Below are 60948 nucleotides of genomic sequence, written 5' to 3'. Positions count from 1 at the left end.
CGGATAGGACTCAGGAACAACAGGGGGCTGGGCCAACGCTATGGGAAGCATGTAGAGGCTCCAACACTAAGGACAGGGCATGCTGGGATTTATAGGGGAGTGATTGGTGACACTAACCAATTAGGAGCGCACTGCCCCTTTAAATCTGAGACAGCCGGCGCGCGCGCGCCCTAGGAGGCGGGGACGCGCGCGCCGGCCGGCACAGACCGCGACATGCACGGAGGAGAGGTGAGGCGCCCCAGGGGCCGAAGCAGCGGCAGCGCCGGGTCCCTACACAAGGACCCCGGCGGCTGCACGGGACAGGAGGCGGTCGCGGCGGCAACCCGGAACGCGGGAAGCCGCCGCGGCCGTGACAGTACCCCCCCCTTTGGCCTCCCCCTCTTTCTTGCCTGCAAATGGCACAGGAAGCCACAAAGTCTTTGACATCTTGGGATAGGCTGGGCCACCAGTAGTGGCGAGAGATCCGTTGGCCGGTCTTACGGACTCCAGGGTGCCCGGCCTCCAACGAGGAATGTCCCCACTTCAAAATACCTCTTCGAAGCGCAGGGTGAACATGAGTCTTTCCGGGGGGTACTCTCTGAAGAGTGGAGGTGACGACTGGTACTAGGCGATCAGGCGGTATAACGTGGCAAGGGACTGTGGGTCTGTGGACGAGGACCTTCTGTAAGTTCTTCCGGTGGTGAGAGGACACGACCTTAGTCTTGGGTACGGGGAGAGGGTACACCTCGGCAGAGAAGGCATCCGCCGAGTCTTGGTCTTCTGCCGGTAGGCCGGATAGAGGCTTGGCCGGGACAGGAAATGACATAATACACTTGGTCTGAGGTGACTTGAGACACTGGTGGGAACAGTCCTGACCCCAACTGAGAATCTCCCCGGTTCTCCAGTCCAGCTGAGGGGCATGTTCTTGTAGCCACGGGAGTCCCAGGAGGACCGCGGGGGAAGAATGGGGCAGGACGTAGAAGGATATCTCTTCTTGGTGTAAAGGACCCACCTGGAGGACTAAAGATGCGGTCTGGTAGTACACACGGTCGGTAAGAATTTCGCCCGTGACCGAGGAGATAGTCAGGGGCCTGGCTAGTCGGGTCACGGGTAGCCGCCATCTTTGGACCAATGTTGCCGCAATAAAACTGCCTGCTGAGCCAGAATCGAGGAAGGCAGTAGTCTGATGATTTTGTCCTGAGGGAGTCCGGATGGAAACTGGCATAGACAGACTTGGAATGGTGGCATTCGCACCTAGGGACACCTGTCCCACCGGACCTAGGTGCGAGCATCCTCCGGATGTTTGGGGACGTAGGGGACATCCCAGCCGGAAGTGATCGGAACCACCGCAATAGAGACAGAGATTCTGCTCCAGGCGCCGGATTCTTTCATCAGGCGTCAGGTGAGCCCGTTCCACCTGCATAGGAATCTCAGGAGAGGGTTGGGACATCGAAAGGTCAGGATTCTGGAAAACCGGCGCCAGCTGGGGATGGCGACGGGAATGGGTTAGTAAATGTTCATGCCGAACCTCCTCCTCCCTCTCCGATAAACGAGTATCAACTCGGGTGGCCAGTAGAATGAGTTCGTTCAGGGAGGTAGGCAGGTCTCGGGCAGCGAGCACGTCTCTCACTCGACTAGACAGGCCCTTCTTGAAGGTGGCCAATAGAGCGGCCTCGTTCCAGTCCAATTCAGCTGCCAGGGTGCGGAACTGGATGGCGTAGTCACCAACAGAGGAGCTGCCTTGAGAGAGGTTGAGGAGAGCAGTCTCGGCTGAAGAAGCACGGGCAGGTTCCTCGAAGACGGAGCGAAACTCGAATAGGAAGGCCCTGAGATTGGCAGCAACAGGATCATCACGGTCCCACAGTGGCGTGGCCCAGGCCAGGGCTCTACCCTCTAATAGGCTGATGATGAAAGCCACTTTAGAGCGCTCGGTGGAAAACTGACTACTCGAAAGTTCAATGTGCATGGTGCACTGAGTCAGGAATCCTCTGCACAACTTAGAGTCCCCAGAGTACTTGCTTGGGAGGGCCAGTCGGAGTGAAGAAGCAGCGTCAGGAGATGGTGTGCGCTGGGCAGTAGTCTGCTGCTGTAAGGCGGCAGTGAGTTGCTGGATCTGCTGTGACTGTTTCTGGATTTGTTGCGCCTGCTGAGTGACCACTCTGGCGACGTCACGGAGATCAGGCACCTCGCCGGGATCCATGGTTGGAGCCTACTGTAACGCCCGGAGTAGTGGATCCACTGGACTGGCACCAGCGATGGCACAAACCTCACCAGGGAGCGGAGTCTAAGGGGCCGCTGGTTTTCACCAGAGCCCGCCGCAAGGCGGGATGGACTTGCTGCGGCAGGCGACCCCCAGGTCGCTACCCCTGGCTTGGTTGCTGGTGTCGGCAGGCGAGGCGTGGCAGGAGCAGTAGGCAGGAGATGGCACTGGCAATGGTCTGCAGGTGAGAGCGCACGTGACAGGCTGAACGCAGGAACAGATGGAGTGACAGGGAAACAGGAACCAGGAACAGGGACTAGGGACCGGGTAACGGATAGGACTCAGGAACAGGGACTTGGGACCAGGTAACGGATAGGACTCAGGAACAACAGGGGGCTGGGCCAACGCTATGGGAAGCATGTAGAGGCTCCAACACTAAGGACAGGGCATGCTGGGATTTATAGGGGAGTGATTGGTGACACTAACCAATTAGGAGCGCACTGCCCCTTTAAATCTGAGACAGCCGGCGCGCGCGCGCCCTAGGAGGCGGGGACGCGCGCGCCGGCCGGCACAGACCGCGACATGCACGGAGGAGAGGTGAGGCGCCCCAGGGGCCGAAGCAGCGGCAGCGCCGGGTCCCTACACAAGGACCCCGGCGGCTGCACGGGACAGGAGGCGGTCGCGGCGGCAACCCGGAACGCGGGAAGCCGCCGCGGCCGTGACACATTCCCACATAGTGGCATAAATAATTCCCACATAATGGCATATAAGAGTAAACATATAAGAGTAAACTTTTATTACAACCTGATAGAGCCTCAAGCTGTGTTCACACGTGACTTACCACCCCACCCCCTCATTTTTAACACATTTTTGCTAGCAACAAAAACACCTTATCCTAAACCTCTGCTTTCCAATGGTGCTGTACAATGTGTCCTAATAATATCCTGGACTAATATCTAAACACTGTGCAGACAAAAATCCTATCTGATCCAGTGGCCTTGGTTGGGTCCTGAAACATTTGGGGCACAGGCCTCATAGGTTGATTTAAGTAGATCATGGGTGAGATCTCTGCACTGACGATAGATAGATAGATAGATAGATAGATAGATAGATAGATAGATAGATAGATAGATAGATATTGTAGTAAGGTCAACGGCACTCCGATAGTGGTCAAGTGTTTATTGTGATGCAAATCATCTTCAGCACAGCAAACAAATTAGGCAATGTTTCTGTGGCCTCTTGCCACCATTTTCAAGCCAAAGTATGTGAACAATCCACTCATTTAAATATAGGTGTGATAAATCAGACACTGTCTTTCTATTGGTGCCTGGTAGTGTCAGTCAAAATAATTACGTGCACATGATTAGGTGTTCTCCCAAAACATATCAAAGTGAGCCTTTACATTATACATATAAAATTTTGTGACATACTTCCGTGTTTCAAGTCCCAGTGTGTAACAAAGTTCATCTTAGTCCTTAGAAAAGAAATGTCCGCTTGAAAAAATAAATACATGTTGCAAAAATGTACGGATCCACTTCGGAACTCGTCTGGTCGTTAGAGCTGAATGTGTATAGCAAGCAAGAGTCTCCCAGTATCGAGGACCCAGTCAGCGCTTGGCAATTAAAGGCACAGTACACTGTGTTTCAATCTTCAGCACAGCAAACAAATTAGGCAACCTCTGACTGTACTAATGTCCATTTTCACAAGTCTGTCCTTTAGATTTTTTTCCTCTTCTGGAGGATGTAATATGTAGCAAGCAGTCCTGTCCCTTTAAGAGCAGAGCACATGGGACAGGAACCAGGAAGTAGGAGTTAGTTGCTTGCTCAGGGGCTGGAGAGAAGCTGCAGATCTATGTGTGGAGACGTGAATAAAGATAGTTGATGTTGGATTTCATCCCTGACTCCTAATACTTCTTGAAGATGTTACAACTGGCGACGAGGATGGGATGAGAGTTCTGCTGCTGTGAGTACAGGCTGCCATTTGCATAATACAGACACCAATGAGTGTGCTTATACATACAAGGAATACAAGGAAGATGGCAGACTACATGCATGTGTTCACAAAATTTGATACAACTGACAGCCATAACCTGGCCCATAACTGGAGAAAATGGATGCACAGGTTTGAGAACTTTCTGGAAGCAATAGACATAACAGATGATAAAAGAGCTTTATTGCTGCACTATGCTGGCACAGAGGTATATGACATTTACAGTTCCCTACCTGTTGCTGACACTGACACTTATAGCCACTGCGCCAAAGCCTTAACAGATTACCTTAATCCTAAGCAAAACATCAGATATGAGAGGTACAAGTTCAGGATTGCTAAACAGCTTCCAGAAGAATCCATGGACACATATGTCACACGCTTAAGGTGAACTGGCACAGGGGTGTGCATTTACTAATGTGGATGATGAAATTATCACACAGATTATTGTATCTTGCACATCGTCCACTATAAGACGCAAAGCACTGCAGCAGGATTACTCTCTGCACGACCTTCTCAAAATGGCCCGGGCCATAGAAATAGCAGATCAGCAGGCCACTGCAATGGAAAAAGGGGATGACATCCATGTGCATAACCTCAAGCATAAAACTACTGCAGACACTTCAGCCCAGAAACAAAGAAAATGTTACCGGTGTGGGAAAGACTTTCCTCATGTAAACAAATGTCCAGCATTAGGACAAACCTGCAGCAAGTGCGGTAAAGAGAACCATTTTGCAGCAGTGTGCAGATCAGTAATACCCAAGTCTCCTTACACTCCAGCTAAACAGGCTAATGTAAAAGTCCTGCATCAGGCTGAAGAGGAGACACCGACCACTAGTGAGGACTATGTTTTCATCACTTCTACACCTAAATCTGTGCAGTCTCCAAGTGTTACAGTCACAATACTCAATACAGATATTACTTTCACCATTGATACTGGGGCCTCAGTGAACATTGTAGACAGTGATACATATGAGACATTGCAGACAAAGCCGGTCCTGGAAACTGTGCAGACTAAAATTTTCCCATATGGATCTCAGACTCCATTACTTACTGTGGGAAAATTTGAAGCTGAAATAAGCTACAAAGGCAAGATGCAAAAAACAAGTTTTTACATCCTAAAAGGTTCTGGAGGCTGTCTTCTCAGTTACCATACTGCCCTAAATCTGGGTATCATTCAGATCATCCATACAATAACTGATCCTGCTGAGCAGGATGTGAAAACTCTGATTAATGAATTTGCCTCTTTGTTCAGTGGACTTGGAAAACTGAAGGACTTTCAAGTACATCTTCATGTGGATGGAAATGTTCGCCCAGTGGCGCAATCCCACAGGCGCATTCCGTTTCATCTGAGAAAAAAGGTGGAAAAGGAACTCCAGTCTTTAGAAGATGATGATATTGTTGAAACTGTCACTGGTCCCACTCCTTGGGTCTCTCCAATTGTTGTGGTTCCAAAACCCAAAAATCCTGACCAGGTGAGACTGTGTGTTGACATGCGCCTGCCAAATGCTGCTATTCAGAGAGAGAGACACATCTCTCCCACAATTAATGACATTATTCATTTACTGAATGGAGCAACTTTCTTTTCAAAACTGGACCTTAACAAAGGTTACCATCAGCTGAGCCCAGAGTCCAGATACTTAACAACATTTTCTACACATTTAGGCCTAAGACGGTACAAACGGCTGACATTTGGGGTATGTTCAGCTGCAGAGATTTTTCAAGATGCCATAAGAAGTGTAATCCAACATATCCCCAATGCTTTTAACTACAGTGATGACATTTTAGTTTTTGGCAAAACCCAAGCTGAACACAATCGTGCGCTACATGATGTCTTTCAATGCTTAGCATCTCTGGGACTTACTATGAACAAAGAGAAGTGTGAATTTAACAAAACTTCATTGGAGTTTTATGGTCACATTTTTTCAGCAGCTGGAGTGCAGCCTGATCCAAAAAAGGTACGTGCAATAGAAATGGCCTCTGTTCCTCAGAATGTCAGTGAAGTTCGTTCTTTTCTTGGAATGTCCAGTTACTGTGCTCGATATATCCAGAATTTTTCTACCATTAGCGCACAACTTAGAGACCTCACAAAACAAGGCTGTGAATTCAGATGGTCTCCAGAATGTCAAAATTCTTTTGATGCAATCAAAACTGAACTGTGCTCAACGACAACCATGGCTTACTTTGATCCCGCCTTACATACTGAATTGATTGTGGATGCAAGTCCGGTGGCACTGGGAGCCATTCTGACACAATACCTACCCAGTAATCCAGATCCTGCCATCATTGCATATGCCAGCAGAGCATTAACAAATACAGAAAAAAAATATTCTCAACCTGAAAAAGAGAGCCTGGTAGATGTCTGGGGCTGTGAGTATTTTCATCTCTTTCTCTATGGAGCGCCTTTCACCATAGTCACTGATCATCAAGCGCTCCTCACCATTTTTAGAAACCCAAGAGCCAAGATGCCGGCAAGGATTGAACGGTGGGGTCTGCGCCTTCAAGATTACAATTACAAAATTGTTCATCGGCCTGGAAAATACAGTAATCCAGCTGATTACATTTCTAGACATCCCTCAGAAGAAGACCAAGTTGTACATCAAGCAACTGAAAGGTATATCAACTTTGTGACAGTTAATGCAGTGCCAAAGGTACTTTCCGCTAATCAATTTGTGACAGCAACAGCAAATGACAAGACACTCTGTGCTTAAATGCAAATTATCCAGAATGGAAGATGGCATGAGATTCAGAGGACCAAATTTCCAGATCCTGAAATCAACCTTAAGGAGCTAAAGTCATTCTCCAGTGTCAGAAATGAACTATCAGTGACTGAGGACCACCTAATTCTCAGAGGTACCAAACTGGTGGTTCCGAAGGTCTTGCGTACCAAAGTCATACAGATTGCTCATGAAGGTCATCTGGGAATTGTGGGTACAAAAAAACTTCTCAGAGAAAAGGTGTGGTTTCCAAATATGGATCATTTAGTGGAACACCTAATAAAATATTGCACTACATGCCAGATTATCACTCCTTCATCACACCCAGAGCCCTTACAAATGTCTCCTCTACCCACAAATGTCTAGGAGGAAGTTGCAGTTGATATCTATGGTCCATTACCTAATGGACAATACATCCTGGTGACAATTGATGAATATTCAAGATATCCTACAATTGCATTTATTTCATCAACCTCAGCAACCAGTGTCTTACCTGAGTTAGATAATATCTTCTCAGCATATGGTATTCCACAGATAGTGAAGACTGATAATGGACCTCCATTTAATGGACATGCATTTGTACAATTTTCGGAATATCTTGGGTTTACTCATAGGAAGATTACCCCTTGCTGGCCACAAGCAAATGGAATTGTGGAAAGATTTATGCGCACCTTAGGCAAGAGAGTCAAAGCAGCCAGTCTGGAGCATATACCGCTGAAGCAGGCCTTGTACAAATCCTGCGCAACTACAGAAGTACGCCACATTCAACAACTAATGCTGCTCCAGCTCAGCTCCTCGCATACGTATTCCGGATGTAGCTACACATGCCCTGCCAGCTGAGTCTACCGTTAACAAAATGAAACGTTATGCAGATAAGAGACGCCATGCACAGCCCTCTGCTTCTCCAGTGTATGACCCAGCGGGCTATTATGTAATGGCCAAGAAAAGAAGCATGGTCACAGCTGCGCGAGATGGACACTCCATAACGAGGAATGCCTCACAGTTCAAAGTACTACCAGCTAACAACTTTGATGAACTCTCTGAGACTGATGGAGCTGCTGCTGATGGTGGCAGCTCTCAGCAGGACATAGCCAGCCCATCAGTTAGCGGTGATCCTGACTCTTCTAGAAGGTATCCCACCAGAGAACGAAGAACCCCATCCAGACTCATTGAGGAGATGTAGCCAGGGTCTTGGAATCTGTTCCTGTTTGATCGAACTATATTCAGGACTGCGAATTGTGTTTTTTTTTTATAAGTTGTATTGTTGTTTTTGGTATATACTTTACCTTAACTGTACACATGTAATGTAAAAAAAAAACAAAAAAAAAAAACAAGGGTGGTGATGTAATATGTAGCAAGCAGTCCTGTCCCTTTAAGAGCAGAGCACATGGGACAGGAACCAGGAAGTAGGAGTTAGTTGCTTGCTCAGGGGCTGGAGAGAAGCTGCAGATCTATGTGTGGGGACATGAATAAAGATAGTTGATGTTGGATTTCATCCCTGACTCCTAATACTTCTTGAAGATGTTACAGAGGACAATAGAGAAGGTCCCCGAAACTCTGTAATATGTGGATATGAATCCTGCAAGATCTTCCAGTGTTTTCTGATAGATCTACCTATTTGTGATGAAAATGGAGTATAGGTAGAAATGAATAGAATGCTTTTTGTCTGTACATTAGTTTTAGTTTTATGGGTTAAAAGCTCTTCCCTTGGACTACTCAGAACACGATATCTGCATGTTTTAAGTAGGGACCTAGGGTATCCACAAGTGCTAAATTCTCCAGTCATGTGTGATAATGCATTGTCGAGATCTGTCTACATGCATTTAACTTCAAAATCTTATAAAAAAAAGATGAAAATATTACTTAAGATCGACCCACGGCCAGACACAATAGGTCTGCCTGGAAGGTTAGTAAGGTTTTTGTTAATTTTTGGCAAAAAAAAATATAAGAATGGTAATTTGGGATATTGTACCTTTAAAAAAATCATATAGTTTCTCATCAATGATGTTCTGGTTGAGGCCTTCTAGTAAGATATCAATTTTATGACAAATATTTTATTAAAGATTTTTTAATTATTACATATGTAAAAGAAGAAAAAATAACACGGTCAGGGAACACTGACTAAACAATATGATTAGATAATGTCAAAAATAAGTGTAACAAAAACACAACAACACAACAATTTCTCTAGGACTGTGTAGAAAAGTACAAAGGATATGGAAATGTAAAAGTGTAAAAGTATAAATGTATAAATGCAAGTAAGAAATATACAGCGGACTTATAATGCACTATCTTGAGATATGAACTTAGTTTAAATCACAGAGTTTTACGGTACATACACCATTTATGCCAGAGTGTATTCGTGTATCCTGCCCTATCAGACCTCATTGCAATAGAGACCTCCATCTGGTAATTGTAGTTAAATTTATTTTGGACTTCTGAAAGTGTAGGTATTTCAGACGACTTCCACTGCTTTGCAATGGCAGTTCTGGCCACCATCAGGATGTGAAGTAAAACTGTAGCATCCGAGAAGTGGAAGTCCTCTGTATTCATTGAGAGAAGGGCTACACCTGGGCCCCAATCCAAGGGAAACATTAAGATTTTTTCTAGTAGTGTTCAAATTTGGGTCCAAAAGGGATCCAACACCGGAAACTCCCACCATATATGTAATAAGGTACCAATACTAGTTTTACATCGCCAACGAGTGGGATCTGCCCCTGCATATATTCTAGACAGGCGGTATGGGGTCATATACCACCTATATAGCAATTTTCTTGAGGCCTCCAGGTGGCCAATGCAATGGGAGACTTTCGAGACCAAGGAGAAGATTCTGTACCATTCATCTTCTGCGAACACTTTCTTCAATTCCCTCTCCCACTTGGTCACAAAAAACAGCTCAGATAATCATGGTTGCATAGCTTTGTAAGCCATAGAGACACCTTTAGACAGTGCCTGGGTGTTATTAAAGTAATTTTCATATTTAGTAGCTATGGGCTCAATTGGAGTATTCATGGATTGCAGACAATGCCTGGCTTGTAGATACTTATAAAAGTCCCTGTTAAGGATATTATACGTAGTGACCAAGTGGGAGAAGGGGACCAACACTCCTTTGTCATACAGAGAGGATATTGTACTGATTCCCCTATCTAACCATAGCTGGTAGTCTGAGTCGGGTATGAGGTGTTCTAGAACCGTAATGGGTAAAGTTGTCATTCTCAGCGGGACACGTACAGACCTCACTATGTCTGTCTTCCAAGCCCTAAGGCTAGCATCTATAGTAGGGGGTACCCATGGTGTATGGAGGTCCTGTTTGGGTATTAGGGCCCTTTCAATTTCTACCCAGTGGTTGGAAGCGTCCATAATGCACCACCGTTTCAATTGATACAAAAGGGCGGCTTGGTAGTACAGGGCAATGTTAGGGCATCCCAGTCAACCCTAGTGTACTGGTTGGTATAGTAATTGAGCGGAAACTCTGGCACGCTCTGGCACCCGACTAAAGGAATTTATTAATAGAGCTCTGTAAACATTTTATGAGGGTTTTAGTTATGAGGATTGGTAGGTTTTTAAAATAATATAGGATTTTGGGTAGGAGCATCATTTTAGCTGCAGATATTCTCCCTATCCAAGAGATAGGCATTTTACAATATTTAGTGGTATATTTTTCTATCGTAGAGAGTAATGTCATATAATTAGTAGTGAATAGATTATGTAAAGGGTAGGTAAGTGTAATTCCCAGATAGGGGATGCTACCATCTGACCAACCATAGGGGTATTGTTGCTGGAGATACGTTTTCAATGACTGTGGGATATCCATGGCCAGGATCAAGGACTTAGATGGGTTCACTTTGTAATAACTTACTATCCCAAAGTCATTCAAAGTCTCGGTAGCTTGTTTTAGGGATTGTTCAGGTGAGGTCAAGGATAGGATGATGTCGTCTGCGAATAACCCTATACGGTGGTCGCACCCACCCACCAATATTCCTTTTATGTCATTATTCTCCCTTATTTTTTGGGCCAGTGGCTCTATGGCTAATCCAAAAATTGTAGGAGACAGAGAGCACCCCTGACACGTACCATTAGTTATATGAAAAGAAGTGGATAGGGTGCCAGATGAGTACACTTGGGCAGAAGGCAGCGTGTATAATGCCATGATTGCCTGTAGAATGGGGCCAAGAATTCCAAATTTGGAGAGGACCGCGCGGAGATACCCCCAATGGACCCTATCAAACGCCTTCTCTGCATCCAGGGTGAGGAGCAGAGAAGGCGTTTGACATCTCTCCACCCTAGCAATTAGGTCAATGAACCAAGAAATCAATTTTATCTTTCAAACTAAATTTATGGTCACATGACAATACCATGTATACATTGGCACCACCAAGTTAGCGTTGGGCTTCCAATAAATATTTTTCCCTGTCCATGACCAAAAACTCCCTACCTTTATTGGCAGGTTTGATGACCAGGTCGTGGGCATGGATCAGGGATTGCATGCAGAAAATATCATCCGTGATCATATTTGGATGTAGCAGGTCATCAACTTCAGTTTGCCTATGAATTTTAGACATATCCCTTTTAACAAGACTGTGGAAGGTTTTAACAGGTGCTGGACAAACAGGCCGAGTAAAGTCACTTTTTTCTGTTAACCCCATCTTAGACATATCAAAGGTAGTCCACACAGAATCAGTCACAGGTGTAGCAATGGGTATGGGGGTCTTATCAAACCAAATAACCAAAAAACTCAAATTGATCCTCCTGACTAGAGATGAGCGAACCGGGTTCGGGTTCAAGTCCATCCGAACCCGATCGTTTGGCATTTGATTAGCGGCGGCTGCTGAACTTGGATAAAGCTCTAAGGTTGTCTGGAAAACATGGATACAGCCAATGACTTTATCCATGTTTTCCACATAGCCTTAGGGCTTTATCCAACTTCAGCAGCCCCAGCTAATTAAATGCCGAAAGTTCGGGTTCGGATGGACTCGAGCATGCTCCAGGTTCGCTCATCTCTACTCCTGACAAATCTGACAATATCTAGATCAATCTCAAACCAATCAGGTTTGGGGGTCTGACAGAAGTTCAAGCCCATCTGCAAAAAATGTAAATGTTTGTCAGTAAGAGAAAATTATGAAATTTTTAACACTAAGGTCTCTTTTGGGATGTCATCTTGGCATCTTGCTGTTCTTCCTGTTTTTCTTGTCTCTAATAGGCTTAATGAGATTTTTTTTTTCTTTTTTTTAATGCATTTTTCCTAGCAACAAAAACACCTTATCCTAAATCTTCTCTGCTGTCTAGTTCTCTTTACTTAAACGTATTAGAGCTTTGGGCCTTGGACTGTCTTGGACCAGAACTCAGGTGAGTTAGTTTTTGCCTGCTTATGTTTTTCTACCACAAAAGTAGCTTGTGGACAACCTGAGAGCTGAATTTAGTGGCAGCAGATAATGATTCATACTCTCTATACAGGAATCAAGCTAACAGAGAGTGGAGTAATGGTTCATTTACACAGAGAGATTTATCACACAGAGAGATTTATCTTTAAGATTTTTGCAGCCAAGGGGTATGTACGGAATCCCGACGGAACACCCGCCGCGTATTCCGCAGCTCGCGGCCGCTCGCAGACTCTGGCGGCTGCACGCATCTCCACGGCTCCCATAGAGTCCATTCTATGGTTTGCCAAATTCCGAAGTCCGTCCAAAGAATGACCCTGCGTGGCTGCCAGAGTCTGCGAACGGGTGTGAGCTGCAGAATCCGGACGTCTGGATTCCGCAATGTGCACATACCCAAAGCCAGGAACAGACCATAAACAGAGACCAGGTCATAAAGGAAAGACTGAGATTTCTCCTATTTTAAAATCCGTTCCTGGATTTGGCTTCAAAAATCTGTCAGATAAATCACTTTGTGTAAATGCACCATAACTCTTGCATTGCCAGGAGGCTGAGAGGCAGAGCGAGTGGGGGTTAAACAAATAAAAACAGCACCAGGTTCAGACCAGGTTCAGTGCCTTCTGCAACGCTCAGCCCGAACTGAGGAGCCAAAAATGACACATTCCTGACCTGTACAGATGTAAATTATAAGAAATCAGGCAGACACGGGACGTCATTTCCCTTGGTGAGTGTCGTATAAAGTGGTAAAAAGTCACACATTTTTGCCTATAAAAGGCCTTGACCAAAGGCTTGCAACTTTTTAACACTAGTAAAATGGTGTCTTTCATTGATGATTTCCCTAATGTCTCTGCAGGAGTCACATAATAGAAATAGGTGAACACCTTGATGCCTTCATATAAGCCTTACAGGCACAGGGAGGACTAGCTCTAATTCACTGTAAGGAGTGGTAAAATTATCTATCTATCTAATTACCTGCCTACCCTGTTTCTCATAGAACAAGCCCTACCCCGAAAATAACTTTTTCTGGGTTTTGTAATATGGTTAAAATAGCCTACTCGGAAAATCAGCCCTATTTTTAGATAGCGCCTCCAGCGCTAGGTTATGTCAAGTGAGGTCACAGAGGCAGAGAATAGGGATACTGCAGCTCCCAACTATTGCCCTATCTCCCACTACGACAGGGCAAAATCCATTTACTCGCTTCTGAGTCTCCGCAGATACATTCATCTCTAGCTAGTATGCTGTATAGGTAACTGTATATTTTTACCCCCAGACAACCAGAGTTTACTAAGTAAAATATAGTATGTGTAGTACAAGAAAGAAACATAGCATAATTGTTGAAAAAATAAGTGCATAACAAAAAAAAATGTAAGCAATGTCTCTTGTGAAACATCACCATTTTTTTTTTTTACACTAAAATATGTCATCATTAACCCCTTCACGTCAGCAATCTGTATATATACACGTTTCCGCAGCTGCCTGTCATTAACCCCTTAACCGACACGATCTATAGCGTTAGCCGCGTTCACAGTAGTCAGTGACAGGACAAGGACCCCCGCAGCTTACCTCCACTTACCTCTGTCCTGTCAGATCAGCATATATAGCAACAGTATATGCAATCTAATGATTGCATGTTTTAGGCTATGTTCACACTACGTACAAGTACGGCCGTTGTTGCCATTGGCAACAACGGCTGTACTTTCTGCGGAGTGGAACACTGCCTCTGCTTCAATGGGATACCGGCTGAAGTGTATACACATCGTATAAGCCGCAAAGAACTGACATGTCAGTTTTCTGCGGCCACAATTCAATGAATTGCAGCCGTAGGAAACCCTGTCAGTTCACACAGTGAAGCGAGCGGCTATGGAAAGCTCTGATGCGGGCGCGTGCTGATGCGCCCGCTTTAGAGCTCTGCGGACGAAAAATCATCCGGCCGGTACTTAAGTGTCACGGAACAGCCGGTCTCATACGTAGTGTGAACATAGCCTTAAAGTGAATAAAAGTGTTTAAAAAAAGTTTTTAAAAGTATTTTAAAAAACCCTGATATATACCCTCCCCCCAATAAATGTTTAAAATATCTCCTGGCCTATTATATTAAAAAAAAACAAAAAACATATTATATATTGCAGTGTGCAGAATTGTCCGATCTATTAAAATATAAACGGAAAAAAAAAAACAATAGGATTGCTGATTTTTAAAATTATATATCATTTTTTTTTTTTTTTTTTATAAAAAGCAATTAACATTTTTCTTTTACACCAATATAATATTAATAAAAACTAGAGATTGTGGCACAAAAAAATGACACCCCAACCAGCCCTGTAGGTGGAAAAATAAAAGCGCTCTGGCTCTTAGAATTCGCGGAGGAACATTGCATTAATTTGACCAGGACATCCGTGCATTGATGACATCGGTCATGAAGAGGTTAATGGTTGAAAAAAAACATGACCTTCAGCTATCAACATTATACCGTAATTTAGGATTCTCTTTTCTCCCCCACAGGTTCCTCTGAGGCTATGTTGCCCCTTGATCTGGTCACAGATCTATCATCCTATCATTTTATCATCCATCATAACATGTATTTTCTTGGTAACTGTTCTATACAAAGAGAAGGAAGATGTTCCTCAGAATTATCCTCCTGGGCCAAAGCCATTGTCGATAATCGGGAATATTCTCAATTTAAATGTTCAGAAACCTTACTTATCATATCAAGAGATAAAATCCAAAGATTGAGAACAGTTCAGTGATTTTGATTCTTTTAAAAGCCAATGATATCTACAAGGAGAAGTTCCTACTTTTCATTATCATGTAATAAGTAAATTACCATGATGACCATCTCGTATAGCTATAATTCTTGACTTTTACTGTCAAGTTAGCAGAGCAACAAGGGGCGTCTAGCATAGAAAAAAGTATAAAATACATTGAAATAATTTTGTTCGTCTGGTATTATATCCAGTTATAACTGCCTTATATTATTACCATAACACTAGGATACAGAGTCTGAGAACAGGATGCACATAAACACTCCTGTCACATATGAAGAGTCTGGTGTCATAATACTCAAACATGTGAGATTAAACTAAATAACACAAAATACTCATAGAACCTCCTGCTTCGGAGTCCAAAGTTTCTTCAGTTCCATCTGCTTGAATCTAAACCTATTATTACACGTCACAATTTTCTTTGTGAGTGCTGATCTGCCCGTTTTACGTTCTCTTCACATGGGCTCGATGATCATGCAGCGCTTGCTGTATATACTAAACTGTAAAATTATTACTTACCTCTCCATCCTCCCTGTGTCCGCCTGCCTGTCCCTCACTCACTGTAGCCACTTTTGAAGCCTTCTGCGCACACTGACAGGCCACTCAGTGAATCATTGGCCAAGACCTGCCAGTGCCACCCACAGTGTTTGGCTTAGCAGGCTGTCACTGCACAGAAGGGTTAGGAAATGTCAGCGGTGGCAGCGGTGAGCAGGTAACAGGCAGGAGGACACTAGGGAGCATAAAGAGGTAAGTATTTTTTTTTACATTATTTTCTATACTCTCATCAGCCACCAACCACACACCTCCTATTACACAAAGCGATGCACAGTCGGCGGCCGATGACTTTTAAACACGCTGAAAAACAACAATCAGCCAAGAATCGTCTCCTTGGCTGATCATTCTCTTTATTACATGGCTGATTCTACCTGATTGGGCAGACAATCATTTTGTATAGTAGGACCCTAAGGGCTGTATAAATGTACATGTATGAAAATTTCAGCTAACCCCATCTTGCTATGTGTTGCCAGTGGGGAAAAAAATACACAGTTCTTGTTCACGAGGTGCCTTATCTTCCCCTTTAAATGAGCGTACCACGGTTATTTGCAGGTTAACAGTCTCTGGGTTGGGGTGCTTGTTTTAGGAAACTTTTAGCAGACAGATGGGGGACTATATGAGGATGCACTGCAACAGGAAAAATTGGACTCTGTGGTTGAGGACCTACTGTATACAGCAAGTGCGGACTGAAGACAAACAAGAAACTGTACTTATAGAGAGAATCAATCTTGCTGTCAGACGACACCTGTGTGGCCCATGAAGGAGAATTGGCACCATCTTGGTTCTGGTACTTTGTTGTATGAACATGGTGCCATGTATAGGTATGGGTATGGTCCTGATACAGTATTTATTTTATGAGCATGGTTCTGTTGCTGTTTTTATTTTATGGGTGCATTGAGGGTTAAAACCACGCCATCAGTATACTGTATATTGGTAAAAAGTGGTTATGCCAGACAACAAAGTGACGGATCATGTTTATAAGGATACTGTTAGATCCTTACCTCAGCATGTTCCAGTGTCGTCCTCTTTGGCAGCTGGAGCACCGCCATGGACCTTCAGGAGGCTCCGTCCTCCTCACAGTTGAATTACAGTTACTAGTTGGAAAACTGGCAGGTCTCCCTGACAGTCAGTATTTCTGACCACATGTGTTTGTAGTGGAGGTCATGGGGCAGGTCCAATCACGTTCTGGACTGTGATATAATCCCCTATAAAGTGTTTGTTTGTCCAGAATCTTTGCTATCAGTCTCACCTGAGCATGATAAGCATACTCTTTATCTTTGTCTCTATATCTTTATATCTCATCTCAGCATTTGTACCTCCGAATACGCTTTGGATTGTGGCTCTGTACCATGTTGTCTGTTAGGTTTGACCCCGTTCTGTACAACTATCCCTTGGTGTTTTATCCATCTTGCTTCCATTCCCTAAACACATCTTCTTCTCTGCTATCCCATCTCCATCTACTCCATAACCTCTTCAGTGCACTTTCTACCTGCACTCAGACAATGGCGTGTGACTGGCTCGCCCAATCAATTATAGGCAGGGCCGTATTACCAGCTGCTGCCCTAGGCACTACACCTGAAGACGCCCCATCTTTCACTCACCAATCAGCATCAGGATTTTCTAGTTTCTGAACATGATATTTATATCTGATCAGTCTTAGTTCCCACATTTACTGTACGTCACCACATGCAGCCGAAACCAGACCCTCATGTGGTAACCAATAGGCGTATGGCCAATAATCCTGGTAACAGCACATGACTACTGGGGAAGAAATGGGAGAATGGTTTCAGCCACATGTATTTCTCTGCATAGAGAAACATTGTCTGAATCTTGATTTTTATTGTTTTTAACTGCTTAAAACATAAACAAATTTCCACATTGAATCAATAAATAGAACCGTCTGCATATTGTCTGAGGGAATTCTAACAACAGGATTGGTAGATTTGTGGGCAATAGCTCAAGGTGTCACATTTACCTCCGCCATATTAGACCTGACCAATACCACCATACTGTGACTGGATAACACTGCCATACCTGACCTTACCAATACCGCCATACTGTGACTGGATATCACTGCCATACCAGACCTGAACAATGCCGCCATACTATGACTGGGTAACACTGCCATACCAGACCTGACCAATACCACCATACTGTAACTGGATAACACTGCCATACCAGACCTGACCAATACCACCATACTGTGACTGGATAACACTGCCACACCAGACCTGACCAATACCGCTATACTGTGCTGGATAACACTGTCATACCAGACCTGACCAATACCGCCATACTGGGACTGGATAACACCGCCATACCAGACCTGACCAATACCGCCATACTGTGCTGGATAACACTGTCATACCAGACCTGACCAATACCGCCATACTGGGACTGGATAACACCGCCATACCAGACAAGAACAATACCGCCATACTGTGACTGGATAACACCTCCATACCAGACCTGACTAATACCGCCATACTGTGACTGGATAACACCGCCACACCAGACCTGACCAATACCACCATACTGTAACTGGATAACACTGCCATACCAGACCTGACCAATACCACCATACTGTGACTGGATAACACTGCCACACCAGATCTCACCAATACCGCCATACTGGGACTAGATAACACCGCCATGCCAGACCTGAACAATGCTGCAATACTGTGACTGGATAATACCGCCATACCAGGCCTGAACAATACCACCATACTGTGACTTGATAACACCCCCATACCAGACCTGACCAATACCACCATACTGTGACAGGATAACACTGCCACAGCAGACCTGACCAATACTGCCATACCAGACAAGAACAATACCGACATACTGTGATTGGATAACACTGCTACACCAGACCTCACCAACACCGCCATACTGGGACTTGATAACACCGCCATACCAGATCTGACCAATACCGCCCTACTGTGACTGGATAACACTGCCATGCCAGTCCTGAATAATGCTGCAATACTGTGACTGGATAATACCGCCATACCAGACCTGACCAATACCACCAAACTGTGACTGGATTACACCGCCATACCAGACCTGAACAATACCACCATACTGTGACTGGACAACACAGCCGTACCAGACCTGACCAATACCACTATACTGTGACTGGATAACACCGCCAGACCTGACCTGACCACCATACCCCATACACCTTAGGCGTAGGTTAGGTGACATCACTCAGTTGCCCAAAGTAACCTAGGGCTGTCTTGTGGCAAGTAGGAAGGGAAAGCTGGTGCAAGTCCAGGGCTCACTGTCCATGTCCTCCCCAAACCCTTCCTGGTTGTCTGGTGGCAGCCTAGCTGACAGTACTATTCACCAATCCTAGTGGTTATTGGAAACCAACCCTTATGATAGATTCCCTTTAAAGTCTACTTGTCGTTTTAAAAAAATCTTTTGACATGTCATAGAGACATGTCAAAAGTTTTAATCGTTCCCGGTCTCAGACCCGTACTGATGGAAGATAGAGTGAGTGCTCAGACCCGTACTGATGGAAGATAGAGCGGAGAGAGGCTGAGTTAAAAATAAGATTCAGGCTCCATTGGAGCCCATTATAAGTCTGACTTTTTTTTTTTATTATTCAAAGCGGAGAGTGGAGGCGCTGCTGCCGCAGTCTTCTCCCGGCTCTGTCTCCCGATTAGTACGTGACTTAACACTCAGACCCAGACCAATCTATGACATTTCAAATATTTGTATAACGACAGTTACACTTTAAGGCTATGTTCACACTACGTAAGAGACCGGCCGTTTCGTGACCCCGGCTGGGTCACGGAACGACCGGTCTCTGGCCGGATGATCCTTCTAGCCGGGCACATCAGAGCTTCCCATAGCCCACAGTGAAGCAAGCGGCCGGAGCCGCTCGCTTCACTGTGTTAACTGACAGGTCTTTCTGTGGCCGGAATTCACTGAATTCCGGCCGCAGAAAACTGACATGTCAGTTGTTTGCGGCGGCGTATGGGATCCTGGCCGGAGCGCACACGATATGTGTACACTCCGGCTGGGATCCCATAGAAAAACAGGCATTGTTCCACTGCGGTAAAAGTACGGCCGTTGTTGCCATCAGCAACAACGGCCGTACTTTTACGTAGTGTGAACATAGCCTAAGGCTAATTTTCTGCTGTACACCACTATGCATGCCCTCTATCTATATCATAGCCAGCTCAAAGGGAACATATAGTTAATATTTGAATTTTAACCATGCACATGATTTTAGTAGAGCCTCACCCTAAAGTATTTTCTGCTTCCATACTAACATGTGCTGAATAATAGTCAATACGGTCGAAAAAGGACACATGTCCATCAAGTTCAACCAAGGAGGGGATGGATAGAGGGAAGGGGGATATACAAGGAGGGAATGGATACATGGAGGGGGACAGATGATGGATAGGTTCTATACATATGCATTTATGTTATTTTGTTCTTAGAACTTGTCTAGGCCTGTTGTGAGGCCTCCACTGTTCCTGCTATGACCAGATCCTGTGGTAGACTGTTCCACAGATTCACAGTTCTCATGGTAAAGAAGACTTGTCGCCTCCGGAGAATGAACCTTTTTTTTCTCCAGGCGGAGGCAGTGCCCCCTTGTCCTTTGAAGGGGTTTTTACCTGGAACATCTTTTCCCCATATCTCTTGTAGGGGCCATTTATAAATTTAAATAAATGAATCATATCTCCCCTAAAGTCTCACTGTCGTTTATTTTTTTTCTGCAGAATAGTCCAGGTGATTTTAAGAAACTTTGTGATTGGATTTATTAAGCGAATATGCCATTACCTGCATTCAAAAAGCCTTTCCCCAGGTCCCCCCCCCCCCTCCTGTCTCTCATCCACTGCTCTTTATCAGGAAATATCGACTTTCTTACTCAGTCGGGTGCTGCCTGTTCTATGGAGAGGGGCGGGGGGAGGAGGGAGAAGGGAGATAAGTCAGCAGCAGAGAGCAGAGAACAAACAATTACATAGTGGGAGCTGCAGGAAAGCCGATATTCAGAGGTCAGAGAGGTCATTACTGAATGTCGGAGGAGATAGTCAGGGATGTAGCTGTAAATTAACAAATTAACTCTTTGTTGTTCCGTTTTGGTGCCTCATCTCCCTCCACCCCTCCCCTCTCCATAGAGAACAATAGAGACGGGGGGGGGGGGGGAGAGCTTCAAACTGCTTTTTCATGATAAAAAAAAAAACATTTTTCGGGTAATAATCCCTATTTTCAAAGTTTCTTAAAATCGCCTGTTGATTTCTGGAAAAAAAAAATTAAACAACAGTGACACTTTAAACGTCTCTTCTCCAGACTAAACAAATTTAATTCTTTTAATCACTTCTCATAACTTACATACGATAATCCACCACATAGTAAACCAGAGTCCGCTACATGACAAAAAATCAAACCCATATGGTCTGTAAGTATAGACACACCTACAGCGTATGATCGACTTGTCTAGCTGAGACTTGTGGTACTTCTACCTGCGCTACTTGCATAGAAGTTTGTTTTTGTTCTGCCTGGTCTTGACAGAACTCTCCGGCTGCTATTTAAAGAGGATGTACCACCAGGTACATCCTCTTTAACCTGAAAGCCACTGATCGAACGGTGCCGGCACGGGGAATCTGGTGCCGCGGTCCGTTTTTTCGTACCGAGGCCCGATTCCCATGCACGGCGCCGTTCTATGCACGGAACCGGACGGTGCTCAAGCACTGGAGGCCGGCCGGACCGTCCCCAGTGGAAGGGAATTCCCTCCCCTGTATGACGCGGCTCCATTAATTTTAAGGGAGCCGCATCATACAGGGGAGGGAATTCCCTCCCACTGGGGGCGGCCCAGCCGGTCTCCAGTGCTTGAGCACCGGCCGGTTCCGGTGTATAGAACAGAGCCGAGCACGGGAACCGAGCCTCGGTCCAAAAAACGGACCGCGGCACCGGCTTCCCTGTGTCGTCACCGTTCGATCAGTGGGTTCAGGTTAAAGAGAATGTACTTGGTGGTACATCCTCTTTAAGTCCTCCTGTAACATCTGCACATCCTCCATAGTCCGTACTAAGCTTGGTGTCATCTGCCAAGATAGAAACATTGCCGGTAATTACATCCTCAATATCATTATTAAACAAGTTAAACAGAAGGGGGCCCAGTACTGACCCTTGGGGTAGACCACTTATTACCGGGGACCATTTGGAGTAGGAATCATTGACCTCTACTCTCTGGGTACGATTATTAAGCCAGTTTTCAATCCAGTTACAGATTAAACTTTCCAAACCCATAGACCTTAACTTACCCATCAGATGCCCATTTGGGACTGTCAAACGCTTCTGCAAAATCTAGGTACACGATATCCACAGCCGCTCCCTATCCAGGCTTCTACTCACCTCTTCTTAGAAACATATTAGGTTGGTTTGACAGCTTCTGTCCTTAGTAACACCCTATCACTTATAATACTATTACCCACTACATATTCCTGAATGTAGTCCTTATAAGCCCCTTTTTGAAGATCGGCACAACATTTGCCTTACGCCAGTCCCTCAGCACAATACCAGTCACCAAAGAATCACTGAATATTTCATACAAGGGTAAAGAAATTACAGAACTGAGTTCTCTAAGAACTGGGGTGTAATCCATCAGGCTTTGGAGCTTTGGTTACATTGAGTTTTTTAATTTATCTTGTATAATGTATTCTAAATTTCTGATCATGATAAACAAACTCATCTTTCCCTTAGATAGTGTGACGGATGTTGTAGACAGTGCACGAGTGGAGTGGGTACTGCCAGGATTATCAAGTACAACGTTCACTTTATACAAAGCCTTCTGGTAGACCGGACTGGAGGTAAGACGTCTGTATATAACGTCAGATTGCTGCTTATAGTTCTCTCCTGATCAGTTCATCCCTGAATTACAACTTTGGATACTGTAGATTCTAGCACCAGGTGAGTTATTCTTTATGTCTGTTTGTTTTTATAACCAAAAAAGTTTGTGGACAACCAGAGAGCTAAACGTAGCAGATAACAATGTATACCTTAAAAGGTACGACTTCTTTCTTCCAGTAGCAGCAGCACTCTTATTCCCAGTTTGGTTTTAATGGTTGTGACAGTAACGCTTTAAAGGGCAACTCTGGCCAAAATGTATTTTTTAATATGTTATTACATATAGCATAGTTAGACAAATTCCTAGTATACACTAATTATAGGTAGTTCAAAAGAGTTCACTTGGCACTACTCCAATAAACAAATATACATTCCGTATAAAATGAACTGCTTCTGTGGCTCACCCTTTTGGTCAATCTGCTCCAGCGTGCAGCTTAGCGTGGTGCTCTGCAATCCACAATGTAGAGTCGGATACGTAGCCATAGAGAAAGATGACGTTGCGGCACTCACTTGAAATTCATAGAAGTCTTTATTAATCGCTGGAAAGCATACAAAGTAACCACATGTGCTCAAATAGGTTACATGGCAGATACAGGTACACTCCACTTAAAGCGACGGCCGTTTCGCGGTCATACGCATCAACAGGCTTAGTGGTACGTCATAACGTTCTTACGTGCTCATTATATAGTCTAAGACGTGAACGCTACTGCCATGAATGTTGTAACCATTTAAAGTGACATTACACCATTAAAATAACATGGATACTAAAATAAAAACGGCCATAAATAGACATTGGTATCTAATTGAGTCAGACCAGGATTTAAGAGACATTGCCATTCGGAAGCCTCTCCTCTCATACCGTAGGGGTAGAACACTAGCAGATAATCTGACAAGTAGTTTGGTGGAATCCGCATCCCCTAATTGGTTAAAGAGGGCGGCCCCAAATGGTAATCCCAAGTGCGGACATTGTAACTTTTGTTGTTATAATATGTGCTCTAAATTTATCCGGATAGGGGGACATGAACATATAATAAAGCAATTTATGACATGTAGAAGTACATATGTCGTATATGTGATCATGTGCCCATGTGGCATGTTCTATATTGGAAAGACCATTAGGTGTCTATATGTAAGATTCAGGGAACACCGTAGATCCATCCGAACAGGAGTAGGATCTCCGAGGTTAATAGAACATGTTAACAGCGCCCACAATGGTAATGTGGATGTCTTGCGCTTTGCAGGTCTGGAACAGGTAGAACTACCCAGACGAGGGGGGAATCGCCAGCGAATTTTACTACAGAGAGAGGCCCGCTGGATTATCCAGACCGATGCACTTGGTTCATTGGGTCTTAATGACCGTAACGATCTTAGTGTGTTTTTATAATTTGCATTTAGTTAAAATGTTTTTATATTGTAATTATTTTAATGGTGTAATGTCACTTTAAATGGTTACAACATTGATGGCAGTAGCGTTCACTATATAATGAGCACGTAAGAACGTTATGACGTACCACTAAGCCTGTTGATGCGTATGACCGCGAAACGGCCGTCGCTTTAAGTGGAGTGTACCTGTATCTGCCATGTAACCTATTTGAGCACATGTGGTTACTTTGTATGCTTTCCAGCGATTAATAAAGACTTCTATGAATTTCAAGTGAGTGCCGCAACGTCATCTTTCTCTATTGCTACGTACACTAATTCTAGGAAATGCACATATAGTGCTATTTCCCTCAATTTAGCAGTTCAGGCAGGCTTCAAGTGATAGCACGAATCAGGTTTATAAAGTGTCCAGCAGGGGGCGCAGTATATGTAGAAATTATATGCTAAAAATACAATAGCTGGGGCCTTTCCTGTGCTCTACTTAATAAATTAAGCTACTGTGCTCCCCCCAACCCCCCCTCCCCCTGCCTTGACAGGAGCCCTGTGATGCAACCCCCCTTCCCCATCACAACACAGCAGCCCCATGCTATGTACCCAACGCTTGCTACCCCCCCCCCCCAGCCATGAAAGGAGACCCCCCCCCCCGTGAAAACATCACTCCCCCCCTGGCCGTTCCAACCTCATCACCAGCACGTTCCAGTTGGTCCTGTATACAGCATGTCCCGGCTGCCTCTCACCCTGCAGTAATTTTCATGTTCAGCGGGAGAGAGGCTGTAGGGACCTCGACAGAGGACCGTTCACCCCGCTGCACAGGACGGGGTTGGTACTCCCGATCAGGTAACAGCCCCGTCCTGTGTGCAGCGGGGTGTACGCGGTCCCTGCAGCCTCTTTCACACTGAACATGATGATTACTGCAGCGAGAGAGGCAGCCGGGAGATGCTGCACACAGGACCAGCTGCTACGTGTTGGTGATGCAGCTGAGGAGGCCAGGGGGGTAGTTTAGGGATCTTTGGGGTTCGAGGGTAAATGTTCTCATTGGGGGCTCCTTTCATGGCCGGGGTGGGGTTGGGGCGTCAGCTAGCATCGGGAGCATAGGACAAGGTTGCTGTGTTGTGATTACATCGGGCTGCCTGGGCGGGGGGAGTTTGGGGGTCTTTGGGGGGGGGGGGATTTTTGCACTACAGGGCTCCAGTCAGGGCGGGGGGAGTACAGTAGCTGTTTTTAGTGAGTAAAACACAGGAAAGGCCAGATATTTTTACCATGTAATTTCTACATATACTGCGCCCTCTGCTGGACCTTCCATATAAATACACCCAATTTGTGACGTCACTTTTTTTTCCAGTAAAGTTGAAGCCTGCCTGAACTACTAGTGTGTGTTCACTAGGAATTTGTCTAACTTTGCTTATGAAATAACATATTAAAAAACACAATTTGCCCGGAGTTCTCCTTTATTGTAAGCCTAGCATGGGGCATATCATGTCTATTGTTTTTTTTTACATTCCTGAGTAAGGTCAATGAACAAAAACAGTCTAAAAAGGTCTGAGGCACAAGCCCCAAGACATGTTCTGAATGCTCATTATTCTCTCCCAGGATACTACTTTATCATGAAACTAATACCTATAGATATATCAGTCCTGCCTCAGATATTGCTCCTGTCAATGGCAGCCCGCCCATCGGTCGAGCGCGGCGTACAACAGGCGTCTGCACCTTCTCCCTGGCGTACACCTCGGGCGTATCTTTGACAAATGTCTCCCATTGTGTGTGGCCAAAGCCCACTTATGGTCAGCAATAGCTACTCTGATGATAATCACAAGGATAATGCGCATACCTATTTGTTATGAAATTGGGATACGGCTTAAGCCAGACTTATGTAGGAACATGACCATACACATTTAGGTTTTGATCCGTTTTTTTTTTTAATTGTTATTCTGTTTTAAAGTTAAAACCAAGAGTAGGAGGAGTAATATCTGCCTTAAAAGGGTTATCCAGGCTTAGAAAAACCATGGTCGCTTTCTTTCAGAAACAGCACCACTCTTGTCTCTAGTCTGAGTGGGATTTTGCAATTAAAGTGTCACTGTCATTACAAAAAACTTTTCATATCTCATAGTTTTGATCAGTCTCTGGGTCTCAGTGTTTAGACCTATGCCTAACTTCACCATAGGCCCCGGGCTGTTCACCAAGCCTGGGCCCCCCCCCCCCTACCCTACTATAAATATGGCGGCACTAGCGTGGTCTTCATAGTATAGGATAGATAATATCATGGTGCCTTGATTTGTGCAAAACTGTAGTAAAAAAGCAGTGATTTTTTGCAAATCATGGCAGATATGTAGCCAGGAGATAATACACCCCTGAAAGTATAAGTCATTTTGGGTGGCCGCGGGCCCCCCAGGAGCTCAAGGCCCCGGGCTACCACCCAAAAAGGACCTATAATAATCCACTACTGCCCATGCCGATCAGGAGAAAGAGCGGGGAGAGAACCGTGATGCAGCACGACCACTCTCCACTTTGCGTTAGAGTTATATTGGAACTCTATGGAGCCAAACTCTTTTTTTCTAATTCAGAGCCGGAGAGGATGCGCTACAGCAAGGCATTTGCACAGAGCCTCTATCCCGGGAATGGCAGTCGGCATCAATGAATCTCACTAACTGCTGTCACTTCACATAGCAGCTGCTATGAAATTCCCCTTCAACCCAAGCTTCTTTGATAGTAGCACTTACTCTCCTCCAGCTCTCAAATGTGTTTCTTGTATGGTTAAATTCATCAAGCGTATGTTAGAGCGGTGAGTGGTGCAGCTCTGATGTCGGCCGTACACTAAGTGGTGGGATCGGAGCTTTAAGATGGAGGAGCGCTGCCTCTAAACTAACTAACTATTTTTTATTAGAATAGACATTACAGGAGGCTCAGTATGACTAGTGCAGGTGACTGGGGTATGAGCAGCCCTGCAGTTCCCATCAGAGCCATTGGTGGCAGCAAAACGGCTGTGCAACTCCTTACTGCTGCCACTCCATTCCAAGCCGAGAAGTAAAGCATGTGGCTACCAGCTTCTTCTGGCTTATTTTAATGATGGGTTGGCATAGATCTGTACCACCCAGAGTGGAATATGTGCCTCCATGCTGGAGCTGAAGATATTGCAGAAAAAAAAGTTTGGAGGTACACTATAAAGCATGCAACTTGTTGCTAAGTGATTACCAAAAGTAACCACCGCATGTTGGTTTTTAGAGCTTCATTTAATGAAATACCAGAAGTTATATCCAAAAGTTTGGCGAGTTTGCTGAGCTCTAAATAAGAAGCAGTTAGTTATACAAGGGCTTGTTCCTCTATCCACATGAAGCCATGATTTATGGATCTGGAATCCTGCATATGTAATCATATGATCATCAGAACATACACGACCTTCCACTATAAACATTATACCATAATTTAGAGGTCTCTTTTCCCCCCACAGGTTCCTCTGAGGATATGTTGCCCCTTGATCCGGTCACAGTTCTCTTATCCATCATAGTATGTATTTTCTTGGTAACTGTTCTATACAAAGTGAAGGAAGATGTTCCTCAGAATTATCCTCCTGGTCCAAAGCCATTGCCGATATTTGGAAATATGCTCGACTTGGATATTAATAGGCCATACTTATCATTTCAGAAGGTAAGATGCATACATCAATGACAGTTTAGTGATCTATCGATTCCTTTCAATGCCAATTATATCTATAAGGAAATCTTCCTACTTCTGATTATCCAGTAATTGGGAGACGTGTCCCAACCAGATCACTTCCTTGACCATCTAGTATGGATAAAATTCTTGATTTGTAATGGTTGTGTTAGCATGTTAGCAGAGCATCATGGGGTGGCCCTGTAAACTGAACCAGATTTACATATCATATTCCTATAGGCACAAATTGCCTGCAACCTTATTACCTCCGTTTCGGTGTGGCTGCACCTATAATACTGTGGTCATTAAAAAAAAAAAATGTATAAAAGTAAATAATTTTGCTCATATGGTAATATAAAAAAGTAGATAAAAAAAGAATAACTATATTAGTAATAAGGAAGGGATGAGTGTACTGCTGTTAGGACTAAGGAAAAACTGATCACCTACATAACTGTAACTTCCCTCTCGTCCTACCAGCAGAACAAATAGGGATTTAGCAAATAACAGCCACCATATGGGAGGGACCTTCCTGAGAAGTGGGATTCACAATAGCTCGCCCAAAGCCAGAGTACTGGAAAGACCTCAGGTCAGGTCTATAATGACTAAGAAAGGTCGAGTATGAACTCCAAGAAGCCGCCCTGAAGATGTCCTCAAGTGGCATGAGACTTCTTTCAGCTCATTAGATTGAGGCGGCTCTAGGGGAATGAGCTTTTACAAACTCAGTAGGTATCAGGTATTGAGAGACAAGCATCCTTGATCTATCTGCTTAAAGTGTACCCGTCGTTTAAAAAAAAAAAAACTTTTGACATGTCATAGAGACATGTCAAAAGTTTTTTTTGTTCCGGGTCTGAGCAATCTGAAACACATTTAGGGGGACTAGCGTACTTGTCTCCAGTCTTAAATGAAGCCCCGCCCCCTTTTCCCCGGCCGGATTTATTAAGAGACACACACCTCTTAGTAAAGAGCAGGTGTAGATTTTTGCTTGGTGTACGCCTGTTTCCAGGCATAAATTAGAAATGAGCAAGTTTACAGTAGGAATGAAGCACTTTGTTCCTACCAGCATTCTGCTCATCAGTCTATGAACTTTGAAGTGTGCTCCGCCCCCTGTCACTCCTCCCCAGGTGATGGGAAAAAAAGGATCCCATTCTGGGATACTTTTCACAGTATCCCAAGACTAGATCCATCTTTTTTCCAACACTTAGGGAGGAGTGGCACGGAGCAGAGCAGACCACCCGCAGCCTGATGAGCGGAACACAGATAGGAACACAGCGATTTGCTTAGTTCCTACTGTAAATTCACTCATCCCTAGAGCAAACCTTAGTAGCTTAGGTGTGGGAGGAGGTCACACCTGCTTCCCACTTTGTCGTGCGATTGGCTTACGCCAGGGAGAAAGCAAGAGTCTTTTCTACCGCACAAAAAGTGGGTTGCCCAGTGATAAATCTTTTTCTTTCAAATCAACTGGTGTCAGAAAGTTATATAGATTTGTAATTTACTTCTACTTAAAAATCTCCAGTCTTCCAGTTCTTATCAGCTGCTGTATGTCCTGCAGGAAGTGGTGTATTCTTTTAAGTCTGACACAGTGCTCTATGCTGCCACCTCTGTCCATGTCAGGAACTGTCCAGAGCAGGAGAGGTTTTCTATAGAAATTTGCAGCTGCTTTACAGCATATTTTATAGAAAAATTAAAAGTTGTCATTACTAGAGAATCAGGCAAAAATTGGCTTCGGAAAGTTTGTAAAATTTTGCTGCAATTTGTGTATGTTCACAAATCAAAAAGTTGCGATAAAACAGACAAACCATTGTAGCTGCCATCGTTTTACTATTACAAAGTAATGTTTTGTACAAGAGCTGTTGTTTTGAAATCAGGAAATTAGCCAGTCAATCATTCAATTTCATCCCAGGACAGCAGTGGACGTTGGTGGATCAGTGGTATAAAACAAGTTTGGACGAAAGTGGCGGCCCTCAGTAACACCCAAAGGTCAGGTGAATACCAGCCATGCTGCTATTGTAGAATGGATAGCTCAAGCTCCACAGCAGTCAGTAGTCAGCCTCAGAGCCAGGGTGGTAGGGGCAGCAAGTTTCCTCTGCCCATCTCCTGTCATGTCTCAAATCCACTTTGGACGACCATCAGAAAGAGAGCTCCTGTCAAGCCTCGCAGTCTCCCAGAGTCTCAGCCGCTGTACTCTGAAGATCTTTTGGAGGAATGTCGGGAAAGTGCCAAGATCCCTACCAATTTTTTTTTATATTCTGAATAACATGTAAAACAAATGAAACAAACATTTACAAACAGCTGAATATGTCACATTATACTGTAGAGTATAGCAATCAGCATGTGGTGTATAATGTATAGTGGGAACATAAACCTGAAAAAAACAGCAGCAGTTTGTAGATACAGGATGGAGCTGCAGATCCCCATAATACAGTAGTGTAGTACAACAGGCTAGAATAGAGAAGCAGGGCTGCTGTCAGAGGTCTGTGTGGTCACATGACAGCTAAGGGGAAGGGGTGTGTCCAGCATAGACCAACCAGGAAGTGAGAATCACAGAGCTGTGCAGGAGGACAGTGACAGAAACTTTTTTATACAGCAGTGTGAATGGCTGAGTGTAACTTTAGGCATATTTATAGCAGCAGTGTGTATAGCTGAGTGTAAGTGCAGGCACATTATAGCAGCAGTGTGTTTTACTGAGTGTAAGTGCAGGCACAGTATAGCAGGAATGGAGAGGATGGGAAACCAAAGGGCTGACAGAGACTGCAGGCAGGAATGAGCAGAGCAGATGTGGGCACAGTATAGCAGCACTCTCTGTTCAGGGAGAGAGGGGTTACAGCTATGAAAAGATGACCTCCACAGCCCTGTCCCCTGATGTAAGCCCCAGCTTGAAGTGGATCTGCTATGATTTGGAAGGTGAGGGAGACTTCCTGGGTCAGAGTACAGGGCTGTAGACCACGCTGTACAGACCATGTCCCTCCCCGACTTTCCCTCCCACCCAGTACAGGGAGCTCTTAAACCAAGTTACAATTTTGAAAAACTGTGAGGCCAAACGCTGTCAATCCGAGTTACTCTTAAACTAAGGTACCGCTGAACTTGCAACTGCAGCTAATGGAATAATGAGAGGAACTTTTCTCTGCATTATGACTGGCAGCTGCTGCTGGGGGTGTAAGCATTGTACTGTAAGTCTATGAGAGAAGACACAGATTGTTATCTAAATTACACTTCTTTATGTAGTAAGAAGATTTATGCTCTTATTATGATTTGTATTTGGCAGCTTGCTAAAAAGTACGGACCAGTGTTTAGTATAAAGGTTGGTTTTAAAAAGATGGTTGTGCTGTGCGGATATGACACCGTGAAGGAAGCTCTTTTCAACCACGCAGACGAATTTGTGGACAGACCAGATCGGCCTGTTTTCATGGATATCTCAAGAGGACACGGTAACATTTCCATTGAATATTTTCTAATAGTTTAGGTTCCAATTTGTGGACACTGTTAGATAGCTTGTTAGGTCAAGGAGATGCATGTTACCTTTTATATATCTGTCTGTGCTTCCATTATGGCAAAAAATGCTTATTCTCCAGTGCAAATAGTGAAAGGAACATCCCCAAGCTCTTGAAGGTTGAAATGTCTCCTCACTCCCCCTCCCATCCCTGCCCTGCTTACAAATCCTGCACCTGCTCACGATTGGTATGCACATTGCAGAAAAAAGATTTGGAAACAGGGCTCAGTGCTAGAAGTTGTCAATCAAGTGCAATCAAGGATCTTATTTTAGTCAATCGGCCCATGTTAAATAACCAGCGATCAGCCGACAAACAAAAAAGCCAATTTTTTGTTAAACCTGTCTTTTGTGCAGCCAATAATATTTATCACATGGCACCGATTAAATTTAATATATGGATGACTCAAGTCAAGAAGTCAAGTCAAGAAGTCAGAGTCAAGAAGAAAACTTTCCAGTACAAAGTCGATAAAAGGCTGATCTTTATTGTAGAATCCAGATAAAATCACATGGGTGGTAAAAAAAAAAGTTCACGCTAGATGCGTTTCGGCCATCATATGACGCGTTTCGAAGACATGTGTCTTCTTCATTAGATACATGGAAGTGCACTTCCATGTATCTGATGAAGAGGGCACATGTCTTCGAAACGTGTCAAATTTGTCCTTATTTAATCAATTCTTTTAACATTATTTAACCATCAAAAACTCTTTGTGGACAGCGCTGACCTAGAGTACCATACACATTTTTTTCTGATGTTTGTATACAGTATACTCTGACAATAAAGCTAATGCGGGATCACTCAGAGCCAGGCCAGGCACATACTTGTTTACTAAGGAGGTGTGTCAACAAGGGAAGAAACAAATAAATCCCATTTCGAAAATGGCTTATATCTTGGGAATTGGGCAACAGTATGATTATTAATGGAAACCTTTAGAGTCAGTGTGAAGGCGACAGTCTGGTGGTAGTGTGAACACTTTATTTTCGATATCTGCTGGTAAATTCACTTTAAAAATCATTTTATTTTTTGACTCACATTGCAGTATAATTTTGGCATAACAGCTAGAGATACTGTAAGTGAAGATTTTCGTTAAGATTCCCGAATTGAACCTTAACGAATTTCATTAAAACAGCCAAAACTATAGTAGCTACAATACTAGTATTACTACAGAAGGGGGAATTTGATAAAGCATGTAAAAGTGTCAAAAATTTTAAAATCACAATTTCAAAAAAATGTCAATCAGCCAGTCAATCATCCAATTTCCGCCATTTCTCTCCTCTCTATCCCTATATCACTCTGTTAGTCTCTCCCTGCTCTGCTGTAACTGCCTGCTGCCATCCTGCTCTCTCCTCCACACACAGCCGACTGGCCACCTCCATTACCGAACTGCCTTACAGGGTGAGGGGGAGGTGCTGACATCACAGAGGGGTCTGCAGCTGATTGAACGGGCGCTAGGGATTATAATAATAATAAATAATAATAATATTTATTTGTATAGCACCAATAGATTCCGCAGCACTTATTTAAATATATAAATACAATACAGGTTATATTTATATTAAATTATACAATGAATACATTTAAATATTAAAATACAGAATTAGAGACCTGCTCTCGGGAGCTTACAGACTAGGATTACTGGGGGTGACGAGAGGCAACAAGGGCCTTGTCTTGTCAATGTTCCAGTCAATGTACATAGAATCTCAAAGAGCTTATAGGTGATTGGGCGAGACGGTCACACGCCATTTTCTGAGCTCAGGTATAAAGTACAGTGTAGATGGCACCAAAGGGAATACGGAGAGGATGCAGAAGGGATAGCAATGAGGGAGACAAGATTAGGAAATGTTATAAGCACACCTGAAGAGATGAGTCTTCAGAGCGCGCTTGAAACTGGGGGTGTTGAAAATTAATCTGAGCTCTTTGGGTAGGGCATTCCAGAGAACTGGTGCAGCACGAGAGAAGTCTTGGAGGCGGGAGTGAGAGGTTCTGATTATAGAAGAGGTTAGTGAGGTCATTAGCAGAACGCAGAGCACGGGAAGGATGGTAGGTGGAGATGAGGGAGGAGATGTATGGAGGGGCAGAGTTGTGAAGCGCTTTATGGGTGAGGGTGAGGAGTTTGAACTGTGTTCTATATTTAATGGGTAACCAGTGCAGTGACTGGCACAGGGCGGAGACATCAGTATAGCGGCTGGATAGGAAGATGAGTCTGGCTGCTGTGTTTCGGATAGACTGGAGAGGGGAGAGCTTAGAGAGAGGAAGACCGATTAGTAGGGAGTTACAGTAGTCAAGACGGGAGTGAATCAGGGCGACAGTCAGAGTCTGAGCGGTGTCAGTGGTGAGAAATGGATGGATTCTGGAGATGTTTTTGAGATGTAGGTGACAGGAGCGTGCAAGAGCTTGGATATAGGGAGTGAAGGATAGATCAGAGTCTAGCATAACCCCCAGACATCGAGCTTGATGCACAGGATTTATGCTAGTACCACAGGTTTATTAGAGGGAGGGAATACGAGAAGTTCAGTTTTAGAGAGATTAAGTTTGGGAACGAGAGAGGTCTTAGTGTTAGAGAGAGCAGATAGACAGTCACTAGTATTTTGCAGTAATGCAGGGGTGATGTCACGGGAAGAAGTGTATAGAAGTGTCATCAGCATAGAGGAGGTATTGCAGGCCAAACCTGCTAATGGTCTGTCCGATGGGGGCTGTATAGAGGGAGAAGAGGAGGGGACCCAGGACTGATCCCTGGGGAACCCCAACATAGAGAGGTAAGGGAGAAGAAGTAGAGCCCAAGAAGGATGCACTGAAGGAGCGGTCAGAGTGGTAGGAGGAAAACCAGGAGAGAACAGAGTCCTTAAAGCGTAACTGTCATTTCAGGGCCATTTTTCTGAAAACATTAAATATCAACAGTACAAGCGATTTTAAGAAACTCTGTAATAGGTTTTATGTACTAAAAGAGTTTCCTTCTGTAGTGAAAAAGCAATCTCCCAGCCTCCCCCCTCACATCAAATGAAGCAGGATTTCTGTCTCCATTATGTGGCTATGGAGAGGGGAGGGGCTGTTAGGAGGGACTGAGCACGGAGGATTTCTACACAGCACAACACCGTGCAATCAGTAAGTTCATAGATAAGCACTGATCTTTCTGACACCTGAATCCTGCGTTTTAGGTGCCCAGAGAGTCTACAAACAGCTAACCTTCATGTCACCTCTTCCTGCTCCCTCATCTCCCTCAGCCCCTCCCCCCTTCATAGGATTACAATGGAGAGAGCAGAGCCCGTCTTCACTGGCTTCTCTGTAATGAAGACGTGTTTGCCTGATAATGCACAGATAAGAAGTCAGGGGGGGAGGCTGGGAGATTGCTTCTTTGGCTTTTTTGGCTGATGAAACCTATTACAGAGTTTCTTAAAATCGCTTATACTACTGATTTCTGCAATAAAAAAAAAACATGACAGTTATGCTTTAAGACCAAGAGAGCTGAGCATGGAGAGGAGGTGCTGGTGGTCCACAGTGTCAAACGCCGCTGAAAGATCCAGGAGAATCAGAACGGAGTAGTTTCCTCGTGACTTGGCCTTCAGGAGGTCGTTTGACACCTTGGTGAGAGCAGTTTCAGTGGAGTGAAGGTGTCGGAAGCTGGACTGTAGAGGGTCAAGAAGAGAGTTGTCAGAGAGATAGCGGGTTAGGTGAGAGTAGACAAGATGTTCCAGGAGTTTAGAGATGATGGGGAGATTGGAGACAGGTCGATAGTTGGCTGCACAGGATGGGTCTAGAGATGTTTTTTTTCAGTAGTGGGGTAATTAGAGAGTGCTTGAATGAGGAGGGAAAGATACCAGAGGAGAGGGAGTGGTTGAATATTTTGGTGAGGTGAGAAGTGACAGCAGGAGAGAGGGACTGGAGGTGTGAGGGAATGGGGTCACTAGGGAAGGTAGTGGGACAAGAGGAGAAGAGGAGTTTGGCGACTTCTTCCTCTGTCACTGGATCAAAAGCAGATAGTGAAGAGAAGGTGGGAGAGGGGATGGGATCTATGGGGCTTTGGGGCTGGGAGTTGATGTCGGAACGGATGGTGTCAATTTTAAATTTGAAATAGGAGGCCAAATCTTCAGCGCAGAGGTCAGTGATAGGTTTTTTTGTTTTTTCGTGAATTTACTCAACGAATCGGCGGGAAATCGATTCACAGAACAACAAATCTTGATTCGCTTAATTCGCTTTGCTTATCTCTAATAATAGCAATAGTAAATTTGCCAAGGCTTTCAATGAGGACTCCAGTGGCAACCGATTGATATAAAATTAAAAAAACTCAAATTTTCCTCCAAGACTCCTTGCTTAGTAAGATCAAATTATTAATTTGGGTCTTTTTAAAATAATTTAATTTTATACAGAGGTAGAAAAAAAGAAGGTGGGTGATGACGGGCATAGGTTGTATTCACTGTCTATTCTTCAGGAGTTATCTTCACAAATGGACATAACTGGAAAACCATGAGACGGTTCACTGCTTCTACACTACGGGGATTTGTTTTTGGGAAAAGAACCTTAGAAGACAAGATCAATGAGGAATCCGATTATTTGGTGGAAACACTTAAATCCTATAGAGGTAAAAAAAAAAAAATCCTCTTATTACACTAAAGCTGATTTGTGTATATGTGCTTCCTATGTAAAGGAGTATAACTGCAATAATACTGCTTCTATGTACAAGAATATAACTACTATAATACTGCTCCTATGTACAAGATTATAACTACCATAATACTGCTCCTATATACAAGAATATACTACTATAGGGCTATGTTCACACTATGTAAGAGACAGGCTGTTCTGTGACCCGGCAGGGTCACGGAACAGCCGGTCTCTGCAAAGTGAGCACAAGCAGGGAAGGGAGGCCATAGAATGGCCCTGCATCCCCAATGTCAAAGGACCAAACTCCAAGGGGCCCCCCAAACCAGCAGGCAATGCCGACAGAGAAAGTGGCCACCAAGCAACACAAGTGTGAACAAGGTCTTACTGCTTACCACTGCACCAGAGATAGAATTGGAGAAATAGGAGGTTCTTACCATGTGTGCACAGGTGCCTCCTGTCAATTGGGGTCACATGGGTCTTACCAGGAGGAGTGCTAGCCACTCAGAAAAGGGAGAAAAGTAAAATACGGACATGGAGAGAGAAAGGAGCAGCTGCACCTCACACCTATGGCTGACACTAATGTCTCTTGGCTACATTTAAAGACCAACACCAGGATGTTGGTATATAATTTGATCAAACCATATTGCCTCATGTACCACGTGCAGGTTTTGGGGGGGGGCTTGGAGTCTTGTCCTGTGACAGTGAGGTTGTAGGGCCATTCTGTGGCCTCCCTTCCAGCCTTTTTTCCAGCCAATCAGTGCAGAGTACATAGAAGTGTCAGAAACGTCATTGCTGAGGTGTACAGGTCTCATTAGCTGCTAAAATCACATGACCATTTCATATAAAAGTCACTGCGTTCTGGATGCCATTTTCTCCTCATTCACTATGCTGTACAGACTATCTCACTGTATCATTGTCTCCCCACATGCATCCATTTCGATTAGTCACTGTGCTGTGTTCTGGACGCCATTGTCTCCTCACTCACTGTGCTGTAAAGACTGCTATCTCAGTGTATCATCGTCTCCCTGCATGCAGCCATTTTGATTAGACAGATAGGTAGTGAGATTAACAATATTACTGAGAAAGGTATTGAGATTAGTAGGTTGTTTATCAAGGTTAGGCTAGCATATTTGCAACAAGCATTTTCCTGTCCATAGACAGCATTGCAGTCACAGCAATATTTAGCTTTGGGATTGCAGGCTGCAGATTGGATTTGCCAATTTTTACATAGTGCCCTACTAAGTGTATTTTGGTCTGCTCACATTTCTTATACAGTAATTAAACGTACATCTCATTTGTGTACGTGCATGTGCTTAGTTATTACAGCTCTATTCCTACAAGTTGAAAAATGTCCTCTGTCGGTCAGGAAACATACGAAATAGTAGACATCTGTTATACAGTAATTAAACGTACATCTTATTTGTGTATGTGCATGTGTTTAGTTATTACAGCTCTATTCCTATAAGCTGAAAAACATCCTTTGTCCGTCAGGAAACATATGAAATAGTAGACATCTGTTATATAGCAATTAAACATATGTCTCGTTTATGTACGTACATTTGTTTAGTTATTACAGCTCTATTCCTATAAGCCGAAAAACGTCCTCTGTCCGTCAGGAAAAATACGAAATAGTAGACATCTGTTATACAGTAATTAAATGTACATCTTGTTTGTGTACGTACATTTGTTTAGTTACAGCTCTATTCCTATAAGCTGAAAAAGGTCCTCTGTATGTCAGGAAAAATAAGAAATAATAGACTGTTATCTATTATACAGTAATTAAACAAACATCTTTGTGTATGTGCATTTGTTCAGTGATTACAGCGGTATTCCTATCAGCTGACATATGTTCTTTGTCCGTCATAAAAAATACAGAATACTTCACATCTGTTATACCCAGTAATTAAACGTACATCTTATTTGTGTATGTGGATTTATCGAGAGTTGGTAGATGGTGAGAACCAGAGGTGGTAGGCGAGCAATATCAGGTGTAGGAAGGGGAGATAGAGGTAGTGCGCAAGGCACTGCTTCCAGTGTTCCGGCCAACATACAAGCGAGAACATCGTCAGTAGCCTGTCCTCTTCTGATAGGTTTCCTGTGCGCCTTATTAATGAACAGTGTCGTCAATCTGTTCTTCAGTGGTTATCGGATCCTGAATCAAGCACTTTGACCTCCTCTTCCTCTCAGTGACTGCCACAAATGTCATCATCATCATCATCAATCCAACTGGAAGAAAACATGGGTAGAATGTCCCTACCCAATATACAGGCCACTGAAAATAATCCAGATTCTGAAGAGCTCTTTGACCACACAATGCAGTTGGGGTCAGAAGGCGGTCCAAAAGATCAAGAGTCCAAAGAGGATGATTTAAGGCCCTATTCCACGGAACGATTATCGTTCGTATTCGGCCGATATCGGCTGCTACGGACGATAATCGTCCAGTGGAATAAAGTGCAACGATCAGCCGACATCGTTCATGTCGGCTGATCGTTGCAGTCGCTTGTTTTTCAACATGTTGAAAAACAAGCGACTGATATAGCAGCGATCTGCTGCCGTCGCTCCGTTGAATAGGAGCATCGGCAGCAGCCGCTGCTATATCCTATGGGCTGCCCGGACGATCAGCGATCCCCCGGGCAGCCCCCCCCCCGCAGCTCCCTGCCGCCCCTCCCGCACTCACCCGCTCGCTGCAGCCGCGTTGAATAGCTCAAACTCGACATTTTACTGTTTGATCATCACTACTCCTATGTAGAAGAATATAACTACTATAATACGAACATGGAGAGAAAGGAGCTGCTGCACCTTACACCTATGGCTGGCACTAATGCCTCTCGGCTACATTTAAAAACCAACGCCAGGATGTTCGTATATAATTTGATCAAATCATATTGCCTCATGTACCATCTGCAGGTCTCTTGGTTCACATGAGTCCCTACACTAAATCAACACTGGGTCCTTCAGTGATCGCCAACCCCTGCAAGGCAAGCAACAACAGGGCGGGGGGCAGAATAGCCCTGCAGCCCCAGTGTCACAGGACCAAACCCACTGGGCCCCCTCACACCCCACAGGCACCCACCAAGCAACACACGTGTGAACAAGTGCGATGTGCAGCCATTTCTGTCCTCCAGGCTTGTGCTTATAACTACAATACGGCTCCTATATACAAGAATAGAACTACTTAATTATTGCTCCCTATGTACAAGAATATAACTACTATAATACTGCCCCTATATACAAGAATATAACTACTATAATACTGCTCCTATATACAGAAATATAACTACTATAATACTGCCCCTATATACAAGACTATAACTATTATAATACTGCCCCTATATACAAGATTATAACTACTATAATACTGCTCCTATATACAAGAATATAACTACTATAATACTGCTTCTATATACAAGAATATAACTACTATAATACTGCCTCTATGTACAGGAATATAAATACTATAATGCACAAGCAAGGAAGATAAGAAACCTAAAGCACTCACCAAAGTCTTCAGCGGTTTATTTCAACACATCCACACAGGGAGGGGTAGAGATGAAACAGGTGCGGGAACTAGTTAGCAGAGACGCTCCCGCACCTGTTCCATCTCTACCTCTCCCTGTGTTGATGTGTTGAAATAAACCGCTGAAGACTACAGCATCGGTGAGTGCGTCAGATTTCTTATCTTCCTTGCTTGTGCCATATACAGTGTCCAGTTTCACTGCAGCACCCCGTTTTATAGTCCAGCGGACCTACAACATTTGTGTCCCAGCGGTCATCCACAGCACAGCTTTACCCAGCCGTTGCTAGTAGTGCCGGCCCTATCTTCTCCTGTATAAATACTATAATACTGCTCCTATATCCAAGAATATACCTACTATAATACTGCCTCCTATATACAGGAATATAACTACTATAATACTGCTCCTATATACAAGAATATAACTATGATACTGCTCCTATGTACAAGAATATAACTACTATAATACTGCCCCCCGATATACAAGAATATAACTACTATAATACTGTCCCTGTGTACAAGAATATAACTACTATAACACTGCTCCTATGTACAAGAATATAAGTACTATAATACTGCTCCTATATACAATATAACTACTATAATACTGCTCCTATATACAAGAATATAACTACTATAATACTGCTCCTATACACAAGAATATTACTACTATAATACTGCTCCTATACACAAGAATATTACTACTATAATACTGCCTCCTATATACAAGAATATAACTACTATAATACTGCTCCTATATACAAGACTATAACTACTATAATACTGCTCCTATATACAAGAATATAACTACTATAATACTGCTCCTATGTACAAGAATATAAGTACTATAATACTGCTTCTATATACAAGAATATAACTACTATAATATTACTCCTATATACAAGAATATAACTACTATAATACACAAGCATATAGATGTGCTGGCACTATCAGCAAACCGTGGTATCCTAAGATTATTTGTATGTCCAGGTTGAGTGACCTGACGTGATAGGGAGCGTTGTGATCTCCGTTTACTGAGTGATCTCAGTACGGTGTCTGCATAACAGTGGTGCTCAGCTTGAGTAAGAATACAGTTCATTCAATAAGCACAAGCCTTTGAGTTAGACAGTAGAAATCAGGGGCACTCACCGGTTTAATGCAGTAATCGTGGTTTATTTACAAGATGTCATCATGCAGGCACATTCAGGGCAGGGAGAGACAGGTCCAAGGGTGCTGTGCACCGTGGCTTTCCCGCTGAGATGAAGCGGGAACTGCCTCCTATATACAAGAATTTAACTACTATAATACTGCTACTATATACAATAATATACCTAGTATAATACTGCTCCCTATATACAAGAATATAACTACTATAATTCTGCTCCCTATATACAAGAATATAACTACTATAATACTGCCTCCTATACACAAGAATATACCTACTATAATACTGCCCCTATATACAAGAATATAACTACTATAATACTGCTCCTATATACAAGAATATAACTACTATAATACTGCTTCTATATACAAGAATATAACTACTATAATTCTGCTCCCTATATACAAGAATATAACTACTATAATACTGCCTCCTATATGCCTGTGCTCACATGTCGGTACCTTATGTCTTTCCCACTCTGTGAGTGCAGCAGTGGTAAGTGTAATACTATATCCATACTTGTGTCGTTTGGGGGCAGCCTCCCCTGTCGGTGGTGCTGACCGGGTTCTGGTGGGGCTTTTTGGGTCTGGTCCTGTGACATGGGGGTTGCAGGGCCATTCCAGGGCCCTCCTTCCCTGCACGTGCACGCTTTGCGGGGGTGGCGGTCACTGACCAACACAGTGTGGAGTCAGAGTAGGGACCCGCACGTTGGTACACGGGGCTATTATGGCTTGATCAAATCATATACAGACACTCTGGTGTTGATTTTTAATATAGGCCTAGCGGCATTAGTATCAGCCATAAATGGGATGTGCAGCCGTTCCACTCTCTCCAGTTTCCGATAACTACTATAATACTTCTCCTATACACAATAATATAATTACTATAATACTTCTCCTATATACAAGAATATAACTACTATAATACTTCTCCTATATACAAGAATATAACTACTATAATACTGCTCCTATACACAATAATATAATTACTATAACACTGATCCTATATACAAGAATATAACTACTATAATACTTCTCCTATATACAGGAATATAACTACTATAATACTGCTCCTATATACAGGAATATAACTACTATAATACTTCTCCTATATACAAGAATATAACTACTATAATACTTCTCCTATATACAAGTATATAACTACTATAATACTGCCCCCTATGTAATAACAATAATAATAATAATATTTATTTGTATAGCGCCAACAGATTCCGCATCGCTTATTTAATTATATAAATACATTACAGGTTATATATTAAATTATACAATGAATAAGTTACAATACCAAATTAGTGACCTGCTCTCAAGAGCGTACAGACTAGGATGACTGGGAGTAACACGAGAGGCAACAAGTGCTTTATTTGTCAATGTTCCAGTCATTGTACATGGAATCTCTAAGTGCCTATAGGTGAATGGGCAAGCCAGTCACAAGCCATTTTCTAAGCTCAGATGACAAGGACAGTGTAACTAGCACCAAAGAAGTTATAGAGAGGATGGAGAGGGGATAGCAAAGGGAGACGAGATTACGAAATGTTATAAGCACGCCTGAAGAGATGGGTCTTCAGGGCACGCTTGAAGCTAGGGATGTTGGAAATAAGTCTAATGTCTTTGGGTAAAGAGTTCCAGAGAAGTAGTGCAGCACGAGAGAAGTCTTGGAGGCGGGAATGAGAAGTTCTGATTAAAGAAGAGGTTAGTGTAAGGTCATTAGCAGAACGCAGAGCGCGGGAAGGATGGTAGGTGGAGATGAGGGAGGAGATGTACAAGAATATAACGGCTAAAATACTGCTCCCATATACAGGAATATAACTACTATAATACTGTCCCTATGTACAAGAATTTAACTGCTATAGTATTGCCTCTAGGTTCCTAAACAATGTTTTACTTACTTTTTATTCTTACTTTAGGTGAACCCTTTGACAATACTATGATACTGAACGCTGCTGTCGCTAATGTCATTGTATATATAACAGTCGGCCATCGCTTCGATTATGATGATCCAAAACTGCAAAGACTTTTGTCCTTAGTAATGCATACCATGGAGATTTTTGGTAGCCCCATGGCCTTGGTAAATTTATTGTTTTCACAATGTTTTTATGTAATCTGTGGTTCAGATGTCGGCAGTTGAGGTATTGCTATAAATAGGCTACCTGCTTCATACACAGGGTGCAGAGCAAAGCCTGGTGGGACTGTCTGAGTCTCTTTGGGCCCTGGCATATTGTTACAGGGTTATGAATATTAGAATATCAATATTCCTATTAAATATTAATAATTAATATTCATAAATGAATATTAATATCCTAAGGCGGATATTAATATTTCCTATTAATAAATACAGCACTGATAATCACTCTTGAGATTATGCATGTGGTATTATTAATATAACTCCTGTTTATGATTCCATTAAGGTGCAATATTGACCCTAAATGTCTAATCAGACCATTAACAATCAATATTACAATACAGTACAGTCTCAGCAATGCTAGACTGTATTGTATTGAGACACACCTTAATCGTACCTAACGTTCCCCTTATTCCTATACAGCTACTACACTACTATACCTGTGCTTGTATAACAGATTGAGACAATACCGTATTAATAATAATCCAATATTTATTACACACTCAATCTACTCTATACAAATTACATACAGTATAATTAAAACAATAATAATAATCTACAACCCCTCTATATTTCCCCACCCGCGTATCTAATACACACACACACACAATACTTTACGAACCCACCCAGACCTATCACCAGACTATCCCTAAAAGGGGGGTAAGCAAGTGGTTAACAAAGGGACAAGGAATGAAGGGGTTCAGTGGTAACAGAGGGGATTGTTAGGGGGGGGGGAGAGAGAGAGAGAGAGAGAGAGAGGGAAGCAGGGGGGATACTTAGACCACTTCTTGTGTAGGGATGATCCTGTGGAGCAGATGGTCTGTTGGTTTCAGTGGGGAAGATGGAACTCCCACTTGTTGGTCTTGGTGGGCAAGATGGATCTGACTAGGGCTACCTCTGGTGGTCTATTTAAACTTCCCAAGGGGGGCGTACCCAAAGCTACGTGCCCGAGCATTGACGCAGAGAGATGATGTCACCATGCTCATGTACGTACAGGTATTTGTGCCCGTGCACAGTTGTGCCCAGGGTTGTGGTGGGATACAGATGTTATAAAGGAATACAGCTATCTAGGAGATAAAGGATCAAAAGACCCCTGTCTTCCTGTATTACATGGTGTAGTAACAAAGATCAATGATCCCAGAGAGAGATATGGTCCTATAGATTGTGTGAATTGCACCCTACAACAAAAGGGTCTGTGTGATTACAGTAAACATACCTGTGTTATTCAGGAGATGCCACTGTAATAAACAGTTGTCCTTATTGTTCTCCTCCCTAGCCCAGCAGACATATACATTCCTCTGGGAGGGGGCTTTTGATCATTCTGGGCCCTCTCTCTCTTCTGGGATAAAAGATTATATATACATATATGATATTTATAAGGTGGTGCATATATATATATATATATATATATATATATATGCACCACCTTATAAATATCTAGGGGATACACTCCCCCTGCTACACTGTCTATGAAATGCCAGTTTTTGTATCATGGAAACCTACGGTGCCCTGGACCTGGCCTAAGATCTATACAGGTTCCACAAATTTAATGAGGTTCTAGAACAGTCATGTCAAACTCTGGCCCGCGGGCCAAATCTGGCCCCCAGTGCCATTAATTTTGGCCCGCCAGGCAATTCAGAGTTGAATTACATCTGGCCCCCCATGGCTACTATAAACGAGACTATGGAGGAGGGCTGGCTACTATATGAGACTATGGGGAGAGCTGGCTACTATATGAGGCTATGGTGGAGGGCTGGCTACTATATGAGGCTATGGTGGAGGGCTGGCTACTATATGAGACTATGGGGAGAGCTGGATACTATATAAGAGGCTATGGTGGAGAGCTGGTTACTATATGAGACTATGGGGAGAACTGGCTACTATATAAGTGGCTATGGTGGAGGGCTGGTTACGATAGGAGACTATGGGGAGAGCTGGCTACTATATAAGAGGTTATGGTGGAGGGCTGGCTATTACATGGGTTGGGGTTTAATCATACCACAGCAATTTATCATGTCATTTATCATAGTGCACAGTGCTGGGAGACGCACACCACTGACAGTGCCAGGACCGCCACATTTGCGCTTCAATAATTATCAAGGTTGGCCCGCGACTTTGTCCAATTTTTTAATTTTGGCCCACTGTGTATTTGAGTTTGACACCCCTGTTCTAGAACCTCAATGTCTTTGATTTCATTCATTCTTGGTGTGGAAGAGATCCTTTTTAAGTAGCTTGATATTTCTTTAGAAAAGACTAGAAAAGTAGGATTAGGTTCTTTGCAGAAGTCAGCGGAAAGTTAAAGTCTAGCTATTGAGGGAAGAAGAAAGTACTCCTCACTCCGAACTTGTTGCTAACTAACCACTACTGGAACTGCAACTGTTTTAAACCAGATTCCTTCCCACTATTATGGGACTTCTCTCATACGCACTTACAAACGTAACCATTACATGAAAGCAGAACACTTTAGACGGTTCACAATATTTTAACACATGAGGATGAATACTGGTGAATACTAGATTTGTTATTGGAGTCCAATAGTAAGCAGGCTTTGCTTGAATCTGCCTTCAATTTAGCGGTAGTGGATTGATTATTATGGAGCACAAGTTATGTGAATTTTGGTCAGAGAAACATTAACAGTGTGCTGTCTGTCTCGAACCCAGTAATAGCAAAATAGTCACAGTAGGCATATAATAGCCACAGCCTATAAGGCTGCGAATGACCAGAGAAGTGGTAAATTAGAGGGCATGGAGGACAGCTGATATCTCCGATTGTGGACGAGAAAAGAACTTGGTACTTTCTGTACTAAACTGTAACCAAAGAGACAGAGTGGTGTTATACTTAGCCGCAAGCCTTTTGGAGTGTGCAACTACGGTAGCTACTCCATTCTGCAAAAGGAAGGATATTTCTGCAAGCCAGTCCTGGATTTCGGGGAACTGTCTGTGTGGTAGGTCGGTAGGGTGCGATGGTTGAGCGCTTCAAGGGAGCTTAGGGTCACTTGGGCACTTGTCACGGTGGCCTGGAGTGGTGTTAGACCCACCCTGGGCTGTTGGTAGCGCCATTCACAGAAAGAAAGCCAAAGTGTTTTGTTTTGTGTAGGTGCAGCTGCTTAAGGAGCAGACCAGAGTCCTGTGCCTTTTGGTTAAAAAAAAAAAAAAAACTTTACTGAATAATATATCAGTGCAAATAATACAAGAAATTCCAAAGTGCAAATCTTTACAGAGAACTTAGGTGCTGACAGTTGAGGTAAAACCAGTGCTTTTTGTAGTAGGTGCTTTGTAGTACAGAGAGGAGAGAAGTTGCCAGGAGAGGAGCCCTGCCCAATGTAGTAAGTGTGCTCTGCCAGAACAGGTGCACAAATAGAAGAGATAAGAGAATACTCGTACTCGCGGTTGCCTATACTGGACTGAACTGCCTTATGCCCCCTATTTGCAGCATACCCATCCTAAGTAGGTAGTACGAGCCCCAGACGTCGGTTATCTGGGTGTAACAGTCTTCCAAGGTTTCCCAGCCATCCTGCGCTGTGCGGTAGGATACATAGACCTTTTCCTGGTAGCTTTGTCCTACTGGGGTCAGTTCCTCTTGCTTCAGGTAACTGCCCTTCACTTTTTAGAGAGGTTCCTGGCATGGGCAAGGTGTTTCCTATTTGGCTTCTCTCCCCTTAGTAGAGCTTAGCATTGCATATTTGTCTTATTTACTTGCATAAAGAATGTCTGTTTCTGTGTCCCTGTCAGGGGTCCTGGCCAAAGCCAGGCCCTGGCTTAACTTCCACAGAGACTAGTCTGTTTTTGCTTCCTCACATACTGAGAGCTATCTAAAGACTCACTGAGAACCAACTCTCTTCCTACCACCAGAGACTAACTTCTCCTACTAGTCACATCTAGTGGGGAAAACACAATACTACATCTCCCATTTGTGTGAACCTGAGGGAGTGACTTACCAAGGTGCCATAGACAGTACCCTGTGGTGGGACACCACATGTGCTGTTCCACAAATTTAGCATAACAGAGCTTGCCGATATCAAATGTAAAGTAAAGTAGAAGTAAAAAGACATTGAGAGATATTTAAGTGACAGTATAGACAGTAACAGGTTAACAGGGTAACTTTCTAATTGTATTTCAGGTAGTTTAAAAACAACATTGAAGCATGGTTTAGTGGGCATTTCTTCAAGTATGGGTCAGCGTACCTTTATCTTGATTAAATCTCCACCAGTTTTCAGAGGCCTCTGGAAATATCAGTTGAAGGACTGTAGGGACCAGACACCAATGTGTTCAAAGTTTAAAAAGAAGTCTCTTGCGTCTTGCAAGAGATCAATGTCTTAACTCCTTAATGACGTACACCCCTGCTGTCTGGGCCTTAACCCTCACCCTCAATGACGGCGGCGTTAAAGTGTAAGCATCTCCTGTCACTTACTGATCGGGACCCCCGCAGACACGTCCTGATCGCATGGCCTGACTGTCTCTTACCATCCTCCGTGCAGTCAGGTCTTCAGTCTTCTAATAGTCTGCCACAGGCAGGCTGTATCGGAAGATCACAGATGACACTGATCCCTGCTATGCTATGGCATAGCAGTGATCAGTGTGTTAAAACTAATATATGTATGCAAAAGTACCCTAAGGGGACTTAAAAAGTGTAGAAAAAAATCAACAAAAGTTTTAAAAAATGTCCCAAAGTCCCTTCCCCAATAAAAGTGAAAATCATCCCCCTTTTCCCATTTTATACATAAAACACATAAAAATAATGAAAAAATTAAAAAAGTTAACTAACATATAATATACCGTAGTGTGTGCAATCGTCCAATCTATTAAAATAAAACATTATTCCCGCACAACAAACGGCGTGAACAAAAAGCAGTAAAAAAACACAGGATTGCTTTTTTTAAATTACAAATGAAAAATTAAACTAGAAAAAAATTAGAGATCATGGCGCAAAAAATTATGCCCCCTATGACACCATTGGTTAAAAAATAAATGCGCTATAAAGGTCACAATAGGGTTCATTTTAAATATACCTATTTGCAAATAAAAAGTTTTAATGCTAAAAAAAATACTAAAACGTTAGAAAACCTAGTAAACATGCATAATTGGCGAAACTATGTAAAGTGCTGTCTATCAAATTCCCCGCTACAGCTTCTCATATATAATATTGATTGTTTGTGGTATGTTTCCAAGAATAGAGTATAGAACAGCAAAGCGTCAGACAAATGTTTTCAAAACCAGTGAGCGGTCACAATACATTTAGGAATTTTATGTGTGAATTGAAAAAATTATATAACTGGAGATATTCCATGTATCTTATTGAGGATTGTAAATCAGATCTGAAAGAGGTATAATAGTCTAGGGCTGATGGGCTTTTCACAGGGGCGTAGCTAGGATTTATGGGGCCCATAGCAAAAAACTGTATGCCCCCCCCTCCCCTACACACACACATACACACATATTATTTATATATATATATATATATATATATATATATATATATATATATATATATATATATATTATATATATATATATATACACTCGGTGATGTGGCAAAAAAAATTCTCTTGTGGCCAGAGGCAGAATCCTATGGTTATATACATAGGTGCGGGACTAACTTTTGCTTACCCCTTTTTTACTGCAATGTGTAAGTGACCCAGTGTTCGCTTACATTCTGCAACACAAAAAAAGGTTAATACAGAAGACAATTAGCTCTCTCCTTCTCTACTCCTGCACTGAAAACTTCTGACCTCTGCAGGAACTCAGAGAACAGAGGTCAGAGGTTATCAGAGTAGTCAGGCAGAGAGTTAATTGTCTTCTGTATTAACCCTTTTTTTTTTTTTTTTTTTTTTTTGCCGCATGTTAGAGAACACTGGGTCACTTACACACTGCAGTAAATAAGGGGTTAAGCAAAAGGACACAGTAGGCTCTTATCTTCCCTGGGCCCCCTCCCTCCATGGGCCCCATAGCACCCACCTTCCCTGCCTCTATGGTAGCTACGCCACTGGCTTTTCATGTGATACACACAAATGTGTAATAACTTTTCTTTCTTCTAAACAGTTGTACAACGCCTTTCCATCCCTGATGCGTTGGCTTCCAGGAAGTCACAAAACCCTTCGACCGACCACTGATGAATTACGTTTATTTATTAGAGAGGTCTTCATTAAACAAAGGGATCAACTGGATGTCAATGACCAGAGGACTCTTATAGATTGTTTTCTGGTCAAACAGAAAGAGGTAAAGTTATAACATAGACATGGTAGCATGGGGCACAGTGTGTTTCATGGATCTGATTATCTGGTGCTGTTGGATTTCACCCATTTTGCTATCTACAATATAGGTCATCAATCACACTACACAGTGAATGTTGGCTCTGTTCACTTTGAAGTGGTGGTGAGACATAAATGCAGTTCCGGGCACAGCCAATACACAGTGAATAGATCTCTATTCACTATGTAGGGCAAACGTGAAACAGCTGATTGGCAGGGATGTTGGGCGTCAGCACCCCGATGGTCTGTAATTGATGAACCATCCATTCAGTTTTACCCTGAAACCATTTTAATTGTCCAGTTCAGTTAGGAGAAGAAAAGCCAAGGACACTCACCCGTTAGTTGTGAAGATTTATTTATTTCATAGTGCAATAAAATCAACGGATTGCACACTGATCAGAGCAGACGCCATCCTATGCTATAGTGTGGTCATGACCACACTATAGCATAGGATGGCGTCTGCTCTGATCAGTGTGCAATCCGTTGATTTTATTGCACTATGAAATAAATAAATCTTCACAACTAACGGGTGAGTGCCCTTAGCTTTTCTTCTCCTAACTGAACTGTATAACGATGTATAGTGCACATTAAAAGGAGCACCCCCGCCAGTGATCCACATAAGTCCATCATACGTCCGGCCACATCACCTGACCAAGTACTAGGAGTAGTGCCGGTGAAACCTCTCCACACACCATTTTAATTGTCTACTTCACAGAGCAAAGAGTGGTCATGATCCTTGAACAGTAATAGTCATGGTCCTTCTGCGAGCACCCATATAATAGTTGACTTAAAGGTGTTTTCCAGATAAAATGTACTGATGAGCTACATAGTGAGTGTATTTTCAGCCCTCCAGCTGTTGCAAAACTACAATTCCCATCATGTCTGGACAGCCAAAGCTAAAGCTGGAGGGCCGAGGGTTCCCCATGCCTGGTGTAGACAAACTCCATTCACTGTGTAGTGCGGGTGCCAAACAGCTGATCTGCACAGGTGCCAGGTGTCCTGTGTACAGCTCATCAGTACATTTTAGCTAAAGAACCCCTTTAAGCTAAGAAAATGGGCCTCACTTACCAAAAATGTGTCAATTTTAAGCCGTTATGCTGTTGTTTCTGTTTTTCCCACGTCAAATTCATCTAAGGACCCATGTCCTTAGCAACACAGAACAAAACTAAAACCTGACCATCCGCCACACTAGAAGTGACTGGTTTTTAGAATAGAAAATCTGTTAAAAAAAAAAAAAACAAAAGACGGTTTGCTTAATAAAAATTTGTCGTTTATGCTGGGTTTCGAAGGACATGCCCACTTGGTGGGTTTTTGGATACAAATCACGGGTTTGGTGGGTTTGTGGAAGAATTTTTTCATACACCTTTAATAAAGATGTTGGAAGACCATACCGAGAGGGAAAATGGACCAAAAAATGACAATTTGCTGCTGAGAACACATTAGTAAATCACCCCCAATGTCTTTCAGAAGAATTACTCTGTGGGCTCTATATGCCTATGAGCCATCAGATCCTGCCCTAAAGCTTGGAGAATCCTTTCATCCCCTATATTTTAGAAATATTTTTTCATGACCCCCCCCCTTCGCTTCTGCATATTATTTCTTTGCCCTTTTTTGGAGTTCAATTTCCTCCCAGCTTCCGGAAATATTTGGGGCAGGTGCAGTATCTGACCTAAAGTAAGATTTGTATATCTGATGGAATAAGTTCACTTATAGATATGTTACGTTTTGCTCATTTCAGGAGAAGCCCCATGCTGAGTCGTATTTTCATGATGAAAACCTCACATCTCTTTTAACCGAACTGTTCGCTGCTGGAATGGAGACGACTTCTACCACCCTGAGATGGAGCCTTCTATTAATGATGAAGTATCCTGAAGTTCAAAGTAAGAAGATATTACTTATCTTATTATTGTCTATGGTGCTGTGGAGGGAAGTGGAATTAATTCCCCCCCCCCCCCATATAGAAATAATGTCTCCTGCTGTGCCCTCCATATAGTAATATTGTTCCCCTGCATTGCCCCCATATAGTAAGAATGTATCCTGCTGTGCCCCATATAGTAAGAATGTATCCTGCTGTGCCCCATATAGCAATAATCTCTCCTGCTGTGCCCCATATAGTAATAATGTCTTCTGATCTGCCCCCATATAGTAATAATGTCTCCTGCTGTGCCCTCCATATAGTAATAATGTCCCCCTGCATTGCCCCCATATAGTAATAATGTCCCCCGGCATTGAGCCCATATAGTTATAATGTCCCCCTGCAATGTCCCCCATATACTAATAACGTCTCTCTGAAATGTCCCCCATATAGTTATAATGTCCCCCTGCAATGTCCCCCATATAGTTATAATGTCCCCCTGCAATGTCACCCATATACTTATATTGTCCCCCTGCAATGTCCCCCATATAGTTATAATGTCCCCCTGCAATGTCCCCCATATAGTTAATATGTCCCCCTGCAATGTCTCCCATATAGTTATAATGTCCCCCATATAGTTATAATGTCCCCTGCATTGCTAAAAAAAAAACCTATACTCAGCTAATACTGTCTTCCTCTATTCTGGCCTGTTCTCTCTTTTTTCAGCTGGTCAGATGCTAGAGGGATCCCCCAGCAGGCACAGCGATGTCATCACTGCCCCTGCTGGAGGATCCCTTAGAGATCAGTTCCAGGTTACAAGCGAGGGGGTGGGGGGGTGTTGGTGCTCCGTGCGACTCTGAGGAGACAGGGTGGCGCCGCCGACATCTCTGACAGCTCTGGGGTCAGTGGTCAGTTGCACCGCTCTCCGGGGGGGAGCAACTGATGCCATGAATGCGTGGGGATTGGACGCTGTCGGACGCTGCCGGGTGCCCCCTAGATGTCGGCAAACAGTGCGGTGGCCTGGCCCGCCCGGTCCTAGAAACGGCCCTGCTCTCGATAGAGATATCTGAATTATTGGCACAAATGGGAACCCAAGACTCCTTGGGATGACAGAGGCATACTCCTTTTTTCTAACCACTGAAATCATGTACAGTAGTAGTTAACCTAAACTGCAGCATCTAAGGAGTTAAACTGCTGAGATTAGCATTATCTATGACCAGGGCTGTTTAATTAGGGTGATGGTTGTATAGCTCAGCTAGAAACTTAAAAAGACTTGATGATCCTGGCCAAGATGACCTTATCACATTTAGTTCTTAACCCTTTCAATATTTTAGCCGGGTCATGTGACCTTCACTCAGATCTATAATCCATTACATGATTTCCTGTATAGACAGGATGTCAGTCTCTACTGTGTGTTTGACTTTCTGTAAACTACAAGATAACTTCTATCAAATCCAGACAGCTTTCAGATACCTTCCCACAAAACTCTGCCCTCTTTGCTGTTCAATTTATTATTTCAGCCTAAGACACAGAAGTACTGTTATATCTAAGGCATCAGGAGAGCAGTGATATAGTATGTGAGCCCCAATGTAAATAGCCTATAGATTTCTAAAAAAGTTACTGAGTTTCTCCTCTGCTGAATGAGATGCAAGTTTACATTGCTCTCTCCTGAGTCTCCCTTTTAAGAGATTGCAGGGAGAAACTAATCACAAGGAAACAGACGGGGGCTGCGTTCACACTACGTATATTTCAGTCAGTATTGCAACCAAAACCAGGAGTGGATTAAAAACACAGAAAGGATCTGTTCACACAATGTTGAAATTGAGTGGATGGTCGCCATATAACGGTAAATAACTGCCATTATTTCAATATAACAGCCGTTGTTCTAAAATAACAGCAAATATTTGCCATTAAATGGCGGCCATCCACTCAATTTCAACATTGTGTGAACAGATCCTTTCTGTGTTTTTAATCCACTCCTGGTTTTGGTTGCAATACTGACTGAACTATACTGACTGAAATATACATATACTGACTGAAATATACGTAGTGTGAATGCAGCCTCAAACTGCATCTCATAGGAATACAATAAGTGTTGATAGTGTAAGTTAGGGGACAGAAGTTCTATATGAGCTACTGAGCTCTATCTCTTCCTGCACTTATATCGGAGTAGAACTAGCATGAAATGACTTAACTCCACCTCTTTTGTCTCTTCAAAGTTAGAGGCATCATGGGAGATGTATGATGCCTTGGGACAGTGGCGTAGCTACAATGAAGGCAGGGAAGGCGACTGCTATGGGGCCCCTGCAGGAAGGGGGCCCGAGGAAGCCTGCCCTGCCTTCATGGCAGGTACCCCGCTCCCCCAGGGGTCCAGAGAGGAAGAGGGACCCGCCACTGCACTGTTCAGCCCCCTCACTGTAGTGCCGGGTGAGCGGGCTGAACAGAGGAGCAGGACCTGCCAGACGGCACAGGAGAGGGATAAAGGACCTTTGGGTCACATGACCCAAAGGTTCTCAATACTTCTATGTGAAGATCAGCCCGGACTACAGGAGGAGGAGGGGGGAAGCCTGGGAGCTGTAAGTGCTGTGTATGTGTGTCAGTGTGTGTACATATGTATTATTACACTGAGATGATTTCCCTGTGTACAGTGTACTCATGGTGTATACATCAGCACTAGTGTAATCACATTACAGCGTATATATGTGTGTATGTCAGTGGCGTATCTGTATATACGTTAATGGTGCCTCTGTGTGTGTATATGTGCGTCATTGTCTGTGTTTGGCGGGGGGGGGGGGGGGGTTGGGGGCGTACAGGATTCATGGGGCCCCATACAGTTTTTTGCTATGGGGCCCCATGAATCCTAGCTACGCCCCTGCCTTAGGAAATCCATATAATATGGGAGAATGAATTAAAATGGCAGACAACCCATAAGTAGCATATTATACAAATGATGCATGCAAAATAGTTTCCACATGATTCTCCAATAGCATCCATATAAGCAAAAAAGAAATCAGTTCTTTTTCTCACACAATAAAATAATAAAAAATAAAGCCGTATTCTTAATGTAACAATGCGCTCCATCAAAGTCAGTGGAAAATTGGCTGGAAGTTCACACACTAGAGAACGGCTATAATTGATTACGACAAAATGCTTTTTTTCCCGCCTGTTTTTTTTTACTCAAAATTATGGTTGTGCTTATCTTTAATTTTGCTGCGTGTGAACATAACTTAATGTGTGAATTAAAAGCAATTCTTACTTTTATATGATACAGAAAATGTTCAGAAAGAAATTGAAATGGTTATTGGTTCAGCCGAGCCTCAAGTGGAGCAACGCCAACAAATGCCATATACCCACGCTATTATCAATGAGATCCAGAGATTCGCCAATGTTGCTCCAATAAATCTGCCACATCAAACTACTCAAGATGTCACCCTGCAGGGCTTCTTCATACCAAAAGTAAGTGTCTTCATTTAAGGCATTTTCCTTTGTGGTTCATAAACATTTTAGGTTTTTCGAAGGAAAAATGCTCCAGAACTCTACCTGGCCTTACATGGAAAAATAGCCTTGCTTCCTTTGGCTTTTTTCACACAATGCTTGTTTTTCAAAAAAATATATTGTTTTGGTGCGATTTTAATCATGGCAGTAAAATAGCACCATTTTTTGCAACAATTTTAGAACAGTCAGGGCAAAAACAGCCCAAGCTACAAAATCAACCAATAAACCAAATTCAGTTAATAATTCGGTGGAATAAAACACTGAAGTTCTAATCAGTAACCTGCCCTGGATCTAATCTTAGGCTATATGCACGGAAATCACACGGATAACTTGCCACGGATTCCGTCGCTTGTCCCCCCGCATTCCCGCTTGAAGTGCCATCGGTCCCATAGGCATCGGTCCCATTGACATGTCCATTCTTTGGGTGGACGGCGGAATCCACGTGACCATAGAATGGAGTCTAAGGGACGGGTGAAGAGTGAAGCGGGAGCGTGCGGGAACGAGTGGCGGAATCTGCGGCAAGTTATCTGCGTGATTTCCATAGTGTGTATATACCCCTACGCGCTGACAGTAGATTATAGCATACAAAATGGAGACTGATAAACGTAATAGGGAGTTATGTTCAGGGGCCTTAACCATTTCCCTATATAATGTTTATTTATTATTGATGGACTGCTAACTCTTTGGTGGATCACACCATAGACAATCATTTATGAATCTTTGCAGGGGACTCACATCATTCCATCCCTGACATCTGTTCTACGAGACCCCAAATACTTCAAGACACCCAATGACTTTAATCCTCAACATTTTCTTGACATTGATAGAAACTTTGTTAACAATGAGGCCTTTACACCATTCTCTGCTGGTGAGTAACACCAAGTCAAGACATAGTTACAGGAATTGGACATTGAGTTGGATGCAGTCTTCCTGCCACCAAACCGCTCAGCTAATACTGATATGTTTTCTCTTTTTTGTAGGTAAGAGAAGTTGTGCTGGAGAGAACTTGGCTAAGATGGAGCTTTTTCTTTTCTTTACAAAGCTGCTGCAGAACTTTACATTCAAGGCTCCTCCTGGGGCAAAGCTGGACCTCACCTCTGCCGTTGGATTAACCTCACCTCCACAGAAGCATCAGATCTGTGCAATTCCTCGTAATTAATAGACATCTTGTAAATTTGTAAATTCCTTGAGGTTCCCCATTTACTATAATCCATCAACATACAATATTAATAGGATTCCCTCTAAGAACTATAATGGAGTAAAAAAAAAAAATTTGACAGCTGAGGAGTAAAGTGTGTTGCCCAGTGTTTTATCTGCCTATATCTCGAAGTCACAGTAGTTCTCAGGAGTGACATGTCAAAAGTTAATTTATCTGTTATTTAACATTTTAAATCCTTAAAATGAATTTGTTAAACAGCAGACACTTATTTTTTACATAAAATAAAGGCTCGATTACTCAAAGATTTGTGACTTTTTTGCCCATTACATGCAATGTCCATCCTATTTTGTAAGGTTTGCTGATGTATGAGCGGTTACCGATATGCCAGATTTAGTCAACAGCTGGAGCCTCTTGATCCAATGCACTTGACACCAAGGGATGGTGAGCTATGGTGGGAGAATGACAATGCCTGGGTGCTTACTGGATCTGCGTGCAGCAGATGGAGATGATGATGTTTCTTCTGTAGAGCAGAGGGCTCTTTGTCCCTTCCCTCTTTTCTTTTGAGGGCCGGTATAAAGGCTTAGAAAGGCTGCACCAATGTGTTGTGCCATTGGCATAGACCCCTTCCTCAGGGCACACCCCAATACTGTGTCTGGTCGGGGTCGGTGGTTAGATGACGCCCAAAATGGTGTAAGGTGCAATGTAAAACCAGACACAGAACAGGAACTTTTACTGAGAATCTTGAAGCATACACATGTACTGTATAAGGAATTCCGTCATCCTTCTTTTACCATAACCTGATGCCACAAAAATGGCTCAGTTGTCCTATCCTTCTTTTTTCATTAAAGGGGAACTTGTAAAAAAATAATAAGCGTGCTGCATAAGCAAATAGCATTGCTTACCCGTCTGTCAATTTGCTTTGGGGGATTTTGTTCTGTTTTGTGTTTCTGTACTTCCTGGTTGAGCAGTTGTACACAGTACTACAGGTTCCAGAATGCATTGCTTTTCCTCAGCTGTTCATCACAGTCCCCCACCCTGCCTATTTTCCGCCAAAATCTGTTGCAAAACATCTAGGCTGTGTTCACACATTGTAGTTTCATTGTGTTACTGAATTACTGTATAATTTCCTTGTGTTCCCACCCACACAGCACACAGTTACTACTTATAACATCGATACTGGAATAAAGAACTTTTTGAATTGAATTTTTTTTTCTTTTCATCTCCACACACATTATGATTGAGCATCTTTTATCTTTGAAGTTGAGCCCCACAATAAGGACTTAATTCGATTTATCTGAACCTGGTTCTGAGATCATAGGTGGTTTAACCTACATAAATTTTGTTGCAGGGACATCAGATGACATATACTATCCAGTCTTAACTACAGGTAAGAAAATGTTTTATTTGGTACTCTTTTTTTTTGTATGAGGGTGTGTGAAGTGGATGCCCTCACTATGTATCTGCATGTAACAGATCCTACACATGGATAGGGGGTACCAATAGGTCTTTGCGGGTCACCCCTAACAGTACTAATGTCTGTCTGTCCTTTAGATTTTTTTCCTCTTCTGGAGGTCTGTTTCCTGTAGATGTCCGTAATCAATTTATTGTCAGAGTGAGATGTCTAAATAGTTAATTGAGGTATATGAGTAGGTCAAAGTGAATTTGTCTCATCTGTCATATTTGAGATACTCCACAAAGGTCAGGAACAAATTTTCATCTCCAATCCATATGAGGAACACATCGTCGATGTAGCGCCACCAGACCATAATGTGTTGGTACTGGGGCACCACATAGACAAAGTGCTCCTTGATGTGTGTCATCACAATATTAGCGTAAGTGGGTGCAACATTTGCGCCCATCGCCACTCCTCTCTGCTGTAGGTAAATAGTGTTGTCGAACATAAAATAATTATTTGTTAATACCAAATTCAGCAAACTTACTATGAAATCCTTTTCTTTAGCATAACGAGACAGTTCCTGTAATGAGGATGATATTGCTGGCATACCCATATCATGTCTGATAGAAGTATATAAACTAATGTCTAGGGTGGCCAAAACGGCTTCTTTAGGTAATGTTAGATCATGAATTCTATTGAGAAATTGAGTGGTGTCCTAAAGTTATGATATAGAATTGTAAACTAGTGGTCTCAAAATCTTATCTAAAAAGATAGAAATATTACTTAAGATCGACCCACGGCCAGACACAATAGGTCTGCCTGGAGGGTTAGTAAGGTTTTTGTGAAATTTTGGAATAAAGAGTGGTAATTTGGGATATTGTACCCTCTTGTTGAGGCCTTCTATTAAGATATTATCAATTTTCAAACTAAATATAGGGTCACATGACAATACACTGTATACATTGGTATCACCAAGTTGGCATTGGGCTTCCAATAAATATTTTTCCCTGTCCATGAACAAGAACGCCCTACCTTTATGAGGAGGTTTGATGACCAGGTCGTGGGCATGGATCAGGGTAGGGATGGTCCGAACCGGCCGAGGTTCGGGTTCATATGAACCCGAACGCTCGCCATCCAATTCCCGCTGTCTGCTCGCTCTGTGGAGCGGGTGGATACAGTGGGGGGACCGCCTGGAAAACTGGGATACAGCCTACGGCTATGGCTGTATCCCAGTTTTCCAGGTGGTCCTTCCGCTGTATCCACCCTCTCCACGGAGCGGGCAGACAGCAGGAATCATTACCAAGAGTTCGGGTTCGTACGAACCCGAACCAAACTCGGTTCAGACCATCCCTAGATCAGGCATTGCATGCAGAAAATATCATTCGTGGTCATATTTGGATGTAGCAGGTCATCAACTTCAGTTTGCCTACTAATTTTAGACATATCTCTTTTAACAAGACTGTGGAAGGTTTTAACAGGTGCTGGACAAACAGGTCGAGTAAAGTCACTTTTTGCTCTTAACCCCATCTTAGACATATCAAAGGTAGTCTGTACAGAATCAGTCACAGGTGTAGCAATGGGTAAGGGGTCTTATCAACCCAAATACTCAAATTGATCCTCCTGACAAAATCTAGATCAATCCCAAACCAATAAGGTTTGAGGGTCGGACAAAAGTTTAAGCCCATCTGCAAAAAATGTACATGTTTGTCAGTAAGAGGAAATGTGGAAATATTTACCACTAAGGTCTCTTTTGGGTTGTCATCTTGGCATCTTGTTGGTCTTGCGGTTCTTCCAGTCTTTGTCTTTTATGGGCCCTGTGTCTTGAGATCTTTTTTTTCTCTTTTTTTCTTTAAATGCATTTTTGCTAGCAACAAAAACACCTTATCCTAAATCTTCTCTGCTGTCTAGTTCTCTTTCTATACTCTCTGTACTCAGAGAAACACAGAGAAACACACAACAGATATCAGAGAGAGTACGCTTAGCCTAGATTGCTCTAATAGCCAGAGACTTGCTGCTGGCCATGCTGACTACTTATGAGGATCAGGAGCTCATTCCAGATACCCATTAGACCGGGGCTCAGATCCACAAAGACCCTGACTGGTAAAGACACCTGCTAGTCAAGGGAAACACCACACTGCTCAGATGCAGTAATCAAGCTAGCAGAGAGTAGAGTAATGGTCAGGGGCTGGCTGGCAAATTTTAGCCCGAGGGGCAAGTTCACAGCACTGGCCCATGAGTAGCAGGCTGGCGGCCCATCCTTAAAGGACCACTCTGGCCTCTTACCGCTTACCTATAACATCTTTGGTCCTTCCAGTCATTTGTGACCAAATATCCTACTGTGCCCTGTGAAAGGGTCAGAACTCACTTTCCTGTATAAGTCTATGGGGCGGCTCAGTGATGACACGAAACGGTCCCATAGACAGATGCTAGGAAAGCTGGGTGACCTCTATCATACTAAGAATAAGATAGTTGAAAGCTGGGTGACCTCTATCATACTGAGAATAAGATGGTGGAAAGCTGGGTGACCTCCATGATACTGAGTATAAGATGCTGTGAAAGCTGGGTGACCTCCATTATACTGAGTATAGGATGGTGGGAAAGCTGGGTGACCTCCATTATACTGAGTATAGGATGGTGGGAAAGCTGGGTGACCCCGTCATACTAAGTATAAGATGGTGGGAAAGCTGGTGACCCCCATAATACTGTGTACAAGATGCTGGCAAGCTGGGTGACCTCCATTATACTGAGGATAAGATGGTGGGAAAGCTGGGTGACCTCCATTATACGGACTAGAAATACAAGATGCTGGGAAAGCTGGGGTTACTGTATTTTTACAATAGTTTATATCGCTCGATGTACTTCTGTATATATGTCTCCACTATGTACTCCTGTGTAGGTCTCCTCTTGTATATATGTCTCCTCTATGTACTCCTTTAAATATGTCTCCTATATGAACTTCTGTATATGCCTCCCCCTGTATATATGTATCCTCTATGTAGCAGGGACATTTCCGGGATAAGAGAGGGGGTGGGGATAGCGGGACACATGGTGCCTCCATCTAGGTAGAGTGTAGTAGTGGAGGTATAGTGGATAAGGGGTGTAGTAGTACAGGTAAAGATGAGGGGTGAGGTAGTACAGGTATAGATAAGGGGTGCAATAGTGATACAGATGAGAGGGATTAGTAGTAGTAGTAGTACAGGTAAAGATGAAGGGTGAGGTAGTACAGATATAGATATGGGGTGTATTAGTAATACAGATGAGGGGGATTAGTAGTAGTAGTACAGGTAAAGATGAGGAGTATGGTAGTACAGGTATAAATGAGGGGTGTATTAGTAGTACAGATGAGGGGAATTAGTAGTACAGGTATAGATGTGGGCTGTAGTAGTACAGGTAAAGATGAGGGGTGTAGTAGTACAGGTAAGATAAGGGGTGTAGTAGTAATAAACGTATAGATGAGAGGTGACAGGGGCATACTGGGGGAAACTGGGGCAGCTGGGGATGACTGGGAGAGCTGGGGGTCTACGGGGCAAACTGGGGGTGACTGAGGGGGACTGGGGCAAACGGGTTGACTTAAGCGGGACTGGGGCAGTTGGAGTTGACTGAAGGAGGACTAGGGCAGACTGGGGGTGACTGAAGGGGGACTGGGGCAGTTGGAGTTGACCAAAGGTGGACTGGGGCAGACTGGGGGCGACTGAGGGGGACTGGGGCAGACTGGGGATGACTGAGGGGGACTGAGGCAGACTGGGGGTGACTCTAGGGGGACTGGGGCAGCTGGGCGTGATTGGGGCAGGAGTGCACATATCCCTCCTCCTCTCACCCCGGCACACAGGTTCCCCTCCCAGCCATACGTGCAGGTCCCCGGAGGAGGCCGCAGGGACTGTACTGGTTATAGCGTCACTGCCATTACTGGAACTGTACAGCGGGATCGGGGGATGCAAATCCCGCTGTTCAGCTCCAGGACCCGAAGCAACGCTATCACCACTACAGTCCCTGCAGCCTCCTCCAGAGACCAAGGACCTGCACGTGTGGCAGGGAGGGGAACTGGACGTGATATGTATAGCTGGGGCATGTCAGTCGCGGCTCTGTTAGGCGGACTGCCCGACCGCCCTGCACCTCACCTCCGGCCCGACACTCCACGCACTGCCGCCCACCATGCACCTCACCTCTGCGCCGCCTGCTTGACCTGCAGCTCCAGCCCAGCCGCCAACCCGTCACTCTACGCTGCTCCGCTTGCAATGATTTTTTGTGAAAATTTAATTTATGATTTTAATCAAAATCGATTACAACCTTCTGGGCAAATTAATTTGATTAATCGCCCAGCTAACTCCTCTGTATGTCTTCTCCTGTATATATGTATTCTCTATGTACCCCTGTGTATATATATATATATATATATATATATATATATCTCCTCCTGTATATATGTATCCT

General features: G+C 43.5%; 1 protein-coding gene across 2 annotated transcripts; it reads left to right on the top strand.

The window, feature by feature from the left end:
* The first annotated feature begins 22333 nt into the window (after positions 1–22333).
* On the top strand, positions 22334–55425 carry LOC138796021 (cytochrome P450 2K1-like). Of its 2 annotated transcripts, none has more exons than XM_069975893.1 (10): positions 22334–22398; positions 27261–27457; positions 30726–30888; positions 35375–35524; positions 42151–42311; positions 48404–48580; positions 50351–50492; positions 53739–53923; positions 54689–54830; positions 54943–55425. In XM_069975893.1, exons 2-10 carry the CDS (start codon positions 27275–27277, stop codon positions 55119–55121), a joined length of 1482 nt encoding a protein of 493 aa, XP_069831994.1. In that variant the 5' UTR covers positions 22334–22398; positions 27261–27274; the 3' UTR covers positions 55122–55425. The 2 variants fall into 2 exon arrangements, with proteins under 2 accessions (XP_069831994.1, XP_069831993.1); XM_069975892.1 differs by having other exon boundaries at positions 22337–22498.
* The last annotated feature ends 5523 nt before the right edge of the window (positions 55426–60948 follow it).

The sequence above is a fragment of the Dendropsophus ebraccatus genome, chromosome 6, assembly GCF_027789765.1.
Source record: "Dendropsophus ebraccatus isolate aDenEbr1 chromosome 6, aDenEbr1.pat, whole genome shotgun sequence".
Taxonomy (NCBI): Eukaryota; Metazoa; Chordata; class Amphibia; order Anura; family Hylidae; genus Dendropsophus; species Dendropsophus ebraccatus.
The sequence above is the reverse complement of the archived record's forward strand: the minus strand, read 5'-3'. Positions and strand labels throughout refer to the sequence as shown.

Coding starts and splice junctions, on each gene's coding strand:
- LOC138796021 (XM_069975893.1), top strand. CDS start 27,275: ATGTTGCCCCTTGATCCGGTCACAGTTCTCTTATCCATCATAGTATGT. Junction 35,525..42,150: donor AACACTTAAATCCTATAGAG/GTAAAAAAAAAA, acceptor TTCTTACTTTAG/GTGAACCCTTTGACAATACT. Junction 54,831..54,942: donor CTTTACACCATTCTCTGCTG/GTGAGTAACACC, acceptor TCTTTTTTGTAG/GTAAGAGAAGTTGTGCTGGA.